Source organism: Platichthys flesus, chromosome 15, assembly GCF_949316205.1.
Source record: "Platichthys flesus chromosome 15, fPlaFle2.1, whole genome shotgun sequence".
Lineage (NCBI taxonomy): Eukaryota > Metazoa > Chordata > Actinopteri > Pleuronectiformes > Pleuronectidae > Platichthys > Platichthys flesus.
The window spans coordinates 332,511-404,599 of record NC_084959.1 but is presented as its reverse complement, the minus strand read 5'-3'; the positions used below and the strand labels follow the sequence as shown (position 1 = coordinate 404,599).

The window sequence follows — 72,089 nt, the reverse complement described above, 5'->3', positions numbered from 1 at the left end:
GTCTCTGCTCCACTCTACCTGTTAGCCACGCCTCCTCATCAGGCCAACTCTCCACACCTGTGACAGCCCTGGCTGCATTTAAGCCTGCTCCTGTCTCTGCTTTAGTACCAGATTGTTCTTGTGTCATGCCTGACTCTCGAGCGTTCTTTCCCCGGACTGATCACCTGTTGCCGACCTGCCTGCCTCGTCTCTGCCCTGGATATTACCTCAGCCTTCTGTCTTCGAACCACGAGTCTCGCCTATTCCCTCCTGGTTACGCACCTGCTCGATTCTGTGGCTGCACAGCTCACCACTGGACCTGTCTGCCAGCTAGGTAATCCACCTGCTGTTGACTTTTGCCTTCAGTCAGCAACACCAGGCTCACTCCTTCTCAGATCTCGCAGAGGATCACCGGAGCCAAGACTTCTTACCCTGCCACTGTATAAACTGCTAAAGACTGCAGTGAATAATAAAGGACATTATTGACTGAGATTTTGTTTGCCTGTGCTGCTTTTGGGTCCTCCACATACCTGTGACAGTACAATCTGACCAGTAATGGACCCAGCACACACGCCGATGGATCGCCTGGAGACGATAGAGGAGGTGCTCCAGCACCACGAGGCGCTGCTGCTTTCAAACGCAGCAGACGTTCGACTGGCGGTGGCTAAGCAGGAGCAGGTGTTTACCTCGCTAGCCTCGCAGGTCAAACAGATCGCCGCAGCTTTGGCTCAAGTTGTCCCTCTGCTCCAGAACCAGTCCAGCCTCCACCATCCCCGGCTGCCTCTGCCTCCGGTTCTGTCTCGGAGCCTCGGGTGGGGGTTCCTGAATGCTACGCCGGGGACGCAGAGGGCTGCCGCCCATTCCTCACAAACTGTTCCATTCTGTTCGCCCTCCAGCCCCACACCTTCGCTTCTGAGGACGCCCGGGTGGCGTTCCCCGTGAATCATCTGTGGGGAACAGCCGAGTGGGAGCGTTGCACTCCAGCGTGCTCCTCTTTCCAAGCCTTCGCCGCTGAGCTCCGCAAAGTGTTCGGAGAAGCTTCCCGAGGTCCGGACACTTCTGGAGGTCTTCTGGATCTGAACCAAGGGTCTCGTTCTGTGGCCGATTACTCCATCCACTTCCGCACCCACGCTAGCTCCAGTGAGTGGAACAAGGCTGCCCGGTGCGACGCATTGTTGATGGGGCTCGCGGACTACATTAAGGACGAACTGATTTCATATGAACTTCCCACCACTCTCGACGGCATCATCGAGTTGGCGTCCTGCATCGACTGTCGCATTCAAGCAAGACAGCGGGAGAATCATCAGGGGCTCGCGGGACGATGCCAGCCCACCCGTCACCAGCGGCATCCGGGGGTATCGATTCTTTCTGGCATCCGGTCTTCAGGGGAGCCTGAACCCATGCAGGTGGGTCGGGCCAGTCTAACTCCAGAAGAGAGGAGGAGACGCCGCGAGGGGAACCTCTGCCTGTATTGTGGCCAAGCGGGACATTTTATATCCGGGTGTCCGCTAAAAGGTCGGGCTCACCAGGAAGGAAGGAATTCCTGGTGAGTCATACATCTAGCTCCTCCTCCAGCCCACGATCCCTGTGCCAGGTCCGCCTGCTACTGCCTGAGGGATCCCAGACTCTCGCCACCCTCATTGACTCTGGCACTGATGCCAACATGATGGATTCTAACCTAGCTCTGCAGCTGGGTGTCGCTCAGATTCCCCTGCCAGCTCCAATCTCCACCAACGCTCTGGATGGCCGACTTCTGGGAACTGTGACCCACCTGACAGCGCTTATACGGATGTTAATTTCCGGGTACCACCATGAAACACTCCAGTTTCACATCCTGCACTCTCCTCGTCATCCTCTCCTGCTGGGGTTCCCATGGCTCCGACATCACAATCCACACCCTAATTGGACCACAGGGGCGATCCTCGGGTGGAGTTCATCTTGTCACCAGGTCTGCCTCAAGCAAGCCGCCGCACCACGACCTTCTGCCGGGACCAGTTCTTCAACCGATGAGCTGGGGGTCCCGGCTGAATATCTGGACTTCAGGGAGGTCTTCAGTAAAGCCAAGGCAACCTCCCTTCCCCCACATCGGCCCTATGACTGCACCATCAACCTCCAGCCCGGTGCCACACTGCCCAGAGGACGCCTGTATTCCCTGTCCGTTCCTGAGAGGGGGGCGATGGAGACATATATCAATGATGGTCTAGCGGCAGGCATCATCGGCCCTTCCTCGTCTCCGGCTGGAGCCGGTTTCGTCTTCGTGGAGAAAAAAGACAAGACACTCCGCCCCTGCATTGATTATCATGGATTAAACGACATTACCATCAAGAACCGGTACCCCCTGCCTCTCATCTCCTCAGCTTTCGAGCTCCTAGAGGGGGCCACCATATTCACCAAGCTTGACCTGCGCAATGTCTATCACCTGGTCCAGATCCGCGAGGGGGACGAGTGGAAGACGGCATTCAATACCCCCACCGGTCACTACGAGTACCTGGTGATGCCCTTCGGCCTCACCAATGCTCCTGCTGTCTTCCAGGCTCTGGTTAATGACGTGCTCAGGGACATGCTCAACAGGGCCGTCTTCTTGTACCTTGATGACATTCTGATCTTATCCCGCTCCAAAGAGGAACACGTGCATCATGTCCAGAAGGTCCTCCAACGTCTCCTGGAAAACTCCCTGTTCGTCAAGGCCGAGAAGTGTGAGTTCACGTCTCGTCTGTCTCCTTCCTGGGGTACGTCGTAGGGAGAGGGACCGTGGAGATGGACTCAGCCAAGGTTTCTGCCATCACCACTTGCCCCCGATTCCCGCAAGGTGCTTCAACGTTTCCTGGAGTTTGCCAACTTCTACTTGAGGTTCATCAGGGGCTACAGTTCGGTGGCGGCCCCCCTCACAGCTCTTACCTCATCCAAGGTGTCCTTTCTCTGGTCCACAGCCGCAAATGACTCTTTTAGGGCCCTGAAGACACGATTCACCTCGGCCCCCTATCCTCCAAATGCCGGACCCTGAACGGCAGTTCGTGGTCGAGGTGGACGCTTCTGACATAGGACTGGGGGCCGTCTTGTCCCAGAGAGTGGCCTCCGACCAGAAGTTGCACCCCTGCACCTTCTGTTCCCGACGTTTGACCCCGGCAGAGAGGAATTATGACATTGGGAACCGAGAGCTCCTCGCCGTCAAGTTGCCGTTGGAAGAGTGGCGACACTGGCTCGAGGGGACTAAACTGCCGTTTTTGGTGTTGACTGACCATAAGAACCTGGAGTACCTCCAGTCCGCTAAGAGACTGAACTCCCGCCAGGCTCGATGGGCACTCTTCCTGACCCGCTTCAATTTTTCCCTCTCCTATCGACCGGGGTCCCGCAACGTCAAGCCCGACGCCCTGTCCCGTCAGTTCTTGAAAGAGGAGGGGAACAGGACCGACCCAGACACTATCCTGCCTTCTTCCCGTCTGGTGGCCACACTCACCTGGGAGATAGAGGAGAAGGTCAAGGCCGCCGCCCAAGACCAGCCCGGACCCAGTGCTTGCCCTTCAAACCGTCTGTTCGTCCCGCCTGACCTCCGGTCCGAGGTTCTACAATGGGCCCACAGCACTCAACTTACCTGTCATCCAGGGATCCAACGGACCAAGGACGTCGTGCTGCGCCGGTTCTGGTGGACGTCACTGGATGAGGACATTCGGGGTTTTGTCAATGCCTGTCCCACCTGCAATCAGCACAAGCTGGCTCACCATGCCCCTGCCGGTCTTCTACATCCTCTGCCTGTGCCTCATGGTCCCTGGTCGCACATTTCTTTGGACTTTGTCACCGGTCTTCCACCATCCAGCGGCAACACTACTATCCTGACGGTGGTAGATCGGTTCAGCAAGATGGCACATTTCGTGCCCCTGCCCAAACTTCCACGTGCCAAGGAGACGGCTAAACAACTCCTTCTCCACGTCATCCGTCTCCATGGCATCCCGGTGGACGTGGTTTCTGATCGGGGTCACCAGTTCACCTCAGTATTCTGGAGGGAGTTCTGCTCGCTCCTGGGAGCCACCGTCAGCCTGTCCTCGGGGTACCACCCCCAGTCCAACGGCCAGACCGAACGCAAGAATCAGGAGATGGAAACGGCACTACGCTGCATGACGTCTCAAAACCCTACTTCCTGGGCTGAACAGCTGCTATGGGTAGAATACACCCACAACACCTTGACCAGCTCCACCACCGGTCTCTCCCCCTTTGAGTGCACCTATGGGTTCCAGCCACCGCTTTTTCCTGCACTGGAGAAGGAAGCATCCTGCCCCTCGGTCCAGGACTTAATCCGCCGTAGTCGCAGGACTTGGACCCGAGCCAGGACGGCTCTACTCCGGCCGCTGACCGATACACCGCGGCTTCCAATCGCCACCGCTCCAAGGCCCCGGACTACCAGCCGGGTCAGAAGGTTTGGCTCTCCACCTGTGATCTTCCCCTCCAGGTGGAATCCAAGAAACTGGCTCCTCGCTTCATCGGCCCGTTTCGAGATCAAGGAGATCATCAACCCGGTGGCGGTGAGGCTCAAACTCCCTAGATCCATGCGGGTTCATCCCACGTTTCACGTCTCCAAGCTTAAACTGGTCCGAGAGAGCACCCTGGTTCCTGCCGCGCCACCTCCACCGCCTCCTCGCCTCATCGATGGAGGTCCCTCCTACACTGTCCGTCGCATCCTGCAGTCTCGCCGGTGTGGGAGGGGATTCCAGTACTTGGTGGACTGGGAGGGTTGCGGACCTGAAGAAAGGTCCTGGGTTCCTGGGAGGGAAATCTTGGGCCACACCCTCATCAGGGACTTCCATCGACGCAACCCAGACGTCAGGTAATCCACCTGCTGTTGACTTTTGCCTTCAGTCAGCAACACCAGGCTCACTTCTTCTCAGATCTTGCAGAGGATCACCGGAGCCAAGACTTCTCACCCTGCCACTGTATAAACTGTTAAAGACTGCAGTGAATAATAAAGGACATAACCGACTGAGATTTCGTCTGCCTGTGCTGCTTTTGGGTCCTCCCCATACCTGTGACAAGAAGAATGCTTGGTAGAGGAGCCCAGTTTTCACGTTTCCTCAGCTTGACCAGGACTCCGGCCCGCGACCATCATTTCCTTCGTGGTCGCCTCCGCGTTCCAGGTACCACCGATAAGCCGCGCCATGGGAAGTCTCCCTTGTTTGTTGTTGGTGGTGGTGAAAAAGTGTTTTTTACCGTCAACCCGATGGACAGAATTTGTTCTCTATCAAATATGATGATAGGGCTTGCTTTACCGGAGTGCATGATAACAAATAAAGTAGAATAAATAACAACAAGATAGAAAAAATATATAAAAGAGCAGTACTCTGGGAGAGCGCAAGACACGGCAGCCTTCCTCGGCGCCATCCTACATGAACTCCAGCAACAAGTCAAAACCCCTCCCCCCTGTTGAGCCTACAGGCTAGCGTGCTAACGTTAGCGCCGTCAGCTAACGTTAAGACCACGGAAACAATAATTAGATGCGATAGCAAACACACAATCAAATGGTCATTTAAGTAATTATGTTAACCAGCGTTCAGTGAATAGCTAGCTACCTGTTGGTTTTCTTCAGTTGTGTGGGGTCCTCACCAGTAAACTCTGTTAGCATCATGCTAACGTGTAGTTTCCTCTTCACAGTCATAAACACGTTGTTATTAACAGTGTAGCCGAACATTTTGTTGTCTTACATGTCAGGCCTCAGCCGGGGAAGAACACAAGAGAGGGTCATGACCTTGGGACGTCACAGTCATTTATTCTCCGAGTATTAATACATATTAACACTATATAATACTGAGCATTAATACATATGAACACTACATTACACTGAGTCAGAGCTGCCAAGTTTTCAAAAAACATTGGAGTGAGATTTTGTCGGGGGGGGGGGGGGAATTTTGCAGCGCACGCAGCCACACAAGTTGGTGGCTCAAATATCAGTGAATTGGAATTTGCCGTTGTATCCATGTTGTGCATTCTGGTGGTTTGTGGGGCCCGAAGTCGTTGATAGGGTTAACCTACTGGAGATGGACAACATTGGTTACATTCTGTGAAGCAAAGACGTGGCTGGAGGTCCATCCCCAGGACATTTTGGTTTAAGTAGATGTTATTTCCTGCATTCTAGTGGATTTTTGGGTGGTATGCTAAAGATGTGCAATACCTGAACTTATTCTGATCCATGTTCCTCTGATCATGACTTGTAGGGCCTTGCAGACTTGAGCTGAACATTCAACCAGAGAATTATTGTTGTGCCTCAATGACTCTCTATGTACCACAATGTAGCTGAATTAATAGACCTGTGTTTACGATTTGACCAAGGTAGATTGATTGACATTTTGAATAGAATGGTATTCAACTAATTCTTAACTGAAACCTAACGTATATTTTTAATAATTGTATTCTTAACAGCAGTTAATGATTTATGTTCAGCAAAAAATTACACAAGATTAGTTAGGGAGAAATATTTTCATTATTCAAAGCCTCCCTCCATCAAACAAAAAAGAGCAACAAATAAAGTGCTTAAACAGTAGCCATTAAGAAATACAATGGACCCTCTTCCCCCAAATAAAATTTGTCAGAACTATGTAGGGTTATTTGAGTCCTCCCCATATTTGTGGAAAATGTATGAAATAAGAAGTACCCTATTTTGAAATAAATAAAAACATATAGCTGCAGCCTAATAGCTTAAAATATATATTTTAGTTGGCGAAATATAAAAAAAAAAAGCTAGAGCAGATTAGACTGGAGGCGAACACAGATACTGAAGCTCGGTAGAAACCAACTGCAGCTTCTGCTCTGATCAAGAAGCTGCGGCGCTGATCTCTGATCAGCTGAGACCAGAGAAACTGTGTGTTTTCACTGTTTCCATAGTTAAGAAGCTGTCTGTCACTGAGCTCTGATCTCACTGTGTCTCTGAGCGAGTGAGCGGGGCGGGGGGCGGAGCCAGCCAACGGACCGGTGCGCTATCTGGGAGCGCACACACACACACACACACACACACAGACACACAGACTCGCTCCTGGTACTTCATGACGGTTCGATATGATGATTTTAAAAATGATCGTGACTTAGTCCACCGCCAACATTTTTGTCTCGTCAACATGTTAAAATAGATTTAGTCATAGTTTTTATTTTCAAAGATCCGTTTTTTTTTTGCGCCTGAGAAATGGGATGTGTGGCATGAGTGCGTGTGAAAACATGCAAAAGCCTGTGTCACACGGCGAAAGCGTGAGAGTTGGCAGCTCTGCTGAGTATTAATACGTATGAACACTACATCTCACTAAGTATTAATACATATGAACACTATATCACACTGAGTATTAATACATATGAACACTACATCTCACTGAGTATTAATACATATGAACACTACATCTCACTGAGTATTAAAACATATGAACACTACAACTCACTAAGTATTAATACATATTAACACTATATCACGCTGAGTATTAATACATATGAACACTATATCACACTGAGTATTAATACATATTAACACTATATCACACTGAGTATTAATACATATGAACACTACATCACACTGAGTATTAATACATATGAACACTACATCAAACTGAGTATTAATACATATAAACACTACATCAAACTGAGTATTAATACATATGAACACTACATCAAACTGAGTAGTAATACATATGAACACTATATCACACTGAGTATTAATACATATGAACACTACATCAAACTGAGTATTAATACATATAAACACTACATCAAACTGAGTATTAATACATATGAACATTACATCAAACTGAGTAGTAATACATATGAACACTATATCACACTGAGTATTAATACATATGAACACTAACATATGAACACTACATCACACTGAGTATTAATACATATGAACACTACATCCCACTGAGTATTAATACATATGAACACTATATCACACTGAGTATTAATACATATGAACACTACATCCCACTGAGTATTAATACACATGAAATCTATATCACACTGAGTATTAATACATATGAACACTATATCACACTGAGTATTAATAGTAAATCACACTGAGTATTAATACATATGAACACTACATCACACTGAGTATTTATACATATGAACACTACATCTAACTGAGTATTAATACATATGAACACTATATCACACTGAGTATTAATGCATATGAACACTACATCTAACTGAGTATTAATACATATGAACACTATATCACACTGAGTATTAATACATATGAACACTACATCACACTGAGTATTTATACATATGAACACTACATCTAACTGAGTATTAATACATATGAACACTATATCACACTGAGTATTAATACATATGAACACTACATCACACTGAGTATTTATACATATGAACACTACATCTCACTGAGTATTAATACATATGAACACTATATCACACTGAGTATTAATACATATGAACACTACATCTAACTGAGTATTAATACATATGAACACTATATCACACTGAGTATTAATAGTAAATCACACTGAGTATTAATACATATGAACACTATATCACACTGAGTATTAATGCATATGAACACTACATCTAACTGAGTATTAATACATATGAACACTATATCACACTGAGTATTAATACATATGAACACTACATCACACTGAGTATTAATAGTAAATCACACTGAGTATTAATACATATGAACACTACATCACACTGAGTATTAATACTATATCACACTGAGTATTAATACATATGAACACTACATCTAACTGAGTATTAATACATATGAACACTATATCACACTGAGTATTAATACATATGAACACTACATCACACTGAGTATTAATACTATATCACACTGAGTATTAATACATATGAACACTACATCACACTGAGTATTAATACATATGAACACTACATCACACTGAGTATTAATACTATATCACACTGAGTATTAATACATATGAACACTACATCACACTGAGTATTAATACATATGAACACTACATCACACTGAGTATTAATACTATATCACACTGAGTATTAATCCATATGAACACTACATCCCACTGAGTTGTTTCCCCATCATGAGCTTGTTGGTGCTGGATGAGACTCTGAACATGTCATCATGTTCATCATGTGCTGGTAAACTTTTCCCCAGAGAACAGCCACGCTCATAAAACCAGTGAAGCTGGTGTGACTGGAAAGAGGAGGCTGATCTCTTCACTGAGCCGACCCTCCAGGTGACTGCTCCTGTTTCTGTGAATGCTTGACGGCAGCTATCATGTGATTACTGAGGTGACCAGTGTGGACTTGTTGTTTTCTCTCGGTTCTTGTTGAATGATTTTTCCCTCGTCTCTCTCCTGCAGCTCCGATGGAGAACTCTTCATACAACAGCCCGACTCTGCAACTCGAGGGGTTAAAGGTCACCAAGACCAGCAAGTACCCGGTCTTTATCTGTCTGCTTATCATCTATGTGTTCATATTCATTGCCAACTTGGGCATCTTGTTGTTGATATGGACGGACAGGAGCCTGCACCAGCCCATGTACCTGCTCTTCTGTAACCTGACCATCAACGACATCATGAGATCTCTGCTGGTTCCCCGGCTGCTGTCGGACATCCTGCGTCCACCCTCTGAGCGCCTCATCAGCTACTACGAGTGTGTGCTGCAGGCGTTCACCACGCACATGTACGGCACCAACGCCCACACCATACTGATGATCATGGCCTTTGACAGATACGTGGCCATCTGTAATCCTCTGCGTTACGCCGCCATCATGACCAGCAACATGGTGGTCAAGCTGACCGTGTGTGCCTGGGGCGTGGCCTTTGTTCTGGTGGGGATTCTGCTGGGTTTGACCATAAGACTGAACCGATGCAGGACTCTGATCATGAATCCTTACTGTGACAACGCCTCGCTGTTCAAACTCTCCTGTGAGAGTGTGTTTATTAATAACATCTACGGCCTCACCTTCACCGTGGTCCTGTTCTCAGCTTCTATCGGCAGCATAGTTCTCACCTACGCTAAGATCACAGCGGCGTGTGTGACCAGTAAAAACCAGTCTCTGAACAGTAAGGCCCTGAAGACCTGCAGCACTCACCTGTGTCTGTACCTCATCATGCTGTGTAGTGGAATGATCATCATCGCCCTCCATCGTTTCCCGGACTTATCTGAGTACAGGAAGATCGCAGCGCTCCTCTTTTACGTGGTCCCCGGCAGCTTGAACCCCGTCATCTACGGCCTGCAGTCCCAGGAAATACACAAGTGTTTCTCAACCTTATTCCAACGCAAAATAGTCAAGCCGTTTCTGAATGTGCGATGAAACATTTCATATTATTATTTTCATGTGAAACGATGATGATGATAATGATGAATATTGAACCCGTAAAGATGAATCTTCAAATAACAGAAGTTTTTGTTAAAGCATTTGAGACTAAAACCTCCTCATTCAACGGATGAAATGTTATAAAAGTTCAGACAAACAATATGTGTTTGATTGATTTGATGTTTGACTGTGGTTGGTGTGATTGAATGAAAACTCATCTTTTTTCTTTAATACATTTTCCTTGACAAAAACTTTATTCAAGTAAAAAACGTAACTGTTAGTTTGAGCTTAATGTAAGACTTATTTCATTTAATAATGTGTGTTGGTTTGATGAAATGTATACAAATTTATAAAAATAACCAGAAAAAATTTAGTTTTTGAGAAACGTTATCTTCTTTAATAATAATAATATAACAACTAAATAATCTTCATTGTGTCATGTTGTTGTATTTGTACTTTTACTTGAGTTAAGTATTGAGTATTTTCCCACCACTGCAATTGTGGTGGCTGCAGAAGGCTTGTATTCAAAATAGTCAAGTGTGATTGACAGCTGGTACTGTCCAATTGGTTATATGGTTACTTCTGGTTTTATCAAACCAAGATGGCGCTGAACAAAGTGTCAAACTGAGGCTTCAGCAGCCGTCAAACCGACGGGTGACGTCCTGGTGACGTTGATAGTTGGAAGGAAGTGATGAGATCGAAGGTCCACGCTCTACCCGAAGGTGGGGGAGAGCGTGGCCTAGGGGATAGAGCGGGTGTTCTGCAACAAGAAGGTTGCCGGTTCGAATCCAACTCTTTCCCATCTGCATGCCTAAGTGTCCTTGGCAATATACTGAACCCCTAAAACGGCCCCTCATAAATGCTGATTGTTCTAAAAATGTAAGTCGCTTTGGACATAAGCTTCAGCTAAATGACATGTAATGTGAAGGGCACTCTGACATCACCAACACATTTTGTGTAATAATTACTGCAAAATATGAGTAAAATACCGGATAGAAAAAAAAAGTGATGACATTTAACATCCAAAGGTCAAAGGTCAGTTTCTATTTGACATTATGATTTTCTGTGATTTAACATCATGACTCAGGAAGTGAGGAGATGTGAACTTTATCTTTGTTTTCAGGACATTTTAATTCTTTATTTAGATTTTGCAACATTTTTATGAAGCATTTGAATGAATTTATCATCATTTGGAATCAAAATCTTGGTTCACAGACTGAACTAATCCCAACATGTGATGTGAAAGATAATCGTCAAATAGATATTCTCCTTAAAATACAAGCACAATGGATCATAAATGACTGTAAGTAAATACGCTCTGAGAGCAGCCGTAGTTTCAAAAACCCTATTGTAAGTGTGGATATTCTGTCACCTTTAACCTTGGTATGAACCAGAATCACATGTTTAAGCATGCATCCCCCATCTTCAGATTCTCAGTAAATCTTCTATGCATTTCTCGTTAGTTCTCTCCCCTAGGGAATGACCTCTGACCTGTTAATGGATGAGTATAGAACATGGGTTTTTGTTTATTAAGCACGAGGCATTTCCTTATGAATTCATCGTTTCGTTTACATGTTATTCGCTGAGACATATGCAGTCATGCACCTCTCAACCATGGGATGTGGGACGTTGTCATGGGCGTAGGCAAACTCTATATAATGTGGGCTCAACTCCTGCAAAGCAGGCTTCACTATTGGCGTGTGAATGTCTCCAGATTTCTAGAGTCCATCCTGACCGATAAAGACTTCTGTGTAATAAACTTAGCAAGTTCTGGGTCAGCGGAGAATTCTTCCTTCAGCATCAACTTCACCATCATCGTTCTCTCGGCTGCCAAAAATACATGATAGACTTGGCGTCACCAACTTCGGGCGTGCTGTGTCCTGCGGAGTCTCCAGACCACCTCACACGGGGTGAGCATTTCTACACCTGATTGGACGCTGGTTCGTTCATTGTTGCTGTTTTATGTCTACACCTGGTCACACCGTTAAGAAGAACCTGTTTTTGTTGACATGTGATGATGTTTGATGTTAGGAGTGAAGCTCTCTGCTAAATTTGATTTTATTTGCATAGTGCACTTTGCAAATAAATTGGGGGAAAGGTTTAAAAGGTTTAAGAGTGAAAAAAAAGGAAGAAAAGTACAAAAGGTACAATCAGAATCAGAATCAGGTTTATTGGCCTAGTAAGTTTGCACAAAAAGGGAATTTGACTCTGTAAAGTGGGTCTCAGTGTGCTTACACAGAATACACATCACAAAACAAAACAAACAATACAAACAGTCCGAACAGTGCGACAGTCTAAGAAAAGAAGTGCAGGTGTGCGTATTACAATTATACAGTGAGGGTGAAATAAGTAATCATAATTAAATATAATTATAATATATATTATATATAATATAATATAATTTTGGGAGTAACTGTACAGTGGTTATTATAAGGATCCAGAGTTATTGCACAGTGCCAGAGTGGGTTGGCTGTTCAGTAGTGAGACGGCGAGGGGGAAGAAACAGTTTTTGTGTCTGGTGGTTTTGGTGAACAGAGATCTGTAGCGCCTCCCAGAGGGGAGGAGTTGGAAAAGGTTGTGTCCAGGGTGAGAGGGGTCTGCAGTGATCTTTCCTGCCCGTTTCCTGACTCTGGAGGTGTACAGGTCCTGGATGGTGGGCAGGTTGGCACCGATGATCTTTCCTGCAGACCTGACTGTCCGTTGGAGTCTGTTCTTATCCAATTCAGTGGCCGATCCAAACCAGACAGTTATGGATGTGCACAGAACAGACTCTGACTGCAGTGTAGAAGAGGATCAGCATCTCCTGAGGCAGGTTGTGCTTCCTAAGCTGGCGCAGGAATTACAACCTCTGCTGAGCCTTCTTGAGGATTGTGTTGATGTTGGTCTGGGAGATTGTGGATCCCAGAAACTTGAATGATTCCACAGCCAACACAGTACTGTTGAGTATGGTGAGGGGGTGCAGTGCTCGGGGGGCTCCTCCTGAAGTCCACTGTCATCTCCACGGTTTTAAGCGTGTTCAAATGGAGCTCAGCGTAAGTTCAGTAAGGAAGACTTAAAACTCCATTCAGATCAGCTGAATATCGGGAATGCCCATGGGAGGGCTTACCTGTATGCCGTCAGCTGATCGTAGGTGTTCCCAATCATCTAATCAGGCCCGCGCTGTTTCCTTCAGCCAGTCACACAGCAGCTGTCAAACTTTAAAAATACCTTCTCTTCTCTTCCTCAGCAGTGTCAATGCAGTGACTCGCACAACGCAAGCTGTCACTCATCTAGCTTATTCACATTGCTTTCATTTCGACGTCGGATCCTGACAACGACTATCATACACAAGAGGTTGGACCCAGCATTCAAGAGATCGGTCAAATCCTACGGATCGTCGGTGCAAGGCTTCGCCGGTTTAACTGACGAGGCTCCCACGGGGAGGCGACTTCATGGCTCAGATTCAACACCGCGGCATCGTGTCAGCTTCAGGCCGGCTTCCTCCTCGGCTCCGGGAGCAGCGGTTCAAGAAAACAGCTTGATTCTACCGGGTCGCAGTTCTGAACATGATCCAGCGACCCCAGCGGGTCCCGCGCCGTGTCTGTTCGCTGTCGAAAAAAGTTCAACAAGCGACCTCTTCCAAAGCCCCCTCCCAAACACAAGTATTACATTGTCCTTTTTAACACTCATAGTAACCACTCTAGCTTTAGATCATTTTCTGACCACCACTCTGCAGTCCCCGGTCCTCAGCACACTGACACTCGTCTAAAACCCTCGCATGGCGCAGGCGCCGCATCGGCGTATTTATTATCTGATCTGAGACTCGGAAGCATTTTACCTTTTCAGAATCATAAAACCGCGCTGTGGTTGAGGCATGCAATACACACCCGAACCGGACCGATTCATTTCCTCTAATTGATTACAGGTGCGCGTGCATTTGATGGCCGTCTCGTATATCCCGAGACCACGTGAGCGTCAGTCTTGCACGTCCTCAGAATAATCTAAACGTCCTGGCGGACATTAAAAAATACTGGGCCTGAATCCCATCAATTCCCCGCATCAGTGAACGTTAGAAACGTACTGGCATCGTCACGCCGTACACGATTGAGGGGCCATACAGATAATCTTCATGGCAGCGCTGCCTCCCTGCGTAATCTTAAAATCAACAAACATCATTCACCAGGGGCGTTTCTAGGATTGAAAGAAAGGGGGGGCTTAGCCCCAAGGATGCTGAATGTTTGTCTAAGCCTAACCCTAGACATAATTTCAGGGTCATTGTGAAATTTGACAATACAAATATGAACTTTTCTCAAATGGAGAGAAATAATTCTCAATGAATCGGATGATATAGCACTATGAGGGACACTATGACATTACGTTTTCACTAGCATTAACTGATTATAAACAACAACATTCTGTAGGCATCAGTATTATTGTTTTAAAATACTAAAGATAGATATTAATGCAAAGAATAGAGAGCTGTCGATAGTTTCTTACATTTCAAATTTGCTTGTCCAGTCTTGCTCACTGGAGACATTTTCTAACAAAATAGCTAGCTAAGTGTTAACATAGCTCATTACAATATTCCCTTTCATTCGCCTCAAGTAAACCTAAATTTAAGCAGGTAACAATTGTTAACAACTACAGAGCCACATTCTGTAACTACCTGCACTTAAAATGTCACTCCGTGCATCATTTACTATGAGCTAAACTCCTTGGCTGCAATCCTGCTGTCTCGATGAGAGACGTTAATTGGCAGGATGAGAGTCAGCGCAGCCCCGATGCAGACTCCCCAAGGTCCTAGTGCCCGGTTTTATTGTTAAGTATGATGAGAGGCTATTGGATCGTAATTTGAAGGGGGAGAAAACATACAAAACAGAAACGCACTCGCATATGTAGCATGTTAGAGTTATAAATAACTTGTTCATGTGAAAACAATAGTTGATAAAAATAAAGATCCTAACTTATTTGGGGGGGCTGAAGAACAGTTTAGGGGGAATTCAGCCCCCTAAAATCGTAGAATACTGAGCACAAAAGTATTTTCATGACGTTTAAATACAGACTTATAAACTCTGGAGCGAACAACAATCTAAATTAATAGATAAATTAAATCATTCTTTATATTAAATCGATTCGTTCAACTCATCGTTCCCATAAAATAAATGCATAAATTCAAATATAAATAAATAAAAATAATCTATGAACATGTTTACTTACACGTTAATACACAAACTATCCCCAGTGGCGATATTATAGGTACACCTTGATCTGATCAAGGTGCAAGCGCAACAGCTGACTTCATTTTAAATTGTCAGACGTGTGTTCCTGAGAGGTCCTGCGGTTTTCATCTGCTGGATGATTACCCCCCCCCCCCCCCCCCCCCCCACGATAGTTCCACGGAGTCAGGCGCAGCCTCTCTAACTAAATGCTTCAATCATTCAGTGTCCCGCAGTCCGAATTAAAATAAATAAAACAATTGTACAGCATATTCGCGACATAAATCCTCCCATGCAGCTAATACGCCACTAATAAGCGGCTGCTTTCCTCAGCACTTCGCGGTACACATCATCGCTCATGAAATTCCATTAACTATTCCATCCATGGGACTCGGAATGTCACGCATAAGGTGCGGATCCGACCTGCGTCTGGCCCCATCTGTCACAATCACAATCAAATAAATAAAAATAATAATATATTTAGCAGTGCATCTGACTGATTATCTGCAGTTATTCACAAATGTACTCCATCTGTGAGTTTTGGGGGATTTTCAAGGACAATGGCGTAGCCCTGGCCTTCTCCATTCGTCCTTTATTCCTCATTTTGGAAACCTCCTCTCTAAAACAAAACAGTTCTTCACCAGCATAAACAAGTTTAATTAAAGCAAACTCTTGCCTGCACTCTATTCAGCCATGCGTTCAGAATAGGAAATGCAACTTCTTCAGCCTTCCAAGGTATTCCCTTGGCTCACTAGAACAACCGGGAAGAGTATCTTCTGCCTTCACTCCCTATATCCGTCCTCGCATAAACACATTCCTTTTGAATCAAAGTTTGAAAAAAAAACAAAAAAAAACTGATGTCTTCAAATGCATATAACTGGTGGTGGTTCCGGATCATCTGCTCATTCTTTGAGTGACGCTAGCTATACAGTTAAATTCTCTTTAAATCAGAATCAGAATTATTTTTATTGCCATGTATATTTGCACATACAGGAAATTGCCTTGGGCACTCTCCTCACTACATACTGCACTACACCTGGTCGGATGACCCCATACGTGCGAGTAGCGTATGTGCACCCTGTATTTTACTTTCGGTCCAGCGGACCTTATTTTCAGTTTTGTCATATGACTTAATTTCTGTTACGGTGTGCCGTGCCGATTTGCATTTCTGTTGACATTTAATCTCATTTGGTCTTGGACCGTAATTCTGTTGGTCGAATGACCTTTTTATTTACGTTTGGTCCTCGCGACCGTTTTTTAAGTTTACATTTTGCATTCACCATGGCTTTAACTCGGTCAGTGGACCTTCACTTAAGTTTGCCATGTCACTTTATTTCCGTTGGCGGTGAGCCGAGCCGCTTTTAATTTCTGTTCGTCATGCCACTTAATTTCTGTTGCGGTGTGCCGTGCCGCTTTCAAATTCTTCGCAAAATTCTATCTAATTTTGGTCTCGGCTTTATTTCAGTCGTTCTGAAATTCACCACGACATTTTACCTTCAGTCCAGCGGACCTAATTTTCATCAAGCAACCTAAAAATGTTTGTAGCGGTCGCTTTATCGACATGTAATTACCGTTACATATTTTTGCTTCAATTATGTTTTACATTTTAGATCCCTGTTTAAACTTGTGAATACCTCTTCATTTACCTCATATCTTGTCCATTCGGGGGCGTAGATGCACTCCAACGAGTCATCTTCATATTTTTTGGGATAAATGTATAACTATCGTCGTTTTCTAAAGTATGTATTATCCTCTAGGATTCTACAACACCAGGTAAGACTCACCAGTATCTCACTTCCCCTGATCTACATTCTTCGTCTTCCTTCTTTTGGGGGTATTCCTGTAAGACGTTCTTCTCCACCCCCTTCTAATCCTGATGACATCACACAGGGGTCTAAAATGCCAAAGACTATAAATATTCGCATTCTCTGTGCACTTAAAAAATAAACTCGTTAAAGTAAAAACCAAGTCTCTCCTGATTGAACTCTAGGTTGTTGCGTCCGCACCACAGGACCAGCTGTTCAACTTTCGCCTGTATGCAGACTCATCATTATCCCGGATGAGGCCGATGACCGATGTGTCGTCTCCAAAGGTTTGGATTTTAGCTGATGGGTCTCCTGAGGTGCATTCGTTGGTGTAAAGGGAGAAGAGCAGTGGGGAGAGCACGCATCCCTGAGGTGCACCAGTGCTGACTGACCGGGTGCTGGAGGTTATTTCACCCAGCCTCACCTGCTGCTTCCTGTCTATCAGGAAGTTTGTGATCGACTGACGGGTGGAGGCAGGCACAGTGAGCTGGATGAGTTTGGTGAGGAGGACTTTTGGGATGATGGTGTTGAATGCCGAGCTGAAGTCCACAAACAGCATCCTTGCGTAGGTCCCTGGGGAGTCGAGGTGTTTCCGTCTGGGCCTGGTGCCTTCCTTGTCTTCTGTCTCAGAAAGAGCTGGCACACATCCACAAGGACCGTCAGTGCTGGTGGGGAGTCAGGGGGGAGGTGATAAAAGGGGGTGCAGATGGTTGTGTGAAGTCTGAGTTGGAGCGGGTGAGAGGTGTTAATGTGGGGTGATCAAACCTGCAGTAGAACACAATCAGATCCTCAGCCAGTTTAGGGTTCTCCATGGGGCGGGGGGAGGTTTTCCTGTAGTCAGTGATGTCCTGCAGGCCTCTCCACACTGAAGGGTCGTTAGCTGAAAACCTGTTTGTCAGCTTCTCAGAGTAGTTCCTCTTTGCCACTCTGATCTCCTTAGTCAGTGTGTTCCTGGCCTGGCTGAACAGGATCCTGTCCCCACTCCTGAAGGCCTCCTCTTTAGCTTGACGAAGCCGCTTGAGCTTTGCTGAGCACCACAGTTTATTGTTATTAAAGATGCAGTACGTTTTGGAGGGGTAAGCACATGCCTTCACAAAAACTGATATATGACGTCACAGTGTCCATGAGTTTGTCCAGTGATGAAGATAAAGATGAAGATGCAGCCTCAAAAACACTCCAGTCAGTGCAGTCAAAGCAGGCCTGTAGCTCCAGCTTTGACTCATTGGTCCATTTCCTCACAGTTTTCACCACAGGCTTTGTAGATTTTAATTTCTGCCTGTAGCTTGTGAGGAGATGAAGCAGGCAGTGATCAGAGCGTCCCAAAGCTGCACGGGGGACACAGCGATATGCATTCTTTGGAGTTGTGTAGCAGTGGTCCAGTATGTTTTTGTGCCTGGTGGGACACTTAATGTGCTGCCTGTATTTTGGCAGTTCGCGGCTGAGGTTTGCTTGGTTGAAATCCCCAAGAATAATCAGAACAGAGTCCGGACGTTTTCGCTGCGTGCTGGTTATCTGGTCAACCAGGTGCCGCTGTGCCTCGCTCACGCAGGCTTGAGGTGGTATGTACACACCGACCAGAATAAAGGAGGAAAACTCCCGCGGTGAGTAAAATGGTTTGCAGTTTATGGAAATGGCTTCTAGCTGAGGAGTGCATATTTTCCAAGCACTGTGGCATCTGTACACCAACTTTCGTTAATATAAAAGCAGATTCCTCCTCCCCTCGTTTTTCCCGTTAGTTCCGTAACGTGGTCCGCGCGGTGGAGTTGGAAGCCCGGCAGATGAGGGATGCTGTCAGGGATGGACTCACCAAGCCAGGTTTCAGTGAAGCAAAGGGCAGAAAATCCTGATAAATCCCTGTTTATCTTCTTTAGGAGCAGCAGTTTGTCCATTTTGTTGGGCAGAGAGCGGACATTTGCCAGGTGTAACGCCGGGAGCGGAGTTCGGAACCCCCGCTTTCGCAGTCTAACCAGTCTAACCAGTCTAACCAGTCTAACCAGCGCTCCAGCGCGCTTCCCTCGCCTGCGTCTCCTCCAGGCTCCACAGAGAGCTGCTGTTCCTCCGACCAAAATCTCCAAAAAAGTGTCTGGGGCTGTAAAGTCCGGTGAAAGGGTTCGAGAAATGGAACGTCGGACATTCATGAGTTCTTCTCTGAAAAAGCTACATTGTAAGGGTAAAGGTTCTTGTCATCCTTGGTATGTACCCTCGGGTTTGAATGCACTTATTGTAAGTCGCTTTGGATAAAAGCGTCAGCTAAATGAAATGTAATGTAATGTAAAGGCCGGCGCATGCTTCTGCGTTTTCACGGGCCCGCAAGCGCAAGAGCCCTTCCGGGCCCCTTACGTGCTTATGTGCGTCACCCAACTGAAGCTTTAGAAGAACGAATATGGACGAAGAAGAAAGAAGTCGTCTCTAAGGTCGTCTTCGACAAAAAACATTACTCCGCCTATTGTTCTGGCGGGGTATTGCTTTTTGACACGCGTAACGGTTTGACAAGAATGAATGACAAAGAGTCCTGCGACACAGCTGCGTGAAAAGCCGCCGACGCAGTTGCAGAAGCATGCGCCGGTCTTAAGGTGGTAAAATGACATTGTGCAAGATTAAAAAGACGGTACCTCAACTTTTTAACGGTAAGACACGTGTATATTAATCACTGCCTTATAATTGGCTTAGGCATAGTCAAGAATTGAGTTAAAGAGAAAAACTGGAGGTTACACCTAGATCCAGGTGATTTGATTATATAAATATCAGAGTAATAAGAGGAAGATAAAGTTAATGGAAATGATCATAGGAATGAGCCGCATAATCTGGATAGGAAAAGCCCTCAGTGAAGGGCTGGTAGTATGGGCCACAGGAATTGCATTTCAATACTTTAGAACAGAGAACTAAATAGAATCTCAGAACAAAGGAAAGAGTGCTGTTTAAAGTGATTAGGAAACTTTAACATTTGTCTAAATATTAAAGGAACTTTGACTATTGAACAAGTCAGGTGTTGGGCAAGAGTCCCTACAGAACTAACCATGTGGTAGGATCCACACACAATGGGTCGTAAAAGCGTGGCCTTTGAGCCAAGATGAAGCCAGCTAAAGTTTTCCTCTAAGATCCAGCACGGAGATTGTATCTTCTGTTGTTAACTTAATCCCTGGGGTCTCCCAAGAAACCCCTGCTATGCTCCTGGCCGCTCCCACTCTCCTTTGACCTCTGACACTCAATTGGCTAAAAGCCAGCATCATCCCATGACCAGCACCTCAAGGAGGCAGAACCTCTCATGTAGAACAAAACCTCTGAGACATCAATAATCGCTGCCATTTTTACCCTGCTCTGAAGACATCACGAGGCCCCTTCGGGGCCTCCCAGCTGTTTTAGTTGCTAAAGGGGGTAACCTTAACTTCTAGTTTATCAGCCATTTTTCCCTGCTCTGAAGACGTCAACAGACCCCTCCGGGTCTTTCCAGATGATTTAGTTGCTAAAGGGGGCAACCAGAGTTATTTTCTTTCATTTCTTTCATTGTCTTTTATCTCAGTCGACGTTTTTATTTTCAGAAGGACTTTTGCTGTTTTAACTTGAAAAGACCAAACAGGAAATTGCACGCGGAACAATCTCAGACTGTTTCACTTTCCCCACGGACTTTACTTTCTTTTCCCAACAATCTACAAACGGCTTCCACAGCCGTCCCCTGCAGAAGCGCGAGATTCATTCCGCTGAGGAGCACGACCTCCACATCCCTGAAGAAGAAGGACGATGTTCATCCCGTTGAGGAGCAAGCAGATTCCGTTCCTATTCGGCCCAGCCGACGCCGCTGCGACAGAGGAACCAGCGCAACAGAGCTTGAGCGGCCACGATTATTCCCTGGACTTCGGAAATATCCGCGCGACACGCGCATGCAACACAGTGAAGGTCACAGTAAGAGGCTTTATTGTCTGGGCAGATGTTAATCTAATACGTAGCGTATTGTTTTAATACTTGAATGTATTTGTTTTGTATGAGACCGCCGAGTCTCTAGTGTTTTAGCGGCGATTCGCCACTTCCGGTTTCCGGTTACGGCCTTGTGGCATAGTTTTTAAGCGCCGTGAGCAGCGTCTCCAGCTCATTGTGACCGTTTGAACAACTTTAAAGATACTTTACCGGTCAAACCTCAGCACACAACGCCACTTGGGTGCTGACTGGTAAAGTAAATGTAACTTGTCTCTGACGGTGCTTTTAAGAGCTTTGCTCTCTCCTTGTATTCTCTCTCTCTCTCTCCTTCTAAACCGACCTATACACACATCTGATCTGTATTTAGAATACAGTTTAGGTAACATAGTTAAATCTATATTCAGAGAGGCTGGACACATCTGGAAGCCATGCGGCCGAACGCCAAAGCAGAGACAAAGAATTCTCTTTGTCTGAAAATCCCTTTGTGTAATTCATGTGACCACCAGTGTGAGCTCCGGCCACATGGTGTCATTAACATAGACTCCATTTTGAAGAACGCAAGTTAAACCACCATTTTGAGTCTATTATTGCCACGCCTCCTCTCTCACTCTCCTCCCATTCTGGCTCTAAATTCATAACGGCTCCGCCATCTTGTTTTGTAGTCAATTCGCCATTTTGAGAGTTTTTAGGCCTTGGTTCCACGAATCATGATCGGCCGCCATCTTAGAGGTGACGTGACTTCGTCATCGCCACGCCCCCCCTTCTTTTTCTCTCTCTCTCTCGCTCTCTCACACACACACACACACACACAGACACAGAGACACATTGATAGACACGGACAGATACACACACTCAGATACACATAGATGAATACATGTGTTTTCTAAATTGTGATAAGCTGCTGCTGTTGTTATCTTTGAAATATGGGAGTTTGTTAAAATGATGAATCATTAAATAACACTAACTGTATTTCACATGCACACACATAGACACACACACACACAGAGAGACCCTTTGACACAGACGCACACACACACACCGAGACAGACATACATAGGTAGACCGCCGGTTTTACATGTATTTTCTGAATTGTGATAAGTGCTGCGGCTGTGTTTATCTTTGAAATATCGGAGCTTGTTAAAATGATGAATCATTGAATAACATTATAACTTTATTTCCCCTTTTTAATAAATGCTTTTGTAATTAAAGTATCTGTAGTCTGTGATTATTTGTGCATATGCATGTGATTGCAGCTGGATTATGATTGCCTGTGCTCGAACTTAAAACCCTTCATTGTTTATTATATAATCATTAATACTAAATATTGAGATTATTAATATAACTTATATCATTGAGACTGATATTTTATAGATTGAATTGTTGGTCCCTGTAACCAGGGTGGTGCCCCGCGACAATAAGCAATGATTACAGATTTGTATTATTCTTAATTGATAATTTTATTGTTTTCATTAATTATTTTAACTATTATTAATGGATAACCGTATCATTTCTAATTAAATGTGTTACTATTCTTAATTAATAGCTTTATCATTTTTGATTATTTTTAAGAAATAATTGTTATTTTAATAATCATATTTCATGATTATTAATAATTAGCCAACGTCAATTCTACTCCTACTATTGCACAACACAGGGTTTAAATTAGGAAGTATATAATTTTGGTTAAATTAAGCAATAATCACTGAAAGAGTTTTTTCTTCAGACCTCTCCTCAGCTCCCCTGAAAGAAAGAGCTTCTATGTTCAGAGAAGGGGAAGCAAGGGTGTGTGTGTGAGAGTCACTCTCGGTCTCTCGTGTATAGATAGCGCTCCTCGTCGCTCCTGTATGGAGCATTCACATTTTTGTGTGAGAAACAGCCTCACAAAGTTGCTGAAATAATTCTTTAATGGGATTTAGTTTAAGCTGAAAAGACAATTGCTTTGTTTGTTTGTGGGAAAGCGGGATTGTGCAGACAGTATTAGGGAATAAAATTGCAAAACTGAATTGTTTGATTGATTGATTCAGCTAGATTGGATATGTTTGTAGTTCAAACAATTATTTTATTGATTGAACTTCCTTTGTTTCATTTAGGTTTCATTAAATTCTAAAATGATTAAGTCAGAGGTTTTATTTGGGAACAAATTGGGTTTAATTTGATATATTTGGACTTTAAATATTGGATAATGATAATTTTGATAGAAGGAGAGATAGTCAGAATCCTATTTTAATGTGATAATGAAAGGAAATTGTTTGCATTGAGAGAATGCAACTATGCTTGTATCAAGTGTGCCAAAACATCTACACTAAGGACTGGTATAAATAACAAAAACATTTCTGTTTTTCCTCACTAGGAGTGACACATATAAGATGTCAGGTATCACATGTGCGATGCACAGACGGAGATTCATGCAGATATACTGCTTTACGAAATGACTGTGGAGTTATTAATATAGCCCTGAATAAATGATAAACCATTGAGAACTTTAACGGTGTGGCCTAGGGGGTAGAGTGGTCGCTCTCCAACTAGAAGGTTGACGGTTCAAACCCCACTCTTCCCCATCTGCATGCCGAAGTGTCCTTGGCTAGATGCTGAACCCCTAAATGGCCCCTCATAAATGTTGAGTGTACTAATTGTAAGTCGCTTTGGACAAAAGCGTCAGCTAAATGACATGTAATTTAAAGACAATAAACTTAATTATATATTGATGATGCATTTTGAATACATGTGACTTGATGTATTTTATTTTTATTGTAATGCATTCCCTTAAGTTGTCAATTAATGACAAAAGGGGGGAAATCTAATGAAGAAATTAACTAAGTATGATTGAATCCTATGTTGTAGTTAAAAAGTAAGTTTTATGATCTATATCTACATACATATACAAACTGTCCAAATAGTTTATGACATGGACTTTTACTAAGTTTCCTATTTGCTCCTTACGATAGTGTTTTGGAGATTGATTGAAGACTTATGGTAACTAATGCTTAAAATAAAGAATTTCTTTACATAGGTAAATGAAAAAATGTAAGATTTGGACAATGGAACTGATCTGAGTAGTCCTTATATGAACTTCATGTGAATGCACCTGACCAACACAAACACTTATCACAGAATTAAAAAAAGATTTGTTATAAAACAAAGACAAACTACTGATAGGAGCATATGTTAAATATCAAAGAGATGTGTATATTCATATGCCAACCACCTACTCAAAGTGCTAGGGAAAGAGATTTTATTCCTTTTAGTTTTAGGAACAACACATTCAGTCTTCAAGAGTGATATGTTTGACACACATCCTAAAATGAGCGAATGAGTTATTAGATCTGTGTTTGATTCATGAAGCACCGCGGTTGAAAAATGCATAACTCCCTTAAAATTAGGTGACGACATCACAGACAAATTCAAGTGTTCATTTTTGCTGTCCTCATCTTGTCCAAATTAATATGATGGGAAGAGATATTTTATGTGCCTTTTGTGTGTATTAAGTGTAATGCTGCTTCACTGCTACATGAGTATGAATGGAAGCTTTGTTCAGTAGTGGCACATTCAGTTACACTAAGAACAGACAACACGTGTATGCATCCAAAAGATTTACACTGTACTGCACCCAAACACAAAGGGAGAGATGCAGGTTTTGAACAAATGTCTTTTAGAGAAAGTTGTGTGAAAGAGAATTTAACACTAAGTTGCATGTTCTGTAATGAACATAGATGTGCTGCTTCTGTAATTTTACTCAAACCAGAAGATGAGTCACCCTGTCAGTTCCTTCACAGATGTTCAGAGGATAATTTCCTTTTTAGACGCTCCTGATGCAAACTTACATGACTAAGATTAAGATTAAGATGCATTTATTAGTCCCAAACACATGCACAACACACTCATGCAGGTAGGGAAATGTAACCTCTGCTTTTTACCCATCTGGTGCAGGACACACAGAGCAGTGAGCAACCATGTACGGCGCTCGGGGAGCAGATGTTGGGGGAGTAAGGTGCCTTGCTCAGGGGCACTAGACAGGGAAGGGAGACTCTTAGATTTTTGGACAGATCAATCCAGGTTCGTCTTTTGTTGTCTCTCCGTGGAGACGAACCAGAGACGAACCAGAGACCTTCTCTGCCCATAGTCCAAGTTTCTGCCACTAGACCACCGCCTCGGCTGGCTGATGCATGTGCAGCCCCTGTCTCCAGTCTGATCAGGGCCAGTACCAGTTATCCACAAACTCTTTAGCAAAAAACCTGCATTTTTAAATGTGTTCTCATCTATCAGTTATTGTTGCTGATACACATTTAACCTGCTTTCATTTATAAGCTATTATAAGGTTATTAATAGAGCACATTCCTCTGCTTGCACAAACATGAAGTACTTCCTGCTGTTGGGCCAGAGCCCAGAGGCTGAGCACCAGACACTGGAGCCAATTGGGAAACAAAGGGTTGTAAGCTTTTGGCGGGAAAACATTCTCCAGCAGGCCTAAGAATCTCCCCCTGGTCGTTGGAAAATGTCCTGAAGAGCCTTTAGGACCCTCGCTGAGTTCCAAGCCCCACCCACTGAGGTCCAACTCTGACACTCAATTGGCTTAAAGCCAGCATCATCCTATGACCACTACCTCAAGGAGGCAGGACCTCTCAGGTAGAATAAACCCACTGAGACATCAATATTCGCTGCTTGCTGCTCTTTCTCCCTGCTCAGGACTTCGACCAGGGCCCTTCAGGGGCCTCCCAGATGTTCCAGCTCTAATGGGGGAAACATCCACAAAAAGTTTGTTCTAGCTTCTATTTTCTTTTATCTTAAGTCAACACTTATTTTGAAAGACTCTTTTTGTTTTTAACTTGAAAAGGCCGCGCACAGGAACTCCCTTGCAGGCCGAACTCAGAGACTTTCTTTTCCACAATCTCCAAAACAACTGTGCCACCGCTGTTCATCACTGCAGAAGAATGACGTCATCCCGTTGAGGAGCAAGACGAATCCGTTCCTATTCGGCCCAGCCGACGCCGCTGTGACAGAGAAACCAGCTCAACAGAGCTGGAGCGGCCACGATTATTCACTGGACTCCCGGAAAACCCGCGCCCCACACGCAAGCAACACCGTGAGGTCACAGTAAGAGGCTTTATTGTCTGGGCAGAGAACTAGTTTAAATACTTAGCGTGTCATTTGTTTGATTGTATGTTTGTTTGTAGATCGCTGATCTGTTTTAAGCCGTGTTACACACGACGACTGAGACGTCACATCCGGTTCCTTTGTTTACTGTGTTTTGAGAAGCGCGCGGTAACAAACCGGCGCTTCCTTTTTATGTGTTACCGTCAGAGATATTGTGCGGAGATTTACATCTGTTAAAAGATAAATCTCACGTAACTGGACTGTCTGCTTCGCTAGTAGTTTGTCTCTGACGATGTTTTGAGAGCTTTTCTGATATCTCTCTCTCTCTCTCTCTCTCTCTTTTCTCCTAAACCTGTTTTTACACACGTCCCGACCTACATTTATACATTTCATGTTACATGAAGAAATCTAGACTTAAAGACCCTTTATACATCTCGACGCCATTTGGCGCCAAAACCACGAGATAAGAAATCTCTTTGTCTTAAAGATCCCCTTTGTTAAGGTCAGTGACCGGCAGCCATTTTGCTTTTCGCAACGTGGCTTCACTAAGGTAACCTCCATCTTGAAAGTACGTGAATGTAACATCACCTTGAATTCGGCCAGAGGACGTCACCACGTGAACTCGTCATTACGCCATAGCCACTCCCCTTTTTCTTTCTTACACACACACACACACAAACACACAGAGAGACACAGACAGGCAGACACACCCACGACCACACACACACACAGATACCTCGTATCACATGCGTGGTCTTAATTGTGATAAATGCTGCTGCTGCTGTTATCTTTGAAATATTGGAGTTTGTTAAATGAAGAATCATTGAAATAACATTAACTTTATTTCCCTTTAATAAATACTTTTGTAATTAAAGTATTCGTATTTCTGTGATTATTTGTGCGTATGTATGTGTATACAGCTGGATTACTATAGCCTGTGCTCGAACTTAAAACCCTTCATTGTTTATTATATAATCATTAATATTAAATATTGAGATTATTAATATAACTTATATCATTGAGACTGATATTTAAAGATTGAATTGTTGGTCCCTGTAACCAGGGTGGTGCCCCGCGACAATAAGCAATGATTACAGATTGTATTATTCTTAATTGATAATTTTAGTGTTTTCATTAATTAATTAATTATTAATGGATAACGTATCATTTCTAATTAATTGTGTTACTATTCTTAATTAATAGCTTTATAATTTCTAATTATTTTTGATAAATAATTGTTATTTTAATAATCATATTTCATGATTATTAATAATTAGCCAACGTCAAATCTACTCCTACTATTGCACAACAATGCTGTAGTCAGTTTTAAATAAAGAAAGAAACAAAATATAATGCTTGGCAATGGACTGACCAGTTAATACATTTAATTAATTACTGGAATATGTTTGTTTGGTCATAAACTCCTCTGAGACAAAACAATATTGTGACTGTTTGATGATTTTAGGTGAATATTGGGTGACTGTCTTGCTGCATCTTAGAGCACATTTGGTGACAGCCAGTCACTAAATTTGTATTGGTTGTGGTGAATAAAGTGGTTTTACTATGTAATTGATGGATTTGTTAATTTGATTGATTTATGAATTGATTACTTTATAGATTGATTGATTGCTTCGTTAATTAATTGGTTACTTTGTTGATTGATTGATTGATTGGTTGGTTTATTGCTTGGTTGCTAATTGGTTAATTGATTGGAAAAAGTGGGGGGAAGTGATCTAAGTAGCTTTATATTTTAGCAATTACTTATTTACAATAAAGTAACATAAAGACACCGCTACGATGGGGAAAAAGGCCACTAAAAGTCCAAAAGTAATTACCCCTTTGGTTAAAGGCATCGCAAACATTGCAAAGATATCGGAAAAATTTCATAAACGCTGGCCTGATTTGACCAACCATGGCCGGTAGGGGGACTATGAACCCTGATGTAAATATAATAATGCAAATACTTTTGTTCACATACAAGGCAGAGCAAAAGATGGGCAAGACGTGGGAAAAACGCAAACAAAAGAGACAAGTGGAGCTTGGCATTCTTCAGTTGTTTGAAAATGAGGGACAGAAACTGATTAAAGCTGCAAACGATAAGAGAGATAAAGACGTAGAAGAAATAGGACGAAATACAAAACAAACAGAAAAACTGCTGGCAGAAAGCAATCCTTCTTTCTCACATACGAACCCGGTAAAGAGACCGCCACCTTATGAGGAAGGGACTAAGTCTAAAAATATCTATCCTCAGCTCCCAATTAACATCATATCAGAGACAAGAAGGACGTACAGAGGTCTTTAAGAGAGATTGGAAGAAGAATAGACCAATGCTTCCTCGACATGGAAACAACTTGTATTCCAGAAAGACAAATAACACTGAAGAACCAGGTAGAGGAGTTGCAGACACTGAGGGAAGAGCTGCAGAAAGAAGGCTCCAAACTAATGGGCATAAAAAATCTATTGCGCTCAAGAAAACAGTTGGCACCAACAAAGATATTTCCAGTAGTCATCCAAGGGCAGAATTTGGAGTATAGGCCTTGGCAGACTTCAGATATGTCAAGCTTAATTGAGAAGTTACCGACTCTTCTAGGCTGTGTTCTTTCCCCTCTTCTCTTCTCCCTGCATACCAACAGCTGCACCTCCAGTCACCAGTCCGTCAAACTCCTTAAGTTCACGGATGACACCACCTTCATTGGGCTCATCTCTGATGGGGATGAGTCCGCCTACAGGTGGAGATTGACCATCTGGTGACCTGGTGTGATCAGAACAACCTGGAGCTCAATGCTCTGAAAACAGTGGAGATGCTTGTGGACTTCAGAAAGAACCCAGCCCCCCCCCCACCCACCCACCCACCCCCATCACCCTGAGAAATGCCCCATTCGTCACTGTGGAGTCCTTCTGCTTCCTGGGCACCATCATCTCCCAGGACCTCAAATGGGAGCTGAATCTCACCAAAAGAGGTCAACAGAGGATGTAGTTCCTGTGGCAGCTAAAGAAGTCCAACCTGCCAAAGACAATGATGGTCAATTCTACACCTGCATCATCAAGTCCATCCTCACCTCCTCCTTCACCATCTGGTTCGCTGCTGCCACCGCTAACGACAAAAGGAGGCTGCAGCGTATCATCCGTTCTGCTGAGCAGGTGATCGGCTGCAATCTGCCATCTCTACAGGACCTGTTTGCCTCGAGGTCCCTGAGGCGTGCAGGCAAGATGGTGGCTGATCCTTCCCACCCGGGTCACAAACTCTTTGAGGTTCTTCCCTCTGTCCATCAGGATCAAAACCACCCGCCACAAGACCAGCTTCTTCCCGTCTGCAGTTGGCCTCATCAACAAGGCTGGGACCCCCACCTGACTCTGACTTTCATTCCGCCCCCACACCTCAAGGATGTGTTAAATTAACACATTATATTATATTATATTATACTGCACTACATTGCATATTGCTATCTGACACTGTTCACTGTCTTGCATTTCACTTTTTACATCTTTTATCTATTATATATATTTGATTTAGATATGTTTATGTCTAAATAAATGTTACTTTGTATAAATATTAGAAAAAGGGAGTAAATAAGTAAATAGTGAGCAAATATATATTGTTTCTTTTTATTGCTGTTCTTATTTGTGTTGTATTTATTGTGTTTGTATGTTTTTAAGTTCTATGTTCATTGTATGCACCAATAACCAGAGCAAATTCCCCGTAGGTGGAAACTTACTTGGCAACAAATACATTCTGATTCTGATTCTAAATGGAGCACATTCTTGGATTTCTAAGTTGTAAGACACACACCACATCATGGTGGGAGAACAACTTGCCATGGGAGATATTAAGAGACTCTTGGCTAATCTCCTTGGAGATCACGCTATGGGAGAGATTCTACAGAAAGCTGGACTTAATCAATATGTGGGAACTGCTGTGAATGATTCAGAACTGTTTTGTGCAAATAGAGGTTGAGTGTGTAGAACGCTGAAAGAGACATTTCCGACAAAACTAACCCTAACCAGACAATATTTTTATTGAACCACTGAGACAGGAAGAAAACCCGAGGGCCTATGTGTCGAGAGCTCATCAAGTGTGGAGAAATGTCACAGGAAATTACCCTGATTTGAATCAAATGGAGCAGTCAATTTTGCGAGCCAAAATACAGAAGGGGTTGCCCCTACCAGTGAGGAGCAAACTGGCAGATGTGGTTGGTCTTGCAAGCATGGAAAAAAGTGTATGTACAGATCATATAGCCCATCAAGAGATGCTGTATAGGAACAAGGAACATGACCAGAAAGAACAGGACCAAGAGGTCCTTAGAAAACTCAATCCAATACAACTGGTGGATAATAAGAAAATGGAGAAGCAAGCTCTGGTTATACAGAATCAGGCTCTACTTGTCATGGTTTGAGGAAGGACATGGACCAAGGATGCAGAGGTTATAACGAAAAAGGTATTTAATATAAAGGGAGTCTTTAAACAAGACAAAAACAAACATAACACTAATAGTCCAGGCAAAGTAATCCATTTTGGAGCTAAAAATAGAATAATTGTAAAATAATTTTTTTCAGCATAGATAATTTCTATTAGGTGTCCAGAACAACATACTAAAAGAGAAATCCTAGTTGAGGAAATATGCTTCTTTCTCATCAATCCGAGATGTGTGCCAATAAGGCGATGCAACAATACATCCCAAGGGGGCCATTTTTTTCCTTTACTCCTATCAAAATGAAACTTTACACAATGAAAGTACCCATGACAAGTAACATTTTTTGTATTACAAATTTCTTTGAAAATTAATTAGAATATGCAAATGAGCCATACACAAATCGAATATGCCCAAAATACACTCAAATAGGCTTAATTTTTTCCTTTACTCCTACCACAATAAAACTTTACATGGTAAAAGTATACATGAAAATAAACTTTTTTTGTATTACAAGTTTCTTTTGAAATAATTTGAATATGCACATGAGCTACACACTTATTGAATATGTCCTAATTTGCATAGGCAGAAACACCATTCATACGTATGACAAAAAATCTTCATCCATCAATCATCCTACTGCCAATGGGTGATGTCAAAGTTGCTTTTAGACTGGCCTCTAACCTGAAAACTGCCTGGCTTAACCAAACAAGGAAAGCGAGACCACAAAATAAAACAGGAAACAGAAAACACAGAGACAGAAATTAACAAACTAAAATGACAGGACGTCACAGTACCCCCCCTGAAGGACCGGAGCCCAGACGGTCCAAAACGTGAACCGAGACGGGAGGGAGGAGGGGGGAACCGGAGGAGGGACTCTGGGACGTGCCCAGGGTCTCGGGCCGACGGCTCCGTGGCCGACCAGGGACAGAAGAAAAAGTCTCGTGCTGACGGCACCGTGGCCGCTCAGGAACCGGGCACAATGTCTCAGGTGGACGGTCAGGGACGAAGCACAAGGGCTCCTCAGGAACCCCTGTGCCGTGGCCGCTCAAGGGCAGGGTTCAGAGGCTCGGGAGGGCGGCACCGTGGCCGCTCAAGGGCAGAGGGCAAGAGCTCCCACCTCAGCCCAGGACGTGGGGCAGGAACTGGAGCTGGCACCGCGAGGATCTCAGATGCCGGAACCAGAGTGGTGTTTGCTGGGATCCTCCGGCGTGGGACAGGGACTGGAGCTGGCATCGCGAGGACCTCCGACGCACGAAGAGGAGAGACGTCAGCTGGGGACTTCCGGTGCTGAGCAGGAACTGGAGCTGTTGTAAGCGGTTGTTGATTGGGACTCTTATTTTGAAGGGGCGCTTTTAAAGGAGGGGGGTTCTGTGAAGAGAGTTGTGAAACATGACGGAGAATAAACGGTTGTGACGTCCCGAGGTCATGACCCTCTCTTGTGTTCTTCCCCGGCTGAGGCCTGACATGTAAGACAACAAAACGTTCGGCTAGACTGTTAATAACAACATGTTTATGACTGTGAAGAGGAAACTACACGTTAGCATGATGCTAACAGAGTTTACTGGTGAGGACCCCACACAACTGAAGAAAACCAACAGGTAGCTAGCTGTTCACTGAACGCTGGTTAACATAATTAATTAAATTGTGGCGTGCACTCATGGGTGTGTCCTCTCACCCAGTGGGTTGATGGGTAATGTTAGAGGCTGTAGCTATATATACTTCCCGTATGGGGAACATGTGCCAGTTCTTCCTTGCTACTGAATAAACGACAGTAAACAGTACCTGCGTCTCTGCCTTTCCTTGTCTTGCCACAAAATGACCATTTGATTGTGCGTATGCTATCGCATTTAATTATTGTTCCCGTGGTCTTAACGTTAGCTGATGGCGCTAACATTAGCACGCTAGCCTGTAGACTCAACAGGGGGGGGTTTGACATGCTGGAAGCCCTTCATGATGAGTGATGTCAGTGTGACAGGCTAGTGGGAGGCCACTGGTTTCAGTCACTGGAACAGAGATGGAAGACTTGAAGGCTGCAGGAGCACAGACCAACTACAGACTGACCACAGACCGACCACAGACCGACCACAGACATACAACAGACCGACCACAGACTGACCACAGACCGACCACAGACTGACCACAGACCTACCACAGACCGACCACAGACATACCACAGATTGACCACAGACCGACCACAGACCGACCACAGACCGACCACACACTGACCACAGCTTGACCACAGATTGACCACAGACAGACCACAGATCGACCACAGATTGACCACAGACTGAGCACAGACTAGTTGAAGATGTTGCATGTGGGACAATCAGCTTCCTATTGGCCCTGTTCCATTTATATTGCATTTCAGATCCTCAAGCTCATCCACTTTCTCCATGCATCAAAAACATAATGTGCACTGAAACCCATCCTTTTCCTCTGCCGCTGCCTTTTAAACATAAGGACCAATCAGCTTCCAGCCCTCTGCTGCTCTGATTGGTCCTCTGGTCCAGGAGGAGGTTCTCTCCGAGCCTTCTCCACAGTAACTGCTTTTCTTACAGTTGTCAGTGTGAGTAAGAGTTCTCTTCAGTGTGTGTAGATTGTGTTGGTGAATGTTTCCCCCTTGTGGTACTAATAAAGAACTTCTTCAGGACTTGTTCAGAATATTGGTGTGTCAATGTTCTTAAGAACGGTTGCTGAACTGGTTATGTTGTCCCAGTTAAGTTTTACGATCTCCACTTTGCCTTCTAGACCAGCTTCTCACAGAAATAAGGACAGAGATGTTTTGTATCACAAGGTCAAATAACAACAGACACGGGCAGGAAGCCTCACATCCAGCTACTACCAGCTCGCCACGAGAGCAGTGATGGCTGAATTGGGCTGAATTCACTGGAGAAGTCCAATGTGTTGAGCTATTGTGATAGAATATCGTATCCTGTGCCAAAGAGAAAAGGTCACGGGACAGCACTCTCTTTAGATTAGCTCCACAATAGAGCTTGCTATTAGATTATTATTGATACTTCCGGTTTTATACACACACCCCTCTGGAATACTGCTGCTTTGTCTCTACTCTAAACCATCACAGCAACTGGACAAACCACCAACATCTGAGAACACTGTGTTAGAGCCATTGACTCGACCATTAGAGAAATATGATCAAATGAAACACAGACAAAAGAAGAAACACAAACTGCTGCAGTTAGAAGTTCGTTCCTTAATGGCTTCAATGTTAATTACACAACAAAGTGTTGAACTGAACACACAACATGCTGTGTATCCAGTAATAATCATTACATAAATTATCATTGAGTCACACAGGAGTTATTATTCTTTATTCTTCATATTCACCTTGTTCCAATTCAATAAATGTCAGTGAATATCAGAATCATTTGCAAACTAGAGTTTTCTGCTGAAAACATTTATTTACATATTGACAATACTTGAAAATATTATGCAAAAGCAGAATGTTTCATTCAGAATTTATCAATTTATTCACTTCTTTTAAAACTTTGCTTAATAAAATAATGTTTATTTTTTACATGATGCCAAACATTTTCTTCTGCAAAACATTTCAAATAGAAACGTTCGTATCTCTTTGGACTGGACACCATAAATAATGGGGTTGAGGCTTCCAGGGACGAGGACAAAAAGAATGGCCGACAGCTTCCTGTAGTCGGAGTACTGAGGGAAGCGATGCAGAATAACAACAATAAATCCACTACACAGCATGATCAGGTACGACATCAGGTGAGTGCTGCAGGTCTTCAGGGCCTTACTGTTCAGAGACTGATTTTTACTGGTCACACACACGACTGTGATCTTAGCGTAGGTGAGAACTATGCTGCCGATAGAAGCTGAGAGCAGGACCACGGTGAAGGTGAGGCCGTAGAGGTTATTAATAAACACACTCTCACAGGAGAGTTTGAACAGCGAGGCGTTGTCACAGAGCGGGTTCATGATCAGAGTCCTGCATCGGTTCAGTCTTATGGTCAAACCCAGCAGAATCCCCACCAGAACAAAGGCCACGCCCCAGGCAGACACGGTCAGCTTGACCACCATGTTGCTGGTCATGATGGCAGCGTAATGCAGAGGATTACAGATGGCCACATATCTGTCAAAGGCCATGATCATGAGCACGGTGTGAGAGGTGGTGGCGATCATGTGCGTGGTGAACGCCTGCAGCACACACTCGTAGTAGCTGGTGAGGCGCTCGGAGGGCGGACGCAGGATGTCCGACAGCAGCCGGGGCATAATATTAGTGCTTCCGATGATGTCACTCACTGACAGGCTACACAACAGGAGATACATGGGCTGGTGAAGGTTCTTATCTATGACAATAAGAATGGAAATCCCAATATTCATAACCATTATAACAATATAGGAAGTTAAGTACAAGAAAAAGACAGGGTACATGGTTTCCTTTGTGATTTTTAACCCCTCCATCTGGAGAGTGAAGCTGTTGTAGGTGTAGTTTTCCATCAACCTGGAACGAAAATGAATATTATTATATCAGTTGAGTTAGTCTTAATACAATCGATACTTGAAATGTGTTAAATGACAATTTGTACTGGATAACGTCCAAAAGTTAATGTAGTGACAACAGAAATACAAATTACAAAACTACATTTAGACATTATGAAAACAAGTCCTAGTAAAGCTTGACCTGCTCTGGGACTTCATCAGTCCCTACTCATCTGCACAAGCAGTAAGAGCTCCTCCTGTTTTATACACACATTTATATCATTGGGGAATCACGGAGCATTACATAATGTATGATGTAATATTAAAGGACTTTCCTACGAGGCAAAGTCCAATTTACACTAAACTCCGCACACAGAATCTTATCATAAGAACAACAGAAATAACTTACACAGCACTTTCAGAACAGTTAGATTGTTTCACAAAGAACAAATGAAGAATACCAGCACAAAGCTCCAGTAGTTCAAAGTCGTACTTTACGATCAGCTCTAAAAAGCACAGGCAGCAAAACCCAAGTTAGACTCAACGTTCTGGTTGAAAAGGTTTTTAACATTTTAGAGGTCAAATTTTAGAGGTCAAAGGTCACATCCCCCTCATAGGCACATTTTGTATTTTTATATTTGGAAAATGAACCTTTATTTTATTTATTATTTTACTTATTATTTAGTTAGTGTCAACAACAAAATAATTTGCATTATAGATACTTTCTTTGTCCATTTTTCAACGGTATGTCATATTGGTATAAATGTCATTCAGGTACAGTGTGCAACGCATAGAAAGAACAACAAACCTCAAATAGTCCTCACGTTTTTTTTGGGGGGGGGAGAGACAGACTGGCTGCTTTAAGAGAGAGAGACAGACTCAGAGATAGAGAGAGAGAGAGAGACTTGATCAGTAGGTGGCGCTGTCACTAACACTGCATACACACTCATTGATCTCTTCAGGTCAGGGCTCTGATCATGTGACAGAATTTTGGGGTCGATTGGTCAAACTTCATTTTCACACAGACCAATAGGTGGCGCTATCACTATCACTGCATACACATTAATATATTTGTTCACAAGGAATTCTTGGCTTCTGTTGGTTTTGAACTCAGAACCGGTTGATCACTGAGTCTGCAGCTCAACCCACTGATCCAATCAAATTGAAAGTTGTATATTTAAAACAGTCTTAAAGATCTGACTTCGTGGGGTTTGGACACACCACCCCTCTGAGTCCCTATCCATCTGCTTTACCCACTGCCCTAAGTGTAGTGTTAATCCTAAATCAGGCAACCGAGACTTCCGGGCTAAGCGATGTAGGGGAAGGTCACGCTGTGGGACATCTCCCGCATTTTCTCCAATTTATGTGCACTATTTCGACGTTTACCCCCATTTTCACATTGTTAATTAGTCAAAATGTTAATTCGCCTATTTTCTGAACCGAGTCAGCTGATATGTGATGCCGAGGAAGAAGCAACAGGTACAAGAAGCCTCCTCTCCAGCTCAGGTAGCAACAATGGCTAACGTGGAGGACTCGCTAACCCTCACTAGCCTCGTACAAGAACTTGACAAACACAGGGCAAGCTTGGCGGCAGAACTAAGAAAGGACCTGTCCGCGTAGCTGGAGACCTCCCTCAAGCCTATACGGACGTTGCTTGAAACCATCAGTGCTGTACTGCACTCCCACGGCCAAAAGATAACGACCATTGAGCACACGCTGACCGACCACAGTGACGAGTTAACGGGGCTAACTACAAGAGTCGGCCGGCTGGAGAAAGCTAAGGAGGCGCTAGCATCCAAAACAGAGGACCTCGAGAATCGCTGCAGACGGCAAAACCTGAGAATCGATGGCTTGCCTGAGGGGCTGGAGGGAGGCTCACCGGTGGAATTCATGTCACGGCTTCTGCAGACAGTTACCGGAAAGAACATCTTCCCTGAACCACCAGAGCTGGACAGGGCTCACCGAGCCATCCTGGTCAGATTCCTCCGGTATCAGGACAAGGAACGTGTGCTCCGCTGGGCAAGGTTGCAGAGGGATGACATCAAGTTCAACGGTAACAAGATCTAGTTTTTCCCCGACATGAGTACGAATCTGGCCAAGCAACGAGCGACATTCAGGGACATTAAAGCTAAGCTTTACGCTGCTGGAATCGCTTTTTCCTTGCGCTACCCGGCTTGTCTTTGCATCACTGTCAACGGCAGCAAACATCTCTTCGATACTCCAGCTGAGGCAGAAGGGTTCTATGAAACGGTTAAAGGGAGCTCTCGATCCAGTGGGGAAGGTTAACAGATGCCAGCTGAAAGGTTTGAATATACTATAGTTAAACAGATTGGGTGATAGCTGGCGCTGTGCTCACATAATTAATCTGCCTGACTCATGTTTTGCATTAAGTTAAAGGAGACTTCTGTGTTCAAGTACTCTGAAAATGTTTGAGTGAATTTGGGTAAATGTAGAGTGAAGTTTAACTTCACATGATGTTTTATTATAGTTTGCACGTGTCATGTATGGGTTCAATATTGGGAGCAAATTCCTGCTGCTTCTTATGTTAGATAAAGGGACACACTCTACTCCATTGTTGGAAGTGTAATTGTTTTGTAGACCTGCGGCTCGCTTCGATCGAAGGACGAGCATAGGCTTTGGAAACACCAGCAGACTGTTCTAATGCTGCTGAGCGTTTTTTGTTTTTTCGTTTTGGGTTGGGAAATATGGGGGGGCATGTTGGTCACACTCTTGGAATACAAATGTCGTGAATTACCACTGTTTTGAGTACAGCTGGCTTCAAATACTTCCTTCTATTTGGTTACATTTCTCTCAAGTGTCATTTGGCAGGCCTATATATGAGTGAAGAGACTACTTCTAATAACACAGATAAGCTTCAAGTTAAATTCATTTCATGAAATGTGAGAGGATTAAATGGCCCTGTTAAGAGAGCAAAAGTCTTTCAACATCTTAAACTCCTCAGTGCTGACATCGTCTTCCTCCAAATAACCCACCTCAAGATAAATGATCATATAAGGCTCCGACAACCATGGGTAGGACAGGTATTTCACTCAGTTTTTGACTCGAAGGCCAGAGGGGCAGCTAGTTTAATTTAGAAAAAGATTCAGTTCATACCAGAAAGCATAGTACCGCCTCTAATGGACGCTTCATCATGGGCTCGGGCAGACTGTTTCACTTACCTGTTATATTAGTCTGTGTCTACGCTCCGAATTTTGATGACAGTCAGTTCATGGCCACACTTTTATCTTCCTAATATGGAAACGCATTATTTGATCTTAGGAGGAGACCTAAATTGTGTAATGAACACTCAGCTAGATCGCTCAAGTCCTAGAGTGACCAGTTTATCAAAAATGGCGACAACACTGCAATCTTTCATGGGGGATTATGGAAGCTGTGACCCCTGGAGATCCTTACATAAAGATACTAGAGTATATTCCTTTTATTCTCACATGCACCACGTCTACTCAAGGATAGATTCTTTTTTTATTGATAAAGTACTATTACCATCTGTACATGTTATTGAATACTCAGCGATAGTCATATCGGACCACTCCCGTGGACGTTTCCGTCCTGCTGCTGCCTTCCTATAGGCAGAAACTCAAGCATGACAGACCGGTGACTCGGACCATTCAGCGGCTGTGGAGATCCAAGAGAACCAGGAGGACCGCTTCCCCCCCCCCCCCCGTCGTATTCAGGGAAGACGTGTGGAGATCTCCACTTTGCCTTCTAGACCAGCTTCTCACAGAAATAAATGGCCCCTCAAAAATGTTGAGTGTTCTAAAAATGTAAGTCGCTTTGGATAAAAGCGTAAGCTAAATGACATGTAATAAAAATAAGGACAGAGATGTTTTGTATCACAAAGTCAAATAACAAGTTTGTAAGTTGCTGATTTGAAAAAACGAGCTAAACCAGTGAAACTGTGGAAATGATCCAAATGCAGTGACCCACATTTATCCAGCACTGCTCAAAAACACAAAATAACACCACAATACTTGAATGGATTTTCACTAGATTTAGTCGGGATATTTCGTGGATGTTTTTTTTAGGATTAACTTTTGGATGTGAAAAATATGTGTATTATTGTATGTTTTTTTTGGAAATAATAGGGATATAGAAACCAAGTTAAATTGATCAGAACAAAATCCCCCAGTAAATATTACAAAAGATCAGTGACGTCAAGAAGTGGTCAGAATAATTTGAGAACAATGTGGTCGTGCATCTTTCAAACTTTTATTTAACAAAGTAAATTTGCATAATTTCCTTCTGCATCTCGAACTGTGTCTGTATCTTTGGAACAGATCCTCTTGTCACAAATCCTGTTCTTGAAAGTCATGTATCACTTGATAACAATAAACGTTTTCAAAACAATTTAACTTTTATTATATTTTTAGAATTCACACTTGTGTCTGGGGCATTTCACGTTTTCATAACTACATTTCACCAAATAATAATATGAATTATTTGCAGCTTGAGATCATGGAAAACAAAGTTTGTTAGGAACATTTATTACCTTTGTAATTAGAATTATATTGTGGAAGATATAGAGACCTTGTTATGTCACCACTAAGCTATGTTGTACAGTAAAACAGTCATAACTCAATTAATTACATATATATATATATATAATCGTGTGTTTGTCAATACCTAATACATTAAACATGGAAATGTTTTCTCTCATTTTTGTCAAATTTTCTTGTGCTCAAACAATTTTGACAAGAATCTTCGTATCTCTCTGGACTGGACTCCGTAGATGACGGGGTTCAAGCTGCCGGGGATCACGTGGAACAGAATGCTGGCGAGTTTCCTGTAGTCGGAGTACCGAGGGAAGCGATGCAGAATAATAAAAGACATTCCACTAAAGATCATGATCATATACACCATCAGGTGAGTGCTGCAGGTCTTCAGGGCCTTACTGTTCAGAGACTGGTTTTTACTGGTCACACACACGACTGTGATCTTAGCGTAGGTGAGAACTATGCTGCCGATAGAAGCTGAGAACAGGACCACGGTGAAGGTGAGGCCGTAGATGTTATTAATAAACACACTCTCACAGGAGAGTTTGAACAACGAGGCGTTGTCACAGAACGGGTTCGTGATCAGAGTCCTGCATCGGTTCAGTCTTATGGTCAAACCCAGCAGAATCCCCACCAGAACAAAGGCCACGCCCCAGGCAGACACGGTCAGCTTGACCACCATGTTGCTGGTCATGATGGCGGCGTAACGCAGAGGATTACAGATGGCCACGTATCTGTCAAAGGCCATGATCATCAGTATGGTGTGACAGGTGGTGCCGTAGATGTGCGTGGTGAACGCCTGCAGCACACACTCGTAGTAGCTGATGAAGCGCTCGGAGGGCGGACGCAGGATGTCTGACAGCAGCCGGGGAACCATGATGGAGTTTCCAAGTATATCATTAAATGGAAGGTTGCAAAACAGGAGGTACATCGGCTGGTGAAGGTTCTTATCTATGAAAATCAGCACCAGGATGCTTACGTTAGCTACCAGTATAAACAGATAGGAGCAAAAGAAAAAGAGAAAGACTGGGTAGATCGATTCATTGGAGACATTCAACCCCTCCAACCGGAGTATGAGGCTGTTGTAGGTGGAGTTCTCCATCAACCTGAAACAATAAAGCAATGTTCTCATCGTCACTTTAGAAAAAAGTCTAATCCTATCACATTATTTTTATAGGACATTGAAAAGCAACAAAGCAGAGCTAAAGTACTTTGTAAGCAGATTTACTTCTCGTTTCTTTTGCAGCTTGTATCTGAAGTTTTAGCTTCAGAACAAATCACAGTGAACAATGAAAGCTGAGATGATATTAGTATCGTATTTCCTCTCTATGAAGAATAACAGTAAATACATAATAATAATAAAAGGGTAAAGGATATAAAGATTTAAAGTACTAGATACATACTTCGGAGTCTGATGTCAGTGTGCCTTCTTTGGTGTCGGCCCCTGCTGATCACAGCCACCTGCACTTTAACCTGTCTTATATTGATGTGATCCCTACTTAAGGGAATTCAACTATCAACACCTGCAGCAGCTTTCCTGCCAGCTCCCTAGTAAAGCTCCCTGTGAGAATACTGCAAGGTTCTGACTGGACAACTCAGTGTGAGCGAGCTGGAGATTTAGGACAAAAAGAATTCAAGTGTCTCAGTGGAGAAGGTGCAGAACATGAGATACAGGCTGGTGAAGGTTCTTATCAATGACAATTAGAATGGAAATCCCAATATTCATCACCATCATCAATCAATCAATCAAATTTTTTTTGTATAGCCCATATTCACAAATTACAATTCATCTCATAGGGCTTTAACAGGGTGAGACATCCTCTGTCCTTAACCCTCAGCAAGAGTAAGGAAAAACTACTAAAAACCAAAGGTACAAATACATAGAAACCTCAGAGACACATGTGAGGACCCGTCTCCCAGGACGGACACAAGTCAATAGATGCCACGTGTAGGAAACATCATCAATAATCAAAGTCTCTAGCAGCATTTGATGAGGGTAGACATCCCGAAGGACAACCCCAACATGACATGCCAAGCAGTCCCGCTGCAAGCACAGTCCATGCTCAGCAACCATCCAGACCACGATCCACCATCCAGACCAGACGCCACTCCAGTCCTCAGTCACCGTCCACCGCCGCCCACCAGGACCCATCACGAGCCACCACCATCATAACAATGTAGGAAATTAAGAACGAGAAGAAGACAATGTACGAAGAATCCCTTGTGACTTGTGAAGCTGTTAAAGACGTAATTTTCCATCAACCTGGAATAATAAAAAGAACAGGTTAGACTGGCTATATAACAATGATAAGTTCCATAAGGTTAATTTAATAAAGTTTAACATCTTTACATATAAGTGCTAAACTACTTCCTTCTTTGTGACGTAGGTTGATCAGTCTTTAGTCATTTCTACAAGTAGAAAATTTGCTACTCGTTTATGGATACATTTTTACATGAGTTATTTAGTTTTATATAATGTTTGCATTACCTGAGGTGGCCTCTCTTCACAGCTTTTTGATATATCATCATCAATAATTTGAGCTGGATCTGTTGAAACTAATATGAGCACATTAAATGGGTTAACACCCTGTCCATGTGTTGGTTGTAGAGTGTGTTTGTTTGTGGGTCAAAGTTGAACATGGTGCGGATCTGGATCAGAGGGAGGATCCAGGACTTTGACGATGCAAGATTGTTTTGTTATCATTCTCACTGATTTCCTAGGGAATGTTTCACGGATCCTGAATAAAAGAGAACAGACATGTAAGGGGACGGATCATCTCCAAGTGTAGAGCTGGGGGTATAGGCGTAGTTAGGGCTTCGGTCTAGGCGTAGGTAGAGCTGTGCTATAGCCATGGTTAGTCCTGCGGTATAGGCGTAGACAGGGCTTGGCAATTAAACAATATGATATAAAAGGAAAAGAGGATCTGAGTGAGTGCAATGGTCTCATCTCATCTCATTTTCGTCCGCTTATCCGGGGTCGGGTCGCGGGGGGAGCAGCTCAAGCAGGGGGCCCCAGACTTCCCTTTCCCGGGCCACATTGACCAACTCTGACGGGGGGATCCCGAGGCGTTCCCAGGCCAGTGTTGAGATATAATCTCTCCACCTAGTCCTGGGTCTTCCCCGAGGTCTCCTCCCCACTGGACGTGCCTGAAACACCTCCCAAGGAAGGCGCCCAGTAGGCATCCTTACCAGATGCCCGAACCACCTCAGCTGACTCCTTTCTAAGTAAAGGAGCAGCGGCTCTAATCCGAGTTCCTCACGGATGGCTGAGCAGTGACGAGATCCTCAGACCATCGAACTGCAACCCCTCCCCACCACGACTACGCCTCGATATCCTGTCCTTGTATATCACAAACAGGATTGGTGACAAGGCGCAGCCCTGGCGGAGACCAGCATCCACTGACAACGAAACTGACTGGCTGCCGAGGACGCGAACACAGCTCTCGCTTTGGGAGTACAGGGATTGGATGGCCCTGAGGATAGACCCCCTTTCCCCATACTCCGCAGCACCTCCCACAGTTTCTCCCGGGGGACCCGGTCATACGCCTTCTCCAGATCCACAAAACACATGTAGACCGGATGGGCATACTCCCAGGCCCCCTCCAGGATCCTTGCGAGAGTGAAGAGCTGGTCCGTAGTTCCACGTCCGGGGCGAAAACCGCATTGTTCCTCTTCAATCTGAGGTTCGACGATCGGCCGAACCCTCCTTTCCAGCACCTTGGAGTAGACTTTACCAGGGAGGCTGAGAAGTGTGATGCCCCGGTAATTGGCACACATTCTCTGGTCCCCCTTTTTGAACAGGGGAACCACCACCCCGGTTTGCCACTCCTTTGGCACTGTACCCGACTCCCACGCGATGTTGAATAGGCGTGTCAACCATGACAGCCCCTCAACACCCAGAGCCTTTAGCATTTCTGGCTGGATCTCATCAATCCCTGGGGCCTTGCCACTGCGGAGATGTTTGACTACCTCAGTGACCTCCACCAGGGAAATTGACGATGAAACACCATCAACCTCGAGCTCTTCCTCCAACATAGAGGGCGTGTTATTCGGATTCAGGAGTTCCTCAAAGTGTTCCTTCCAATGTCCGACAACCTCCTCAGTTGAGGTCAACAGAGTCCCATCCTTACTGTACACAGCTTGGATGGTTCCCCATTTCCCCCTCCTGAGGTGCCGGATAGTCTTCCAGAAACACTTTGGTGCCGACCGAAAGTCCTTCTCCATGGCCTCTCCGAACTTCTCCCACACCCGCTGCTTAGCCTACTGACAGCTGCAGCCCTTCGGGCCTGTCGGTACCCTGCAACTGAGTCCGGAGTCCTCCAGGATATCATATCCCGGAAGGCCTCCTTCTTCAATCGGACGGCTTCCCTGACCACCGGTGTCCACCACGGTGTCTGAGGGTTACCGCCCCTTGAGGAGCCTAAGACCCTGAGGCCACAGCTAGCCACCGCAGCTTCAGCAATGGAGGCTTTGAACAACGCCCACTCCGGCTCAATGCCCCCAACCTCCACAGGAATGCCAGAAAAACTCCGCCGGAGGTGTGAGTTGAAGATACCTAGGACGGGGGCCTCCTCCAGACGTTCCCAGTTCACCCGCACTACTCGTTTGGGCTTACCAGGTCTATCCGGAAATTTCCCCCATTCCCTGATCCAAGTCACAACCAGATGGTGGTCGGTTGACAGTTCCGCCCCTCTCTTTAACCGAGTGTCCAAAACATGTGGCCTCAGATCAGATGACACGATCACAAAATCGATCATTGATCGTCGGCCTAGGGTACTCTGGTACCAGGTACACTTATGAGCACCCTTATGTTCGAACATGGTGTTCGTTATGGATAATCCATGACTAGCACAGAAGTCCAATAACAAACGACCGCTCGGGTTTAGATCAGGGAGGCCGTTCCTCCCCACCAAGCCTCTCCAGGTGTCTCCATCGTTGCCCACGTGGGTGTTGAAGTCACCCATCAGAACTACGGAGTCCCCTACTGGAGCCCCATACAGGACTCCATTCAGGGTCTCCAAGAAGGCTGAGTACTCTGAACTGCTGTTTGGTGCATACGCACAAACAACAGTCAGAGTTTTCCCCCCTACAACCCTTAGGCGCAGGGAGGCGACCCTCTCGTCTACCGGGGTAAACTCCAACACCGCGGCGCTCAGCCGGGGATTTATGAGTATCCCCACACCCGCCCGGCGCCTCACGCCCTCTGCAACTCCGGAAAAGAATAGAGTCCAACTCTTATCCAGGAGTATGGTACCAGAGCTGAGACTGTGCGTGGAGGTAAGCCCCACCAGATCTAACTGATAGCGCTCCACCTCCCTCACAAGCTCCGGTTCCTTTCCCCACAGCGAGGTGACGTTCCACGTCCCCAGAGCCAGCTTCTGCCGCCCGGGTCTGGTCCGTCGAGACCCCTGACCTTCGCTGCCACCCATGTGGCTGCACACCCGACCCCAACGGGTCTTCCCACAGGTGGTGGGCCCATGAGATGAAGAGAGGGGGGGTGCCACGTAGTTTGTTCGGGCTATGCCCGACCGGGCTCCGTGGCAAACCCGGCCACCAGGCGCTCGACATCGAGCCCTCCGTCTGGGCCTAGCTCCAGACGGGGGCCCCGGGCTTCCTCCGGGCCGGGTCCCATCTCCTCTTTTTTCAGGCCACCAACTGGAGCTGCTGCGATCAGGTGACGAGTGAATACACAGTATTACAGTCACGTTATAGAATATTTTTGTAACATCTCTTTTCGGTGCTGCACTTTGTAAAAGGTCCCTGCACACTCGCCTCTCAGCCTGTCCATAGAGACAATGTTCTGTGCCCAGCTAGGAGGACGCCTCATATTGATGAGCAGCCTGTTGTCCACATCACTACGGTGGGAAAGAGGTGGCGTTTGTGTCTTAAAGGGGACACATTGTGCCCATTTTATTACAGGTGATATGGCTCCTTGGGGTCTTAATGAAATGTCTGTAACATATTTTGGTCAAAATACCACAAGGATCATTTAAAACAGCACCTTTTTACCCTGTCTAAAACAGCCCTCCTCAGATTGCCCCCCCCCCCCCCCCAACAAACACACACAGACAAAGGGATTGTCGGGGGGCTACAGCTCTGGAGGCTAACACTGCTGCACTTAAAACCCCGGGTATGAGATTATTTTACGGAGGCGACAACGAGCTGCTGTTGACCGGCAGCGGTTCGTGCAGCTCAGGGTGCGTGGGGGCAGATCTGTACGGGCCACAAAAGTTATGAGGTGCAGCTCTCTCCCCCCCTCCTCCTCCTCCTCCTCTGCTTCGCCGGAGAGGTTGTCCGCTGAGCGAGCACACAAGCACGTGTACAATGGGTTCCTGGAACATGTTCCGGTGCTATTTTCTAATAAAGCTCCACAAAATGGGACCTCCCCCCCACCTCCAGGTCCGATGCTTCCCGGGTGGGGTGCCACATATCCCTGCAATACTGCTGCAAATATGTGCACAAGCAACCATTCCAGAAAGTGCTGCAACTTTAAACACAAACTAGCAGCAAGGTAGCGTTAGCTCCCTGCTGCTACCCGTAAGGCATCTAAGTGGCCGCAGCGGCAGAGACACGGTCCTCTCACCGACAGCAACACCGACATGCCCGATCTCCACCTCCGGGGGGGGGGGGGGGGGGCTATGCCATGTAGACAGACTGTGACGTCAATTCGGGTCGTAATCCCATTTGACGCACTCTAGTGTATCGTTTCTGACATACAGGAACCACAACAAATCGCAGGAGCCTCACATCCAGCTCCTTCCAGCTCACCACTGAGCAGTGATGGCTGAATTGTGTTGAATTCACTGGAGAAGTCAAATATGTCGAGCTATTGTGATAGAATGTCGTATCCTGTGCCAAAGACAAAAGGTCACGGGACAGCACTCTCTTTAGATTAGCTCCACGATAGAGCTTGCTATTAGATTATTATTGATACTGTCACGACTTGAGGAAAGGAGATGGACCCAGTAGCAGAGGTATATAACAAAAGGTGTATTTAATACAAAAAGAGACTTTAACTTAACAAAACGCAAAACAAACACTAAAGGAATTGAAACACTGAAAAGACATGAACTAGAACAAGAAGACAAAAACACAAGGAAGCTTACTAGACTCAGGAAAAACAGCAACATGGAACAAGGCTTGAATAACAGACAACCCGACAGAGGACAAGGGGAAAGACAGAGGCTTAAATACACACAGGGAAGGCAGGGGTAATTGGCCACAGGTGCAACACATGAGGAGTTAGAAACACAATCACCAAGACAGGAAGTGAAGACAGAAACCACCCACAAGGAACAGAGACTACAAAATAAAACAGGAAACAGAAAACACAGAGACAGAAATACACAAACTAAACTGAAAGAACCTGACAGATACTTCCGGTTTTATACACACACCCCTCTGGAATACTGCTGCTTTGTCTCTACTCTAAACCATCACAGCAGCTGGACAAACCACCAACATCTGAGAACACTGTGTTAGAGCCATTGACTCGACCATTAGAGAAATATGATCAAATGAAACACAGACAAAAGAAGAAACACAAACTGCTGCAGTTAGAAGTTCGTTCCTTAATTGCTTCAATGTTAATTACACAACAAAGTGTTGAACTGAACACACATCAATGATAATCATTACATAAATTATCATTGAGTCACACAGGAGTTATTATTCTTTATTCTTCATATTCACCTTGTTCCAATTCAATAAATGTCAGTGAATATCAGAATCATTTGCAAACTAGAGTTTTCTGCTGAAAACATTTATTTACATATTGACAATACTTGAAAATATTATACAAAAGCAGAATGTTTCATTCAGAATTTATCAATTTATTCACTTCTTTTGAAACTTTGTTTTATTTTTTACATGACGCCAAACATTTTCTTCTGCGAAACATTTCAAATAGAAACGTTCGTATCTCTTTGGACTGGACACCATAAATAATGGGGTTGAGGCTTCCAGGAACAAGGACAAAAAGAATGGCGGACAGCTTCCTGTAGTCGGAGTACTGAGGGAAGCGATGCAGAATAACAACAATAAATCAGCTACACAGCATGATCAGGTACGACATCAGGTGAGTGCTGCAGGTCCTTAGGGCCTTACTGTTCAGAGACTGATTTTTACTGGTCACACACACGACTGTGATCTTAGCGTAGGTGAGAACTATGCTGCCGATAGAAGCTGAGAGCAGGACCACGGTGAAGGTGAGGCCGTAGAGGTTATTAATAAACACACTCTCACAGGAGAGTTTGAACAGCGAGGCGTTGTCACAGAGCGGGTTCATGATCAGAGTCCTGCATCGGTTCAGTCTTATGGTCAAACCCAGCAGAATCCCCACCAGAACAAAGGCCACGCCCCAGGCAGACACGGTCAGCTTGACCACCATGTTGCTGGTCATGATGGCAGCGTAATGCAGAGGATTACAGATGGCCACGTATCTGTCAAAGGCCATGATCATGAGCACGGTGTGAGAGGTGGTGGCGATCATGTGCGTGGTGAACGCCTGCAGCACACACTCGTAGTAGCTGGTGAGGCGCTCGGAGGGCGGACGCAGGATGTCCGACAGCAGCCGGGGCATAATATTAGTGCTTCCGATGATGTCACTCACTGACAGGCTACACAACAGGAGATACATGGGCTGGTGAAGGTTCTTATCTATGACAATTAGAATGGAAATCCCAATATTCATAACCATTATAACAATATAGGAAGTTAAGTACAAGAAAAAGACAGGGTACATGGTTTCCTTTGTGATTTGTAACCCCTCCATCTGGAGAGTGAAGCTGTTGTAGGTGTAGTTTTCCATCAACCTGGAGTAAAGCTTGACCTGCTCTGGGACTTCATCAGTCCCTACTCATCTGCACAAGCAGTAAGAGCTCCTCCTGTTTTATACACACATTTATATCATTGGGGAATCACGGAGCATTACATAATGTATGATGTAATATTAAAGGACTTACTCAGCATAATAACTTACACAGCACTTTCAGAACAGTTGTTATAGATTGTTTCACAAAGAACGGTGGAAGCAACTTAAAGCAGGAGGCAATGTCCATATAATGTCCATGAAGCATACTGCGAAGATGCTTTTTTACGCAACAAAGATGTCTGTGACACACATACTGAAAATAGTGATGCTATTAATCAGAGTCAGAATCAGAATCAGAATGTACTTATTGCCAAGTAGGTTTACACCTACCTGGAATTTGCTCTGGTTGTTGGTGCATACAATGAAGGTGGGCAGTTGTGGAAAGGTGCAGGCCTTTGCTGTGTTCAGTTGATGGGCTGGAGGGTGGTGTCAGGGGGTTTGGTGTCAGGACTGTCCCATTGTCTTTTAAAGCCACATTAAAACTCATTCAAGTCGTTGGCCAGGCGTGAGTCGTTAGTGGAGTGAGGGGCTCTGGGCTTGCAGTTTGTAATCTGCCTAGAGGCTGAAGTTATGCTATTATATGCTATTTCTCCGACTCCGTTACGGACGGACGGACAGATGGATCGGATGGACTCTTTTTCATTTATGGTTCTCCGAAAGCTGTGGGTGCTGAAAACAATTCACTGCCAGAACAGCAGGAGGCGCAACGGAAGACGAGCTTAGAGAAGCCTACCTCATGACGTCTTTGTAAGTAGAAGTCGTTGATTGTTTATTTACCTCCTTCCGGCTTTCCTCATACACAGTGAACTATGGCAACTAACAGACACAGGCTGTTAATGGAACTGGAGCTGCTTGACATGGAAGAGGACTTGCTTGGCACGAGCTGCAAGAATCGTAGTTGACTCTGAACACGCGTAGAAACGATCGTTTTAGCTGAAATAAAGTGACACCCAGTGGGTCAAAATGCTTAACTTTTCTTAGCGCAGCGGTACCCCGGTCTTGTTTCCAAACTGTGTTGTTAATACCACGGCTTGAAGCTACACGGAGGCAGCTAGCTTCCCCCCCAGCTTCCAAAACAGTCAGCAGGGACTCCCGATACTAACTACTACCAAGTGTTTGCTTGTAACCTGACGTATTGGAGAAACAGTGTCATGATAGCCGTGGAATTAAAGTCGTGACAGCGGGTTTTTGCACAGATACTGTCATTGCAAGAGTTATATGAGAAGAGCCGAACTTGGTTTGGTTCAATCAAGTATTTATTAAGAAGAAATGAAAAGGTTTGAAAAGCAAAGCAATGGGCATCACACTACCACACTACCCATGTACTCTAGCACCCCCGGGGAAGTCTTGAGTCGCATCAAAACGCATCAAACAGCCGGCGTCTGTAATCACAAATAACAATAGGTAGAACAGGATTGGTCAAAAAGGAGGGGAAGTCTTCCTTGGTTCTTCCTCGATAGTGCATAGGTGTAGTCCACCCTTTTGGCACTGGAATCCAGGAACTGACAAGGAGCACTCCCAGTCGCGCTCCTCCTCTGATAGTTGCTAGGCAAAATGTTCACTTCTTGAAAGGCCTTGACACAGCTGATGCCATGTGGGCCAGTGGTTGTCCATTGTGTTCCTGCTTTATCAGCTATATGTTCTGTTTGTGTAACAACGAAACCAAAACAAAGTCCCTCAGTCTGTCCCCCAGATGGGACAGCTCCTTGAACTCTGTCTGATGCTTTAATATCAAAAGTTAGAAATGAGAACAAGTAAAAGATTCATGATTAACACCAAGCAGCAACAGTTATTAAAAGTAATTTGTGTGAAGGCCATATATCTGACCCAAACTGCTCATGCCCCCCCTCCTGCTTTATTGTTGAGAGTTTCAGTTCTATAAACATCTTCACACAGACCTACACAGACCAGCTAGAATTTAAAATCCCAACATCACCACCGCAGTTAGCATGGTGGATAGCACGCTAGGGTCGTTATGACAGGGCGTTATAACCGTATGTGACCGTACACACATGCCGTCAGGACTCTAACCAGCCACCGTCAGCCAGAAACCTCCACCTTTCGTTTTGTCGGAGAGCTCCGTGTTGCGGTCCGCTACAATGGGATTACAACCAGAATTGACGTCACAGTCTGTCTACATGGCATAGCCCCCCGGGGTGAGAGGCGGCGATCTGGCCGAGAAGCAGAGCCTGCGGTCGGGTCAAGTCACGAACCAAAGCCCCCTCCTCAGCTCGGACTCCATGTCAGTGGCTCGCTTCTGGTGGACCTGTCGGTGTTTGTTTATGGTTAGCAGCAGCCACCTGACTGATCTCCCCACGGACAGGGGAGCGTTGACAGTGCGTGTCTCGTGTCGCAGTGATTGTCTTACACTAGAAAAGCTGTTGTTTTGTTTCGGTAATGGACGGTGACCTGTAAGCTAGGTGGCGTTAGCCTCATAGCAATCAGTGCCCGGCTTGCCAGCCGGCGGCAGCGGCAGCCGGCTGCTCGGTGACGGGTTGGTCCCCGGCTGTACCCGGGCGGCTAACTGCGAGGCTGGCGGTGCTCCCGCTGACTTCACACACCTGAGAGCCGGACACGTCTCACCGGCTCAGGGTTCCTCACGTCTGCAGGGTATGTCTCATTTTCATCATTGATCATTATCATTATCCCCTGTGTGTGTCGAAAATCGAAAAATAGCACTGGAACGTGTTCCAGGACCCCCCCGGTCTCCGGCTGCATTGTATCCGTGCTTAGGCGCTCGCTCAGTGGACAGCCTCTCCTGTGATGCCCGGGCGGCAAAGCGGAGGAGGAGGAGGAGGGGGGGAGAGAGCTGCGCCTTATAACTTTTGTGGCCCGTACAGATTTGCTCCACGCACCCTGAGCTGCACGAACCAGTGCCGGTCACCAGCAGCTCGTTGCCGCCTCCGTCGCTCGCTTTAAAATAAACTCATACCCGGGGTTTTAAGTGCATTTCGCCGCAAAAGTTGCAACAGTGTTAGCCTCCAGAGCTGTAGCCACTCCACGATCTGTGTGTGTGTGCGTGTGTGTTTGTGCTCAGAATATATGCCCTGTATGAATAAATATACACATACAATTATATAGTGTATACACATATCTAATGCATGCATTTAAATAATGTACATCTTTATCAGAAGATGTAGTAGTTAGAAAATGGTAGCTTCAAGGTAAAAATACAACAAACGGATACAGAAATATATTTGTGGCACTATCACCAATCTCTGCACCTTAGCACCGCACGTGCCCATAACTCTGTTTCTGTATATATTTTGTCCTATATTGTTGTTTTTATATTGTTGTTTTATGTTGAGTGAACCAACGAACGATACCAAAGGCAATTTTCTGTATTTGCAAACATACTTGGCAAATAAATGAATTTTGATTCTGATTCTGACAATCATTTGCAGACTAGAGTGTTTTGCTGTAAACATTTATTTACATATTCAATCAATACAATTGTATTTGTATAGCTCATATTCACAAATCACAGTTTGTGTCATAGGTCTTTAACATGGTGAGACGTCCTCTGTCCTTCACCCTCAACAAGAGTCAGGACAAACTACTAAAAACCTTTTAACAGGTACAAATACATAGAAACCTCAGAGACACATGTGAGGACCCGTCTCCCAGGACGGACACAAGTCAACAGAGGTCCAGTGAAGGAGACATCATCAGATTAAAGTTGTTAGCAGCATTGATGAGGGTAGACATCTTCAATACTATATGTCAAACAGTCCTGCTGCAATCAAAGTCTGTGGTCAGCAACCAGCAAGATCATGATCCACCATCCAGACCAGATCCACTATAGTCCACTGCCACCAGTTAGGATCCATCCTCAGCTGCCACCTTGGTCATGGTCCACCACCAGTATCTCACTCCAACACGAAAAAAAGGATCCGTCATTACCATTTTGATCAGCCGGCACAATATAGAATCCACCAAACTGGATCCACCATTGCGATCTCTAATACTTGAATATTTTACGCAAAAACAGAATTTTTCATTCAGAATTATCCGTTTATTCACTTCTTTTGAAACTTTGTTTTATTTTTTACATGATGCCAAACATTTTCTTCTGCAAAACATTTCAAATAGAAACGTTCGTATCTCTTTGGACTGGACACCATAAATAATGGGGTTGAGGCTTCCAGGAACGAGGACAAAAAGAATGGCCGAAAGTGTCCTGTAGTCGGAGTACTGAGGGAAGCGATGCAGAATGATGACAATAAATCCACTACACAGCATGATCAGGTACGACATCAGGTGAGTGCTGCAGGTCCTTAGGGCCTTACTGTTCAGAGACTGATTTTTACTGGTCACACACACGACTGTGATCTTAGCGTAGGTGAGAACTATGCTGCCGATAGAAGCTGAGAGAAGGACCACGGTGCATGTGAGCCCGAAAACATTGTTAATAAACACACTCTCACAGGAGAGTTTGAACAGCGAGGCGTTGTCACAGAACGGGTTCCTGATCAGAGTCCTGCATCGGTTCAGTCTTATGGTCAAACCCAGCAGAATCCCCACCAGAACAAAGGCCACGCCCCAGGCAGACACGGTCAGCTTGACCACCATGTTGCTGGTCATGATGGCGGCGTAACGCAGAGGATTACAGATGGCCACGTATCTGTCAAAGGCCATGATCATGAGCACGGTGTGAGAGGTGGTGCCGAAGAATTGAGTGGTGAACGCCTGCAGCACACACTCGTAGTAGCTGGTGAGGCGCTCGGAGGGCTGACGCAGGATGTCCGACAGCAGCCGGGGCATAATATTAGTGCTTCCGATAATGTCACTCACTGACAGGCTACACAACAGGAGATACATGGGCTGGTGAAGGTTCTTATCTATGACAATAAGAATGGAAATCCCAATATTCATAACCATTATAACAATATAGGAAGTTAAGTACAAGAAGAAGACAGGGTACATGGTTTCCTTTGTGATTTGTAACCCCTCCATCTGGAGAGTGAAGCTGTTGTAGGTGTAGTTTTCCATCAACCTGGAACGAAAATGAATATTATTATATCAGTTGAGTTAGTCTTAATACAATCGATACTTGAAATGTGTTAAATGACAATTTGTACTGGATAACGTCCAAAAGTTAATGTAGTGACAACAGAAATACAAATTACAAAACTACATTTAGACATTATGAAAACAAGTCCTAGTAAAGCTTGACCTGCTCTGGGACTTCATCAGTCCCTACTCATCTGCACAAGCAGTAAGAGGTCCTCCTGTTTTATACACACATTTATATCATTGGGGAATCACGGAGCATTACATAATGTATGATGTAATATTAAAGGACTTTCCTACGAGGCAAAGTCCAATTTACACTAAACTCCGCACACAGAATCTCATCATAAGAACAACAGAAATAACTTACACAGCACTTTCAGAACAGTTAGATTGTTTCACAAAGAACAAATGAAGAATACCAGCACAAAGCTCAAGTAGTTCAAAGTTGTACTTTACGATCAGCTCTAAAAAGCACAGGCAGCAAAACCCAAGTTAGACTCAACGTTCTGGTTGAAAAGGTTTTTAACAGTGACGACCACAAGCCCAGATGAGCCTGGTACACACTTGGGTCAATTTTACACCTGAGTCCCCTCTTCCCAGTATTGTGTGTCATTCGATAGAATGTTAATCTCCATTAAAGAAAGAATGGGAACGTGGATCTGTGTGTGACCTTTAACCCTCCATCTGGAGCCTGACTTTGTTGTTGGTGTAGTTTTGTGTCTGAAAACACAAAAAAGACAGGATCCTGTTAATGTGACATTCAGGTACCCTCAGAAATCTGGATACAATCCTCACTTTTCAGTTCATTAAGTTCCAAAAGGAAAAGTAGCAAACATTCACTTGTGCTCCAGCAGGTTCTGATTCCATTTTAGAGGTCAAAGGTCACATCCCCCTCATAGGCACATTTTGTATTTTTATATTTGGAAAATGAACCTTTATTTTATTTATTATTTTACTTATTGTTTATTTAGTGTCAACAACAAAATAATTTGCATTATAGTTACTTTCTTTGTCCATTTTTCAACGGTATGTCATATTGGTATAAATGTCATTCAGGTACAGTGTGCAACGCATAGAAAGAACAACAAACCTCAAATAGTCCTCACGTTTTTTAGGGGGGGGGGGGGGAGAGACAGACTGGCTGCTTTAAGAGAGAGAGACAGACTCAGAGATAGAGAGAGAGAGAGAGACTTGATCAGTAGGTGGCGCTGTCACTAACACTGCATACACACTCATTGATCTCTTCAGGTCAGGGCTCTGATCATGTGACAGAATTTTGGGGTCGATTGGTCAAACTTCATTTTCACACAGACCACTAGGTGGCGCTATCACTATCACTGCATACACATTAATATATTTGTTCACAAGGAATTCTTGGCTTCTGTTGGTTTTGAACTCAGAACCGGTTGATCACTGAGTCTGCAGCTCAACCCACTGATCCAATCAAATTGAAAGTTGTATATTTAAAACAGTCTTAAAGATCTGACTTTGTGGGGTTTGGACACACCACCCCTCTGAGTCCCTACCCATCTGCTTTACCCACTGCCCTAAGTGTAGTGTTAATCCTAAATCAGGCAACCGAGACTTCCGGGCTAAGCGATGTAGGGGAAGGTCACGCTGTGGGACATCTCCCGCATTTTCTCCAATTTATGTGCACTATTTCGACGTTTACCCCCATTTTCACATTGTTAATTAGTCAAAACGTTAATTCGCCTATTTTCTGAACCGAGTCAGCTGATATGTGATGCCGAGGAAGAAGCAACAGGTACAAGAAGCCTCCTCTCCAGCTCAGGTAGCAACAATGGCTAACGTGGAGGACTCGCTAACCCTCACTAGCCTCGTACAAGAACTTGACAAACACAGGGCAAGCTTGGCGGCAGAACTAAGAAAGGACCTGTCCGCGTAGCTGGAGACCTCCCTCATGCCTATACGGACGTTGCTTGAAACCATCAGTGCTGTACTGCACTCCCACAGCAAAAAGATAACGACCATTGAGCACACGCTGACCGACCACAGTGACGAGTTAACGGGGCTAACTACAAGAGTCGGCCGGCTGGAGAAAGCTAAGGAGGCGCTAGCATCCAAAACAGAGGACCTCGAGAATCGCTGCAGACGGCAAAACCTGAGAATCGATGGCTTGCCTGAGGGGCTGGAGGGAGGCTCACCGGTGGAATTCATGTCACGGCTTCTGCAGACAGTTACCGGAAAGAACATCTTCCCTGAACCACCAGAGCTGGACAGGGCTCACCGTACACTCGCCCCGAAGACCCCGGCGGGACAGCGTCCCCGAGCCATCCTGGTCAGATTCCTCCGGTATCAGGACAAGGAACGTGTGCTCCGCTGGGCAAGGTTGCAGAGGGATGACATCAAGTTCAACGGTAACAAGATCTAGTTTTTCCCCGACATGAGTACGAATCTGGCCAAGCAACGAGCGACATTCAGGGACATTAAAGCTAAGCTTTACGCTGCTGGAATCGCTTTTTCCTTGCGCTACCCGGCTCGTCTTTGCATCACTGTCAACGGCAGCAAACATCTCTTCGATACTCCAGCTGAGGCAGAAGGGTTCTATGAAACGGTTAAAGGGAGCTCTCGATCCAGTGGGGAAGGTTAACAGATGCCAGCTGAAAGGTTTGAATATACTATAGTTAAACAGATTGGGTGATAGCTGGCGCTGTGCTCACATAATTAATCTGCCTGACTCATGTTTTGCATTAAGTTAAAGGAGACTTCTGTGTTCAAGTACTCTGAAAATGTTTGAGTGAATTTGGGTAAATGTAGAGTGAAGTTTAACTTCACATGATGTTTTATTATAGTTTGCACGTGTCATGTATGGGTTCAATATTGGGAGCAAATTCCTGCTGCTTCTTATGTTAGATAAAGGGACACACTCTACTCCATTGTTGGAAGTGTAATTGTTTTGTAGACCTGCGGCTCGCTTCGATCGAAGGACGAGCATAGGCTTTGGAAACACCAGCAGACTGTTCTAATGCTGCTGAGCGTTTTTTGTTTTTCGTTTTGGGTTGGGAAATATGGGGGGGGCATGTTGGTCACACTCTTGGAATACAAATGTCGTGAATTACCACTGTTTTGAGTACAGCTGGCTTCAAATACTTCCTTCTATTTGGTTACATTTCTCTCAAGTGTCATTTGGCAGGCCTATATATGAGTGAAGAGACTACTTCTAATAACACAGATAAGCTTCAAGTTAAATTCATTTCATGAAATGTGAGAGGATTAAATGGCCCTGTTAAGAGAGCAAAAGTCTTTCAACATCTTAAACTCCTCAGTGCTGACATCGTCTTCCTCCAAATAACCCACCTCAAGATAAATGATCATATAAGGCTCCGACAACCATGGGTAGGACAGGTATTTCACTCAGTTTTTGACTCGAAGGCCAGAGGGGCAGCTATTTTAATTTAGAAAAAGATTCAGTTCATACCAGAAAGCATAGTACCGCCTCTAATGGACGCTTCATCATGGGCTCGGGCAGACTGTTTCACTTACCTGTTATATTAGTCGGTGTCTACGCTCCGAATTTTGATGACAGTCAGTTCATGGCCACACTTTTATCTTCCTAATATGGAAACGCATTATTTGATCTTAGGAGGAGACCTAAATTGTGTAATGAACACTCAGCTAGATCGCTCAAGCCCTAGAGTGACCAGTTTATCAAAAATGGCGACAACACTGCAATCTTTCATGGGGGATTATGGAAGCTGTGACCCCTGGAGATCCTTACATAAAGATACTAGAGTATATTCCTTTTATTCTCACGTGCACCACGTCTACTCAAGGATAGATTATTTTTTTATTGATAAAGTACTATTACCATCTGTACATGTTATTGAATACTCAGCGATAGTCATATCGGACCACTCCCGTGGACGTTTCCGTCCTGCTGCTGCCTTCCTATAGGCAGAAACTCAAGCATGACAGACCGGTGACTCGGACCATTCAGCGGCTGTGGAGATCCAAGAGAACCAGGAGGACCGCTTCCCCCCCCCCCCGTCATATTCAGGGAAGACGTGTGGAGATCTCCTCTTTGCCTTCTAGACCAGCTTCTCACAGAAATAAGGACAGAGATGTTTTGTATCACAAGGTCAAATAACAAGTTTGTAAGTTGCTGATTTGAAAAAACGAGCTAAACCAGTGAAACTGTGGAAATGATCCAAATGCAGTGACCCACATTTATCCAGCACTGCTCAAAAACACAAAATAACACCACAATACTTGAATGGATTTTCACTAGATTTAGTCGGGATATTTCGTGGATGTTTTTTTTAGGATTAACTTTTGGATGTGAAAAATATGTGTATTATTGTATGTTTTTTTTTGGAAATAATAGGGATATAGAAACCAAGTTAAATTGATCAGAACAAAATCCCCCAGTAAATATTACAAAAGATCAGTGACGTCAAGAAGTGGTCAGAATAATTTGAGAACAATGTGGTCGTGCATCTTTCAAACTTTTATTTAACAAAGTAAATTTGCATAATTTCCTTCTGCATCTCGAACTGTGTCTGTATCTTTGGAACAGATCCTCTTGTCACAAATCCTGTTCTTGAAAGTCATGTATCACTTGATAACAATAAACGTTTTCAAAACAATTTAACTTTTATTATATGTTTAGTATTCACACTTGTGTCTGGGGCATTTCACGTTTTCATAACTACATTTCACCAAATAATAATATGAATTATTTGCAGCTTGAGATCATGGAAAACAAAGTTTGTTAGGAACATTTATTACCTTTGTAATTAGAATTATATTGTGGAAGATATAGAGACCTTGTTATGTCACCACTAAGCTATGTTGTACAGTAAAACAGTCATAACTCAATTAATTACATATATATATATATAATCGTGTGTTTGTCAATACCTAATACATTAAACATGGAAATGTTTTCTCTTATTTTTGTCAAATTTTCTTGTGCTCAAACAATTTTGACAAGAATCTTCGTATCTCTCTGGACTGGACTCCGTAGATGACGGGGTTCAAGCTGCCGGGGATCACGTGGAACAGAATGCTGGAGAGTTTCCTGTAGTCGGAGTACTGAGGGAAGCGATGCAGAATAATAATAGACATTCCACTAAAGATCATGATCATATACACCATCAGGTGAGTGCTGCAGGTCTTCAGGGCCTTACTGTTCAGAGACTGGTTTTTACTGATCACACACACGACTGTGATCTTAGCGTAGGTGAGAACTATGCTGCCGATAGACGCTGAGAACAGGACCACGGTGAAGGTGAGGCCGTAGATGTTATTAATAAACACACTCTCACAGGAGAGTTTGAACAACGAGGCGTTGTCACAGTAAGGATTCGTGATCAGAGTCCTGCATCGGTTCAGTCTTATGGTCAAACCCAGCAGAATCCCCACCAGAACAAAGGCCACGCCCCAGGCAGACACGGTCAGCTTGACCACCATGTTGCTGGTCATGATGGCGGCGTAACGCAGAGGATTACAGATGGCCACGTATCTGTCAAAGGCCATGATCATCAGTATGGTGTGACAGGTGGTGCCGAACATGTGAGAGGTGAACGCCTGCAGCACACACTCGTAGTAGCTGATGAGGCGCTCGGAGGGTGGACGCAGGATGTCTGACAGCAGCCGGGGAACCATGATGGAGTTTCCAAGTATATCATTAAATGGAAGGTTGCAAAACAGGAGGTACATCGGCTGGTGAAGGTTCTTATCTATGAAAATCAGCACCAGGATGCTTACGTTAGCTACCAGTATAAACAGATAGGAGCAAAAGAAAAAGAGAAAGACTGGGTAGATCGATTCATTGGAGACATTTAACCCCTCCAACCGGAGTATGAGGCTGTTGTAGGTGGAGTTCTCCATCAACCTGAAACAATAAAGCAATGTTCTCATCGTCACTTTAGAAAAAAGTCTAATCCTATCACATTATTTTTATAGGACATTGAAAAGCAACAAAGCAGAGCTAAAGTACTTTGTAAGCAGATTTACTTCTCGTTTCTTTTGCAGCTTGTATCTGAAGTTTTAGCTTCAGAACAAATCACAGTGAACAATGAAAGCTGAGATGATATTAGTATCGTATTTCCTCTCTATGAAGAATAACAGTAAATACATAATAATAATAAAAGGGTAAAGGATATAAAGATTTAAAGTACTAGATACATACTTCGGAGTCTGATGTCAGTGTGCCTTCTTTGGTGTCGGCCCCTGCTGATCACAGCCACCTGCACTTTAACCTGTCTTATATTGATGTGATCCCTACTTAAGGGAATTCAACTATCAACACCTGCAGCAGCTTTCCTGCCAGCTCCCTAGTAAAGCTCCCTGTGAGAATACTGCAAGGTTCTGACTGGACAACTCAGTGTGAGCGAGCTGGAGATTTAGGACAAAAAGAATTCAAGTGTCTCAGTGGAGAAGGTGCAGAACAGGAGATACAGGCTGGTGAAGGTTCTTATCAATGACAATTAGAATGGAAATCCCAATATTCATCACCATCATCAATCAATCAATCAAATTTTTTTTGTATAGCCCATATTCACAAATTACAATTCATCTCATAGGGCTTTAACAGGGTGAGACATCCTCTGTCCTTAACCCTCAGCAAGAGTAAGGAAAAACTACTAAAAACCAAAGGTACAAATACATAGAAACCTCAGAGACACATGTGAGGACCCGTCTCCCAGGACGGACACAAGTCAATAGATGCCACGTGTAGGAAACATCATCAATAATCAAAGTCTCTAGCAGCATTTGATGAGGGTAGACATCCCGAAGGACAACCCCAACATGACATGCCAAGCAGTCCCGCTGCAAGCACAGTCCATGCTCAGCAACCATCCAGACCACGATCCACCATCCAGACCAGACGCCACTCCAGTCCTCAGTCACCGTCCACCGCCGCCCACCAGGACCCATCACGAGCCACCACCATCATAACAATGTAGGAAATTAAGAACGAGAAGAAGACAATGTACGAAGAATCCCTTGTGACTTGTGAAGCTGTTAAAGACGTAATTTTCCATCAACCTGGAATAATAAAAAGAACAGGTTAGACTGGCTATATAACAATGATAAGTTCCATAAGGTTAATTTAATAAAGTTTAACATCTTTACATATAAGTGCTAAACTACTTCCTTCTTTGTGACGTAGGTTGATCAGTCTTTAGTCATTTCTACAAGTAGAAAATTTGCTACTCGTTTATGGATACATTTTTACATGAGTTATTTAGTTTTATATAATGTTTGCATTACCTGAGGTGGCCTCTCTTCACAGCTTTTTGATATATCATCATCAATAATTTGAGCTGGATCTGTTGAAACTAATATGAGCACATTAAATGGGTTAACACCCTGTCCATGTGTTGGTTGTAGAGTGTGTTTGTTTGTGGGTCAAAGTTGAACATGGTGCGGATCTGGATCAGAGGGAGGATCCAGGACTTTGACGATGCAAGATTGTTTTGTTATCATTCTCACTGATTTCCTAGGGAATGTTTCACGGATCCTGAATAAAAGAGAACAGACATGTTAGGGGACGGATCATCTCCAAGTGTAGAGCTGGGGGTATAGGCGTAGTTAGGGCTTCGGTCTAGGCGTAGGTAGAGCTGTGCTATAGCCATGGTTAGTCCTGCGGTATAGGCGTAGACAGGGCTTGGCAATTAAACAATATGATATAAAAGGAAAAGAGGATCTGAGTGAGTGCAATGGTCTCATCTCATCTCATCTCATTTTCGTCCGCTTATCCGGGGTCGGGTCGCGGGGGGAGCAGCTCAAGCAGGGGGCCCCAGACCTCCCTTTCCCGGGCCACATTGACCAACTCTGACGGGGGGATCCCGAGGCGTTCCCAGGCCAGTGTTGAGATATAATCTCTCCACCTAGTCCTGGGTCTTCCCCGAGGTCTCCTCCCCACTGGACGTGCCTGAAACACCTCCCAAGGAAGGCGCCCAGTAGGCATCCTTACCAGATGACCGAACCACCTCAGCTGACTCCTTTCTAAGTAAAGGAGCAGCGGCTCTAATCCTAGTTCCTCACGGATGGCTGAGCAGTGACGAGATCCTCAGACCACCGAACTGCAACCCCTCCCCACCACGACTACGCCTCGATATCCTGTCCATGTATATCACAAACAGGATTGGTGACAAGGCGCAGCCCTGGCGGAGACCAGCATCCACTGAGAACGAAACTGACTGGCTGCCGAGGACGCGAACACAGCTCTCGCTTTGGGAGTACAGGGATTGGATGGCCCTGAGGATAGACCCCCTTACCCCATACTCCCGCAGCACCTCCCACAGTTTCTCCCGGGGGACCCGGTCATACGCCTTCTCCAGATCCACAAAACACATGTAGACCGGATGGGCACACTCCCAGGCCCCCTCCAGGATCCTTGCGAGAGTGAAGAGCTGGTCCGTAGTTCCACGTCCGGGGCGAAAACCGCATTGTTCCTCTTCAATCTGAGGTTCGACAATCGGCCGAACCCTCCTTTCCAGCACCTTGGAGTAGACTTTACCATGGAGGCTGAGAAGTGTGATGCCCCGGTAATTGGCACACACTCTCTGGTCCCCCTTTTTAAACAGGGGACCCACCACCCCGGTTTGCCACTCCTTTGGCACTGTACCCGACTCCCACGCGATGTTGAATAGGCGTGTCAACCATGACAGCCCCTCAACACCCAGAGCCTTTAGCATTTCTGGCTGGATCTCATCAATCCCTGGGGCCTTGCCACTGTGGAGATGTTTGACTACCTCAGTGACCTCCACCAGGGAAATTGACGATGAAACACCATCAACCTCGAGCTCTTCCTCCAACATAGAGGGCGTGTTATTCGGATTCAGGAGTTCCTCAAAGTGTTCCTTCCAACGTCCGACAACCTCCTCAGTTGAGGTCAACAGAGTCCCATCCTTACTGTACACAGCTTGGATGGTTCCCCGTTTCCCCCTCCTGAGGTGCCGGATAGTCTTCCAGAAACACTTTGGTGCCGACCGAAAGTCCTTCTCCATGGCCTCTCCGAACTTCTCCCACACCCGCTGCTTAGCCTCCGACACGGCAGCAGCTGCAGCCCTTCGGGCCTGTCGGTACCCTGCAACCGAGTCAGGAGTCCTCCAGGATATCATATCCCGGAAGGCCTCCTTCTTCAATCGGACGGCTTCCCTGACCACCGGTGTCCACCACGGTGTCCGAGGGTTACCGCCCCTTGAGGAGCCTAAGACCCTGAGGCCACAGCTAGCCACAGCTAGCCACTCGCATCTCCTTTTTGCATACGCACAAACAACAGTCAGAGTTTTCCCCCCTACAACCCATAGGCGCAGGGAGGCGACCCTCTCGTCTACCAGGGTAAACTCCAACACCGCTGCGCTCAGCCGGGGATTTATGAGTATCCCCACACCCGCCCTGTGCCTCACGCCCTTGGCAACTCCGGAGAAGAATAGAGTCCAACCCTTATCCAGGAGTACGGTACCAGAGCTGAGACTGTGCGTGGAGGTAAGCCCCACCAGATCTAACTGATAGCGCTCCACCTCCCTCACAAGCTCCGGTTCCTTTCCCCACAGCGAGGTGACGTTCCACGTCCCCAGAGCGAGCTTCTGCCGCCCGGGTCTGGTCCGTCGAGACCCCTGACCTTCGCTGCCACCCATGTGGCTGCGCACCCGACCCCAACGGGTCTTCCCACAGGTGGTGGGCCCATGAGATGAAGAGAGGGGGGGTGCCACGTAGTTTGTTCGGGCTATGCCCAACCGGGCTCCGTGGCAAACCCGGCCACCAGGCGCTCGACATCGAGCCCTCCGTCTGGGCCTAGCTCCAGACGGGGGCCCCGGGCTTCCTCCGGGCCGGGTCCCATCTCCTCTTTTTTCAGGCCACCAACTGGAGCTGCTGCGATCAGGTGACGAGTGAATACACAGTATTACAGTCAAGTTATAGAATATTTTTGTAACATCTCTTTTCGGTGCTGCACTTTGTAAAAGGTCCCTGCACACTCGCCTCTCAGCCTGTCCATAGAGACAATGTTCTGTGCCCAGCTAGGAGGACGCCTCATATTGATGAGCAGCCTGTTGTCCACATCACTACGGTGGGAAAGAGGTGGCGTTTGTGTCTTAAAGGGGACACATTGTGCCCATTTTATTACAGGTGATATCAATCAATCAATCAAATTTTATTTGTATAGCCCATATTCACAAATTACAATTCATCTCATAGGGCTTTAACAGGGTGTGACATCCTCTGTCCTTAACCCTCAGCAAGAGTAAGGAAAAACTACAAAAAACCCTTTTAACAGGGTAAAAATATGTAGAAACCTCAGAGAGAGCCACATGTGAGGGATCCCTCTCCCAGGACGGACAGAAGTGCAATAGATGCCACGTGCAGGAGAACATCATCAATAATCAAAGTCTCTAGCAGCATTGATGAAGCACAGTCCATGCTCAGCAACCATCTAGACCACGATCCACCATCCAGACCAGAAGCCACTTCAGTCCTCAGTCACCGTCCACCGCCGCCCACCAGGAGGACCCATCACAAGCCACCACTGCGGTCCTGGTCCACCACCCGTGCCCAATGCCAACGCGACACAGGGTCCGCCACCAGCACCACGATCAGCCCACATGACTCAGAATCCGCCACACTGGATCCAACACCGCGACCCCCGGTGCGCGATCCACAAACCGTAATCCATGGTGCGGCCACAGAGGCCCTGGATCTGCGGGTGATAAAGCAAAGGGATTCCGGGGAAGGGGGATAGGGATGGAGAAGAGGAAGGAGAAGCTGGAAAGAGAAGCTCCGTGTGTCATGTGTCATAAAATAGAACAAGTAACGTTCTGGCGCACTAATTAGCTCTAACTATAAGCTTTATCAAAAAGGAAGGTTTTGAGCCTACTTTTAAACGAACAGATGGTGACTGCCTCCCGAACTGAAAGTGGTAGATTATTCCACAGCCGAGGGGCTTGATGGCTAAAAGCTCTGGCTCCTACTCTACTTTTAGAGAATTTAGGGACGACAAGTAGGCTTGAATTCTGGGAGCGGAGTGCTCTAGTGGGTTTATAAGGTACTAACAGCTCTTTAAGGTATAAAGGCGCTATATTATTAAGGGCCTTGAAGGTGAGGAGGAGAATTTTAAATTCTATTCTAGATTTAACTGGAAGCCAGTGTAGCGATGCTAATACTGGAGAAATGTGCTCTCTTCTCTTTGTTCTCGTCAGGACAGGTGCTGCAGCATTTTGGACAAGCTGTAGAGTCTTTAACGACTTCCTGCTGGAGCCTGATAATAATGAATTACAATAGTCCAGTCTCGATGTAACAAAGGCGTGGACTAGTTTTTCTGCATCTTTTTGTGAAAGGACATGTCTAATTTTTGAAATATTACGCAAGTGGAAAAAAGCGGTCCTAGAAATTTATTTTAAGTGACTATTAAAGGATAAATCAGGATCGAAGATCACTCCCAAGTTCCTGACTGTTTCATTGGAAGCAAGGGCAATGTCATCTAGCGCAGCTATATCATTAGATAATGCATCTCTAAGGTGTTTGGGGCCAAGTATTATAACCTCTGTTTTGTCTGAGTTTAATAAGAGAAAATTGCGGGTCATCCAGGTTTTTATGTCCTTGAGACATGTTCGAAGTTTAGTTAATTGATTACTTTGTTCAGGTTTTATTGACAAATATAACTGGGTGTCATCCGCATAGCAGTGGAAATTTACCGAGTGTGTCCTGATAATGTTTCCTAGTGGAAGCATATATAATGAGAATAAAATTGGGCCGAGCACAGAGCCCTGTGGAACACCATGATTAACTTTGGTGCGCACAGATGACTCATCATTAATTTGCACAAATTGGGAGCGATCAGAAAAATACGATTTAAACCAGTTAAGGGCGGTTCCATTAATGTTAATTAACTGTTTTAGTCTTTGTAATAAAATTTGATGGTCAATTGTGTCGAATGCTGCACTGAGATCTAACAGAACGAGGACAGACACAAGTCCCTGATCTGAGGCTATTAAAAGGTCATTAGTGACTTTTGCCAAGGCTGTCTCTGTACTGTGATTGGCTCTAAACCCCGATTGAAAGTCTTCATATATATTATTTTCCTGGAGAAACTCACACAGCTGATTGGCTACCACTTTTTCTAAGATTTTAGAAATGAAGGAGAGGTTAGATATTGGTCTGTAATTGGCTAAAACCTCTGGGTCTAGGGTGGGTTTTTTGAGTAGGGGTTTGATGACAGCTATTTTAAAAGACTGTGGTACATAACCTGATGATAATGACAGATTGATAATGTTAAGTAACGAACTATCAATTAGGGGCAGAATGTCTTTAAGTAAGTTGGTAGGAATGGGATCTAAGATACAGGTTGTTGGTTTAGAACCTGAGATTAATTTGGTAAACTGATCACGGGTGATCAGAGAGAAGCTGTCTAAGTAATGGGTAGAATTCTCAGCCGTTTCTGAGATCTCTGTTGTTGGGAGGGTATTAGTGCCAATTGAGGGCAGGAGATGGTTGATTTTATTTCTAATAGTTTGAATTTTATCATTAAAAAAGGTCATAAAGATATTGCTATTTAGGGATGGAGGAATACTGGGTTCGGTGGAGGTGTGACTCTGTCAGCCTGGCTACAGTGCTGAAGAGAAACCTGGGGTTATTTTTATTCTCTTCTATTAGTTTTGAATAGTAGGCGGCTCTTGCTTTGTGGAGAGCCTTTTTATATTCTTTAACACTATTCTTCCAGTCTATGAGGTTTTCAACATTGTTGCTGGAGCGCCACTTCCTTTCTAGTTTTCTTGATAATTGTTTTAACTCATTTGTCTGGGAATTATACCACGGAGCTAATTTACTATGTTTGACATTTTTCTTTTTTAGAGGCGCTATTGAGTCTAATGTTAATCGTAATGAGTCTGCAGAGCTATCGACGAGGTGGTCGATCTCAATGGAGCTCAGGGTTTTAAAGAATTTGTTCTTTATATCTACTGCTAATACGGGTTTAAATGTAATTGGGATTATTTCCTTAAATTTAGCTACAGCACTATCAGGTAGACATCTAGAAAATGAATTTTTTATTAGTGGCATATATTCAGTTATTGAAAAATCAAAGGTTATTAAATTATGGTCTGATAGAACTGGATTGCGCGGAAGTACTGTTAAATTTTCAATTGCGACACCGTACGATAATACAAGGTCAAGTGTGTGGTTACCACAATGAGTAGGTTTGTGCACACACTGACTGAAACCAATAGAGTCTAGCATTGAAATAAATGCTACGCTAAGGCAATCTTTATTATTATCAACATGAATATTAAAGTCACCAACAATAATAATTTTATCGGTCTTTAGAACTAAGTTTGATAAAAACTCAGGGAATTCCTTTAAAAATTCAGTATAAGCCCTGGGAGCACGGTAAACTACGGCAAATATGATTGGCTGTTGGTGGTTCCTGGATTGGCGTGGAAGACTAAGAACCAGACATTCAAATGACTTGTAGCTGAGTTTAGGTTTAGGATTAATTGATAGACTGGAGTTAAAAATAGCATGATATGGCTCCTTGGGGTCTTAATGAAATGTCTGTAACATATTTTGGTCAAAATACCACAAGGATCATTTAAAAGAGCACCTTTTCACCCTGTCTAAAACAGCCCTCCTCAGATTGCCCCCCCCCCCAACAAACACACACAGACAAAGGGATTGTCGGGGGGCTACAGCTCTGGAGGCTAACACTGCTGCACTTAAAACCCCGGGTATGAGTTTATTTTACGGAGGCGACAACGAGCTGCTGTTGACCGGCAGCGGTTCGTGCAGCTCAGGGTGCGTGGGGGCAGATCTGTACGGGCCACAAAAGTTATGAGGTGCAGCTCTCTCCCCCCCTCCTCCTCCTCCTCCTCTGCTTCGCCGGAGAGGTTGTCCGCTGAGCGAGCACCCAAGCACGTGTACAATGGGTTCCTGGAACATGTTCCGGTGCTATTTTCTAATAAAGCTCGACAAAAATGGGACCTCCCCCCCACCTCCAGGTCCGATGCTTCCCGGGTGGGGTGCCACATATCTCTGCAATACTGCTGCAAATATGTGCACAAGCAACCATTCCAGAAAGTGCTGCAACTTTAAACACAAACTAGCAGCAAGGTAGCGTTAGCTCCCTGCTGCTACCCGTAAGGCATCTAAGTGGCCGCAGCGGCAGAGACACGGTCCTCTCACCGACAGCAACACCGACATGCCCGATCTCCACCTCCGGGGGGGGGGGGGGGGGGGGGCTATGCCATGTAGACAGACTGTGACGTCAATTCGGGTCGTAATCCCATTTGACGCACTCTAGTGTATCGTTTCTGACATAGAGGAACCACAACAAATCGCAGGAGCCTCACATCCAGCTCCTTCCAGCTCACCACTGAGCAGTGATGGCTGAATTGTGTTGAATTCACTGGAGAAGTCAAATGTGTTGAGCTATTGTGATAGAATGTCGTATCCTGTGCCAAAGACAAAAGGTCACGGGACAGCACTCTCTTTAGATTAGCTCCACGATAGAGCTTGCTATTAGATTATTATTGATACTGTCACGACTTGAGGAAAGGAGATGGACCCAGTAGCAGAGGTTTATAACAAAAGGTGTATTTAATACAAAAAGAGACTTTAACTTAATAAAACGCAAAACAAACACTAAAGGAATTGAAACACTGAAAAGACATGAACTAGAACAAGAAGACAAAAACACAAGGAAGCTTACTAGACTCAGGAAAAACAGCAACATGGAACAAGGCTTGAAAAACAGACAACCCGACAGAGGACAAGGGGAAAGAAAGAGGCTTAAATACACACAGGGAAGGCAGGGGTAATTGGCCACAGGTGCAACACATGAGGAGTTAGAAACACAATCACCAAGACAGGAAGTGAAGACAGAAACCACCCACAAGGAACAGAGACTACAAAATAAAACAGGAAACAGAAAACACAGAGACAGAAATACACAAACTAAACTGAAAGAACCTGACAGATACTTCCGGTTTTATACACACACCCCTCTGGAATACTGCTGCTTTGTCTCTACTCTAAACCATCACAGCAACTGGACAAACCACCAACATCTGAGAACACTGTGTTAGAGCCATTGACTCGACCATTAGAGAAATATGATCAAATGAAACACAGACAAAAGAAGAAACACAAACTGCTCCAGTTAGAAGTTCGTTCCTTAATGGCTTCAATGTTAATTACACACACAGTGTTGAACTGAACACACATCAATGATAATCATTACATAAATTATCATTGAGTCACACAGGAGTTATTATTCTTTATTCTTCATATTCACCTTATTCCAATTCAATAAATGTCAGTGGATATCAGAATCATTTGCAAACTAGAGTTTTCTGCTGAAAACATTTATTTACATATTGACAATACTTGAAAATATTATACAAAAGCAGAATATTTCATTCAGAATTTATCAATTTATTCACTTCTTTTGAAACTTTGTTTTATTTTTTACATGATGCCAAACATTTTCTTCTGCGAAACATTTCAAATAGAAACGTTCGTATCTCTTTGGACTGGACACCATAAATAATGGGGTTGAGGCTTCCAGGGACGAGGACAAAAAGAATGGCGGACAGCTTCCTGTAGTCGGAGTACTGAGGGAAGCGATGCAGAATAACAATAATAAATCCACTACACAGCATGATCAGGTACGACATCAGGTGAGTGCTGCAGGTCCTTAGGGCCTTACTGTTCAGAGACTGATTTTTACTGGTCACACACACGACTGTGATCTTAGCGTAGGTGAGAACTATGCTGCCGATAGAAGCTGAGAGCAGGACCACGGTGAAGGTGAGGCCGTAGAGGTTATTAATAAACACACTCTCACAGGAGAGTTTGAACAGCGAGGCGTTGTCACAGAACGGGTTCCTGATCAGAGTCCTGCATCGGTTCAGTCTTATGGTCAAACCCAGCAGAATCCCCACCAGAACAAAGGCCACGCCCCAGGCAGACACGGTCAGCTTGACCACCATGTTGCTGGTCATGATGGCGGCGTAACGCAGAGGATTACAGATGGCCACGTATCTGTCAAAGGCCATGATCATGAGCACGGTGTGAGAGGTGGTGGCGATCATGTGCGTGGTGAACGCCTGCAGCACACACTCGTAGTAGCTGGTGAGGCGCTCGGAGGGCGGACGCAGGATGTCCGACAGCAGCCGGGGCATAATATTAGTGCTTCCGATGATGTCACTGACTGACAGGCTACACAACAGGAGATACATGGGCTGGTGAAGGTTCTTATCTATGACAATTAGAATGGAAATCCCAATATTCATAACCATTATAACAATATAGGAAGTTAAGTACAAGAAAAAGACAGGGTACATGGTTTCCTTTGTGATTTTTAACCCCTCCATCTGGAGAGTGAAGCTGTTGTAGGTGTAGTTTTCCATCAACCTGGAACGAAAATGAATATTATTATGTCAGTTGAGTTAGTCTTAATACAATCGATACTTGAAATGTGTTAAATGACAATTTGTACTGGATAACGTCCAAAAGTTAATGTAGTAACAACAGAAATACAAATTACAAAACTACATTTAGACATTATGAAAACAAGTCCTAGTAAAGCTTGACCTGCTCTGGGACTTCATCAGTCCCTACTCATCTGCACAAGCAGTAAGAGCTCCTCCTGTTTTATACACACATTTATATCATTGGGGAATCACGGAGCATTACATAATGTATGATGTAATATTAAAGGACTTACTCAGCATAATAACTTACACAGCACTTTCAGAACAGTTGTTATAGATTGTTTCACAAAGAACGGTGGAAGCAACTTAAAGCAGGAGGCAATGTCCATATAATGTCCATGAAGCATACTGCGAAGATGCTTTTTTACGCAACAAAGATGTCTGTGACACACATACTGAAAATAGTGATGCTATTAATCAGAGTCAGAATCAGAATCAGAATGTACTTATTGCCAAGTAGGTTTACACCTACCTGGAATTTGCTCTGGTTGTTGGTGCATACAATGAAGGTGGGCAGTTGTGGAAAGGTGCAGGCCTTTGCTGTGTTCAGTTGATGGGCTGGAGGGTGGTGTCAGGGGGTTTGGTGTCAGGACTGTCCCATTGTCTTTTAAAGCCACATTAAAACTCATTCAAGTCGTTGGCCAGGCGTGAGTCGTTAGTGGAGTGAGGGGCTCTGGGCTTGCAGTTTGTAATCTGCCTAGAGGCTGAAGTTATGCTATTATATGCTATTTCTCCGACTCCGTTACGGACGGACGGACAGATGGATCGGATGGACTCTTTTTCATTTATGGTTCTCCGAAAGCTGTGGGTGCTGAAAACAATTCACTGCCAGAACAGCAGGAGGCGCAACGGAAGACGAGCTTAGAGAAGCCTACCTCATGACGTCTTTGTAAGTAGAAGTCGTTGATTGTTTATTTACCTCCTTCCGGCTTTCCTCACACACAGTGAACTATGGCAACTAACAGACACAGGCTGTTAATGGAACTGGAGATGCTTGACATGGAAGAGGACTTGCTTGGCACGAGCTGCAAGAATCGTAGTTGACTCTGAACACGCGTAGAAACGATCGTTTTAGCTGAAATAAAGTGACACCCAGTGGGTCAAAATGCTTAACTTTTCTTAGCGCAGCGGTACCCCGGTCTTGTTTCCAAACTGTGTTGTTAATACCACGGCTTGAAGCTACACGGAGGCAGCTAGCTTCCCCCCCAGCTTCCACACACAGTCAGCAGGGACTCCCGATACTAACTACTACCAAGTGTTTGCTTGTAACCTGACGTATTGGAGAAACAATGTCATGATAGCCGTGGAATTAAAGTCGTGACAGCGGGTTTTTGCACAGATACTGTCATTGCAAGAGTTATATGAGAAGAGCCGAACTTGGTTTGGTTCAATCAAGTATTTATTAAGAAGAAATGAAAAGGTTTGAAAAGCAAAGCAATGGGCATCACACTACCACACTACCCATGTACTCTAGCACCCCCGGGGAAGTCTTGAGTCGCATCAAAACGCATCAAACAGCCGGCGTCTGTAATCACAAATAACAATAGGTAGAACAGGATTGGTCAAAAAGGAGGGGAAGTCTTCCTTGGTTCTTCCTCGATAGTGCATAGGTGTAGTCCACCCTTTTGGCACTGGAATCCAGGAAGTGACAAGGAGCACTCCCAGTCACGCTCCTCCTCTGATAGTTGCTAGGCAAAATGTTCACTTCTTGAAAGGCCTTGACACAGCTGATGCCATGTGGGCCAGTGGTTGTCCATTGTGTTCCTGCTTTATCAGCTATATGTTCTGTTTGTGTAACAACGAAACCAAAACAAAGTCCCTCAGTCTGTCCCCCAGATGGGACAGCTCCTTGAACTCTGTCTGATGCTTTAATATCAAAAGTTAGAAATGAGAACAAGTAAAAGATTCATGATTAACACCAAGCAGCAACAGTTATTAAAAGTAATTTGTGTGAAGGCCATATATCTGACCCAAACTGCTCATGCCCCCCCTCCTGCTTTATTGTTGAGAGTTTCAGTTCTATAAACATCTTCACACAGACCTACACAGACCAGCTAGAATTTAAAATCCCAACATCACCA

The 72,089-nt window shown here is 44.7% G+C and overlaps 6 protein-coding genes and 1 pseudogene across 6 annotated transcripts; 1 reads left to right on the top strand and 6 right to left on the bottom strand.

Moving 5' to 3' along the window:
• The first annotated feature begins 9,319 nt into the window (after positions 1–9,319).
• Positions 9,320–10,270, top strand: LOC133969805 (putative gustatory receptor clone PTE03). The gene has a single exon (XM_062406503.1). The coding sequence runs from the start codon at positions 9,320–9,322 to the stop codon at positions 10,268–10,270; it is 951 nt and encodes a 316-aa protein (XP_062262487.1).
• Positions 10,271–33,432: 23,162 nt separating this feature from the next.
• LOC133969804 (olfactory receptor 8G17-like) lies at positions 33,433–35,164 on the bottom strand. Its single transcript, XM_062406502.1, has 2 exons — positions 34,232–35,164; positions 33,433–33,441 (listed from the first exon to the last, which is right to left on the bottom strand). The coding sequence occupies exons 1-2, from the start codon at positions 35,162–35,164 to the stop codon at positions 33,433–33,435; spliced, it is 942 nt and encodes a 313-aa protein (XP_062262486.1).
• Positions 35,165–39,829: 4,665 nt separating this feature from the next.
• Positions 39,830–40,792, bottom strand: LOC133969696 (olfactory receptor 8G17-like). Its single transcript, XM_062406333.1, has one exon. The coding sequence runs from the start codon at positions 40,790–40,792 to the stop codon at positions 39,830–39,832; it is 963 nt and encodes a 320-aa protein (XP_062262317.1).
• A 6,304-nt stretch (positions 40,793–47,096) lies between these two features.
• LOC133969803 (olfactory receptor 8G17-like) lies at positions 47,097–48,496 on the bottom strand (annotated as a pseudogene).
• Positions 48,497–50,973: 2,477 nt separating this feature from the next.
• LOC133969802 (olfactory receptor 8G17-like) lies at positions 50,974–53,524 on the bottom strand. The gene is made up of 2 exons (XM_062406501.1): positions 52,592–53,524; positions 50,974–51,093 (listed from the first exon to the last, which is right to left on the bottom strand). Exons 1-2 carry the CDS (start codon positions 53,522–53,524, stop codon positions 50,974–50,976), a joined length of 1,053 nt encoding a protein of 350 aa, XP_062262485.1.
• Positions 53,525–58,468: 4,944 nt separating this feature from the next.
• On the bottom strand, positions 58,469–59,431 carry LOC133969715 (olfactory receptor 8G17-like). The gene has a single exon (XM_062406360.1). The coding sequence runs from the start codon at positions 59,429–59,431 to the stop codon at positions 58,469–58,471; it is 963 nt and encodes a 320-aa protein (XP_062262344.1).
• Positions 59,432–68,552: 9,121 nt separating this feature from the next.
• On the bottom strand, positions 68,553–69,924 carry LOC133969801 (olfactory receptor 8G17-like). Its single transcript, XM_062406500.1, has 2 exons — positions 68,992–69,924; positions 68,553–68,561 (listed from the first exon to the last, which is right to left on the bottom strand). The coding sequence occupies exons 1-2, from the start codon at positions 69,922–69,924 to the stop codon at positions 68,553–68,555; spliced, it is 942 nt and encodes a 313-aa protein (XP_062262484.1).
• Between the last annotated feature and the right edge of the window lie 2,165 nt (positions 69,925–72,089).

Coding starts and splice junctions, on each gene's coding strand:
- LOC133969696 (XM_062406333.1), bottom strand. CDS start 40,792: ATGAGAACATTGCTTTATTGTTTCAGGTTGATGGAGAACTCCACCTAC.
- LOC133969715 (XM_062406360.1), bottom strand. CDS start 59,431: ATGAGAACATTGCTTTATTGTTTCAGGTTGATGGAGAACTCCACCTAC.
- LOC133969801 (XM_062406500.1), bottom strand. CDS start 69,924: ATGGAAAACTACACCTACAACAGCTTCACTCTCCAGATGGAGGGGTTA.
- LOC133969804 (XM_062406502.1), bottom strand. CDS start 35,164: ATGGAAAACTACACCTACAACAGCTTCACTCTCCAGATGGAGGGGTTA.
- LOC133969802 (XM_062406501.1), bottom strand. CDS start 53,524: ATGGAAAACTACACCTACAACAGCTTCACTCTCCAGATGGAGGGGTTA. Junction 51,094..52,591: donor TTTGCAGAAGAAAATGTTTG/GCATCATGTAAA, acceptor TCCGGCTCTCAG/GTGTGTGAAGTCAGCGGGAG.
- LOC133969805 (XM_062406503.1), top strand. CDS start 9,320: ATGGAGAACTCTTCATACAACAGCCCGACTCTGCAACTCGAGGGGTTA.